General features: G+C 36.4%; 3 protein-coding genes across 3 annotated transcripts; 2 read left to right on the forward strand and 1 right to left on the reverse strand.

Moving 5' to 3' along the window:
- The first annotated feature begins 16,445 nt into the window (after window positions 1–16,445).
- Window positions 16,446–18,052, forward strand: LOC142344638 (histone deacetylase 3-like). The gene has a single exon (XM_075396452.1). The coding sequence runs from the start codon at window positions 16,482–16,484 to the stop codon at window positions 17,763–17,765; it is 1,284 nt and encodes a 427-aa protein (XP_075252567.1). The 5' UTR covers window positions 16,446–16,481; the 3' UTR covers window positions 17,766–18,052.
- On the reverse strand, window positions 17,941–26,260 carry LOC142344639 (uncharacterized). The gene is made up of 3 exons (XM_075396453.1): window positions 25,935–26,260; window positions 24,943–25,167; window positions 17,941–18,372 (listed from the first exon to the last, which is right to left on the reverse strand). Exons 1-3 carry the CDS (start codon window positions 26,049–26,051, stop codon window positions 18,172–18,174), a joined length of 543 nt encoding a protein of 180 aa, XP_075252568.1. The 5' UTR covers window positions 26,052–26,260; the 3' UTR covers window positions 17,941–18,171.
- A 539-nt stretch (window positions 26,261–26,799) lies between these two features.
- Window positions 26,800–51,007, forward strand: LOC142344640 (vang-like protein 1). Its single transcript, XM_075396454.1, has 3 exons — window positions 26,800–27,149; window positions 47,707–49,120; window positions 49,523–51,007. Exons 1-3 carry the CDS (start codon window positions 26,862–26,864, stop codon window positions 50,077–50,079), a joined length of 2,259 nt encoding a protein of 752 aa, XP_075252569.1. The 5' UTR covers window positions 26,800–26,861; the 3' UTR covers window positions 50,080–51,007.
- Window positions 51,008–72,089: the final 21,082 nt, after the last annotated feature.

Here is a 72,089-nt window from a genome sequence, read left to right on the forward strand (position 1 = left end):
AGATCACTAAACCAAAAAGCAAATATGTAGTTGACAAATTCAGGGGTACAGTACGAAATCGATTAGATAAAATTTTCATTTAGGATCAGTATATGAAGGTTCTTTTTTATCATAGGTAGTGACGCAGTGATTGATTGTCCAAAATCCCCTATTTGTATACGTTAAGTTGATAATTTTCTCCATCACCAGCCGAAACTTTTCCAAAGGTCCATCTCCGGTCTTTTTCAATAATCGTCCATTTATTTATTTCTGCTGAGTTTGTACTTCTCCGATTTTGCATCGTAGTAAAAAAGTTTTCTTACAAAGACAAATCATTTCACAACATCTAAACAATTCCTTATCTTCTTTTTTATGCCTATCGCGAAAAATTATGGGGAAGAAATTTTGTACAGGATCAGCTTTGAAAGAATCATCACACTCCTGTTCCCTCAGAACCCCCAGTTTTTTAGATGAACGAATGAAATTGTACAAAATATCGTGTGCTAGTAGAGTTAAGTATAGCTAGTCCATGTCTAAATCTTCAAATGAGTTAACATTACAAAATTTATCAAAAAAATTGCAGTAAAGCTCCATTATACGGAATTTTGCGTTCTGAAGTATGATAAGCCAATTATTATTAGTTCGCGGTGCTCAATTCTTGAATTCAAAAGTTTATAAAGGTAAAATTCTTCCGACACATTGTTATATCTCTCAAACAACTTCCCGTTAATAGTTTTTGTGAGTCTTTTCATTGTTTGCGTATTATGTCTTTGCATGTCTGCTTCTGTCCATGATTTGATAACCATAGCGCCAGCCACTCATACTGCGGAGCTAAACTAATGGACATCTCGCATGTAGTCAAGCAGTATCTTCCCCTCAATTTGTGATCAATATGCATGGTTGATTATAAATGCGTGATCCAGACAATTTTGCTACGTATTTTTGCAGGTTATGATAAATTTTGCTGCACAGATCCTGCGCTGGAGCGTAAAAGGTTTATTTTCCAGTACAATCAGAACAAAGTATATTGAAGACATTGCAGTCGGAGCAACCAGCCGCTCTTATTTTGGAGCTAAACTAACAGACCTCCTCAATGCAAATAAGTAGTACCTTCCCCCTATGCTGAGATTATTATGCATTGTTGCAGGATTCTATTTTCAGCACTATTCCTGCCCCCACTTCATTGATTGCTGCCACGCACTGATAGACATCATATGTCACAAGTTCAAATCGCTTATAATTATATATATATATATATATATATATATAAAAACATGCATTCATATGTATATATATATATATAGTATGCAAACATATATACAATCCGCACGTGTAGAAACAGTACAACCTGGTGGTTGTATATATATATATATATATATATATATATATATATATATATATTTATATATATATATATAGGATGCAAACATAAATTCAATCCGCGCAAGTAGAAACAGTACAACCTGGTGGTTGTATATATATATATATATATATATATATATATATATGTATATATGTATATATAAATATATATATATATATATATATATATATATATATTTATATATATATCAATATATATATATATATATATTTATATATATGTATAAACATCCAAATTCAAGTATATATTAAAATATATGTGTGTGCTTATGCTGTGTGTTTATGCTGATTATACATGTCTGATCCAGATGAACTTGTTTTATTTTTTGGAGGTCATGAGAAAATTCGCTGCACAGATCCTGCGCTGGAGTGAGTAGTAATAAGGTGGACCACAGGGTACCGGGAGCGTGTAGGGTGGACCGCAGTGCCAGTGCACCCATGTATTACGATAGGATATAGGGGTTTTCTGAGATAGGGTCTACTGTAATGTATTAGGATGGGGTATAAATTTAAGGTTGCCTACATGTATGAGTAGTAAGGTGGAAGCAGATAAGCGTGATTCTTGTGAACCACTTGTCAGGTGATTTTTAGAGGTCGTTTGCTCAGGTGGCGGGCAGGAACATTGTACAGGCAAGGGAATTGCACAAGCAAAGGAATTGAACAGATAGGGTGCACGGGAAATATTGCGCACAAATAATTCGCCTCGCAGTAAATTTTAAAGTGCAACATTTTTTTTGTTATAGCCGCATTAATGCATTGAGATTAGGTATAGCCACCGCAATGTATTATGATTAGGTAGAGCCGCTAAAAATTGAAAATAGTGGAAATTTTTAAAGACATGAATTATGAAGGTACAAAACGACAGATACAGTATAAAACATGTACATTATAAGTAATTTTAAACTAAACAAAGAAAGATCAATAAACCAAAAAGCAAACATGTAGTTGACAAATTCAGGGGTACAGTACGAATTAGATCAGATAAAATTTTCATTTAGGATAAAGATATGAAGGTTCTTTCTTTTTTGTTCATAGGTAGTGAGGCAGTGATTGTTTGTCCAAAATCCCCTATTTGTAGATGTTAAATTGATAATTTTCTCCATCACCAGCCGAAACTTTTCCAATGGTCCATCTCCGGTCTTTTTGAAAAATCGTCTATTTTTTTATTTCTGCTGAGTTTGTACTTCTCCGATTTGGCATCGTAGTATAAAAGTTTTCCTACAAAGTCAAATCATTTCACTACATCTAAACAATTCCTTATCTTCTTTTTTATGCCTATCGCGACAAATTATGGGGAAAAATTTTGTACAGGATCAGCTTTGAAAGAATCACCACACTCCTGTTCCCTCAGAGCCCCCAGCTTTTTTAGATGAACGATTGAAATTGTACAAAATATCGTGTGCTAGTAGAGCTAAGTATAGGTAGTCCATGTCTAACTTTTCAAATGAGTTAACATTGCAAAATTTATCAAAAAAATGCAGTAAAGCTCCAACATACGGAATTTTGCGTTCTGAAGTATGATAAGCCAATTATTATTAGTTCGCGGTGCTCAATTCTTGAATTTAAAAGTTTATAAAGGTAAAATTCTTCCGACACATTGTTATATCTCTCAAACAACTTCCCGTTAATAGTTTTGTGAGTCTTTTCATTGTTTGCGTATTATGTCTTTGCATGTCTGCTTCTGTCCATGATTTGATAACCATAGCGCCAGCCACTCATACTGCGGAGCTAAACTAATGGACATCTCCCATGTAGTCAAGCAGTATCTTCCCCTCAATTTGTGATCAATATGCATGGTTGATTATAAATGCGTGATCCAGACAATTTTGCTACGTATTTTTGCAGGTTATGATAAATTTTGCTGCACAGATCCTGCGCTGGAGCGTAAAAGGTTTATTTTCCAGTACAATCAGAACAAAGTATATTGAAGACATTGCAGTCGGAGCAACCAGCCGCTCTTATTTTGGAGCTAAACTAACAGACCTCCTCAATGCAAATAAGTAGTACCTTCCCCCTATGCTGAGATTATTATGCATTGTTGCAGGATTCTATTTTCAGCACTATTCCTGCTCCCACTTCATTGATTGCTGCCACGCACTGATAGACATCATATGTCACAAGTTCAAATCGCTTATAATTATATATATATATATATATATATATAAAAACATGCATTCATATGTATATATATATATATATATATATATAAATATATATATATATATATAAATATATATATATATATATATAGTATGCAATCATATATACAATCCGCGCGTGTAGAAACAGTACAACCTGGTGTATATACATACATTTATTTACATATATATATATGTTATATATAATTATGTATATATATATATATATATATATATATATATATATATATATATATAAATATATATATATATATATATATATATATATATATACAATATGTTACATATAAAAAACTTCATACATTTTTATACTATATATTCTACATTATAATACAATCTAGCAATATTATTTAAAAATTCATATATATATATATATATGTATATATATATATATATATATAAATAAATACGTATATATATATATATATATATATATATATACATATGTATACATATTTACCATACAAAAATATATGTGGGAGCCTTACAACCTGATGGTTTTACATATATATATATAAATATATATATATATATATATATATATATATACCATCTATATATATTTATATATATATATATATATATATATATATTTATATAAATGTATATATATATATATATATATATATTTATATATATATATATATATATATATATGCATATGCGTGTTTCTGACAGACAACACACTTTTTCAGTGTGTTATGAACTTTTGATCCGTGAGCCTTCGCAATATGGAATAACAATTCTGCAGCACTTTTTGTCGCAAAAATACAGTTCTTTTCTTGTAGTAAAGAGTTCCCATCATACATGTCTTCCTGTAGCGAGCAATATGGTTCTTTACAACACATTTTCCACACTTTTCACAGTTGACGGCTAGGTTTTGATCTTTTGCAGGCATTTCGTTATAATTGGGTAAATTCAATTATGGAATGAGCAAAGAGATTTTTTTGTTTTTGTTAAATGAAATTGTCGGCCCGAGTCGTAGAATATGAATAAACAAACTCCTCTCGAGTTTTTCAGAATTTTAAGGTGTATTCATGATTACATGCGAACGACAACGTTGAAATAATTCTTTATGTTGCTAAAATTTGATTTGATTTCGAGTTTTCGGTCAATCACAGCAAAATTTGCAGAACTTCAGGGAATTGCGATAGCCCCAATTTGTTTACTTAATGTCTAGACGAAATTTGTTCAAAAGCAATGAAAACAACCAAAAGTTTACTCAGGTTAAAGATTGTGCAACTTCGGGAAAATGCGACAGTTTTGATTTGTTTCGGAGCCTCGGTTTGTTTGCATAATGTCTAGACAGAATTTGTTTACAAGCAATTAAAATAACAATCTTTAAAAAAAATTTTGTCTTAGAACGACCTTGAAATTTTGTTTACACCGGCTTCTCAGCTCAAACCCAGGATTTCATTGAGGTATTTCACTATTTGCTCACTCAGTTTAGTCTCTTACTATGGTTGAGGCTATGTACAAAAACAGTCCTGAATACTTCGAAAAATTTCAAAAACGAATCAAACTCACTATCGGCGACACAGAACCAAAACTTCAAAATTCAGAAATAGAAAATTATGCGTACGGTTGTAATTCGTCTTCGACTGTTATTGATGGCCGTTTATTTGGTTTCATTCATTGGCATCTTATTTTTGAAGATACAATTCCGTAAGATAATACTGTTTATTCTCCGTATGCTCTAGCGATGATACCTTGCCTCGTGACTTGTTTTAATTTCTTATTTTGACTACGAAGAAAAATTTTGTTACTTATGTTGCTAGTGTTTCAAGTTTACATGTCGCTGTGGAGAACTTGTCAAAGTTTAATAGTGTTTCAACCAAAAAAAACTATAAAACAACTTCCATGCCTAATCCTGTGGAAAGGCTCTCAACCATTACAACTACAACTTCTAGCAAACGTGCTTCTACTATCCCCGATGTTATTGTAAAACAATTTTGTCAACTAATGCTTGGTGAACATTCATCATCTCTCTATCAGATTATGGATATTCATTCAAGAGGTCAAGGAAATTTTGTACGTGAGACTTCAGACTATTTAAGATTTTCAGCGCTGTAAAAATTCTGTTGTCTAAAATTGTGCTGTGATAGAACAATTATTTCAATTTCACTCCATACGTTTTACAAATGCTACCAATTACAACTCATTTATATCAGGTACAAATGGAAACTTACTGCTGTAGAAATAATGAGCAATATAGATGCAAAAAAACCACACAGTTGCGAGTCTGCTGATTGCAGGGGAGACTGAATATCTCTTCTGTGCTCCATAATATCCATCATCATATGTAAATAAGTACCTTGCTGCAAGCGGGAAAAATATCTTTATTGTTAGTCAGAGGTAGTGCTAACGGATCTGCAAAGCATAGCACTGGGTATGCGTAACGTTTCGCAAGCATCACCCAATGTGAACAAATAGAATCAGTTCGCCATGCGTTTACAATTATAAAAATCTTAACTGGTAAGTTTGAAGGACAATTGTCAGCTGCATAAACACCTCGAAAATTAAATTTGAGTTGTTTGCACTTTTGAACTTGAATATAAATTTGGTCTTCATCCGTTACTTAGCATTCATGGGCACAAAATATTTTAATACGTTTCTTGCAGATTCAATTTAAATAGTAGATGATTCTTCTGCCAGGAAAAAATTCAAAGTGATGCACAAAGTCATTTAGGAGTATTCCATGAGTGTTTTCAGCATAAGCTAAGTCACTTATTGAATTGTAATAAAAACTTTTTTTAATCATTTGTCAACATTGGTGTGCCGGCTGTTTCGAACCGGTTTGGATAAACCGTAATTGAAACATTTGTTAGTGGTGGGATTGATTTTGGTAGTTCCACTGAATGCATTGCTCGTGCACAATGCAACAATCAGTCGCCTTATTGGTTCTTTTGTGAAAATATCTTCAGGTTTCCAACTGCGTTGACCTGCTGTTGCGAGAAATGTTTTTCTCATTAATTCATTGTAGCGATACATTGTCGAAGTTTTCAGGAGTGCTTTTTCATTGGCTCCAACAACATTGTCTTACACTGTCATCCTTCTGACAAAAAAGATGGCTTCATCGATCTCAATTTTGTAAATTTTTGCCGCTGTCTCACAAATGTTAACAAAATTCTCTTGCAATCTTCTGAAAGAAAATTTCAAGATAACACCACGTAGGAGATGTTTTTCACAGGAAAAGAAATCAACAGCGAGCTTACCATATGAAATAATTTGTTCCGATTCTCTCATATCTACCTGCCTTGCATCTCTTGATGCTGCAGCAATACCAGCGGGGTTTGGCTCATTCTCGTAATCTTGACACTTTAACCAGCACTTTCTTTGCATCGGTTTCATGTGAAAAATCTGTTTCAATTAAACTTTTAAGAGCATAGTGTCCATTAGCTGAAGAAATTTTTAATCCATTTGCTGAAAAAGTACAGTCCGCAAACAGTGAATGAAGAACGTTGTCGACAAAAAATGCGGCATCGGTTGCGGTTGCATCAACAGCGGTATATCCAAATCAGTTCCATCAGCATTTTGTATTTGATATTTTTTTCCAAATACGCTTTCTGCAAACTATGAAATTGTTGCGATCGCCTACAACTTCAAATTCTAGCGATGATCCAGAGGAAGAATAAAGTGGTTCACTTTTTTGTTCGAATGATTGATCAAAGATAATTAGCTATGGTGGTTTTTCAAATAAACCCAGGGAGCTGTGAGTTGCCTCTGAGGGTATTACAAAATTATTTCGCATTGTTCACTCTCGAGAAAAAATCCAGTCGACTCCGTCTTGGCTGTGGTTTTTGAGAAATAATTTCTGTGAACAATTTCTGTAGCTTCGAGGCTTAGCAGACTGGTGTCTCTGACGTCTAATAGCTTGCCAACCCCTTCTAATGCGCGATTGCTGCGAACCACCAATTCGTTTGCGGGCTGTTTTTGCTACTGCTCTCTTAACGCTTGCTTGACCGACTTTTTTTGTTGCTACTTTTATCAACTCAGGTGCGCCCTGCACTAAAAGTTCTCGGCCAAGTCTTTTCGCAGCGGGACATATAAGTTTTCTTGTCAGTATTAAAGCAATTTTTCCAATATCTGCGGCGAGGTCTCCAAAACCACTTCCTTTTTGACAATAATGACCGGAGAAATTGGGCATTGACTGAGATGCTTGGTTACTGTAGGCCATATTTCACATAATTCTTCGGCCATTTCGCACTTGAATTTTATGCTCACTATCACTTTACCTGTACCCATAAATGGAAAGAGTTTTCCGGCTTTGTTTCCCAGCTTAACTTTATTTTTTCAGGAAGTATGGGCTTGTAATCCAGAATTGTAAATGTCTTGTGATGGATTGTTGTAACAGTGCTTATGCTGTTCTTTCCCAAGCGTCTTTCGGATTCAATGACTTTAATAACCGCGGCTCTCACATCGCCAAAATTCTGATATTCTATGATGTCTATGTAAACAAAAATTAATTGGGAGCCTTAAGTAATGTCAAATGGGAAATCGCCTTGGTCTCTATTGAGAACTTTGTCTGATTTTATCCAATATGGATGTAACTATCACGAGAGTTGTCTTTTATACCCTTGAAGCCGAGAACACTTGGATGTTCTACGTTTTCAGATGAAAAACCTTCATTCGTCCCAAACTGCAAAACTGAAAAAATCAAGTTGCTTCATTGGAGCCATTCGCACAATTTCTTTCATGAGCTGATCCAAGATAATGTAATTGCCATTGCGAATTTTCCTAAGGTGTCCGCTACGCTGATATGAGGCATCGACGACATAAACGACTGTCAGGTTTTTTATTTGACGTTGTTGATGTTTGATGGGAAGGATATTGAAGTTAAAGCTACTTGCCAATCTTCTTCCAACATAATTTGATAAGCTAACTGTTTACGGAATTTTGCCCTTGTGTGTTCACCAAAAATTTCCATTGATGCGGTGGATATTAGGCTTATTGTGATTTCTCTTCCGGTTTTCATTCTTTTTCTTCTTTTCTTCAGTCTTCAGTTACCAACACATTTATTTTGACTAGCTCGGTTTCGTAAAACTTTTCGTCAATTTTTTCGTTGTTTGCATCCACAAGATTATAAGTTGGTGGACTCAATATAGCAATTTTTGAACATTTTAATCTTTTCGTTTGTATAGTTTTGTGTGTGAATTTTTCTGAATGTTTCGACAGGATTCGCAAAACGTACTGGGTCACCTCCCTAAAAATGGCTTTGAAGGTCTTTGTGTTGTTCAGGCTAACGAAATAAAATGGCTCATGTTTTTTGAAAATATTATTAAGCGCTAATTTGATATCACGTCTTACATGGTTGTTTATTGTATTTACAAATTTCTGCAATTCATCATATAAGCACCACACCATATAAGTCCAAGTCCAGTTTTTCTCAAGACATTTGTGAATGAGGTTTTCTTAGTGATCTAATATTACTCTCAGCAAACGTTGACCTGGTTTCGCTTTCAGTTGTATATAAATGAATGACCTTTTTATCTCAAAATTTCTGAAGACTCCTTTGCACTCTAATTCTTTATCAGTCCAAAATTTTACTGGTTGTTTAGATTTGATAATTTTTTTGAATGCTGCAACGCAATCCATAGCATACTTTCTTTTCATTGTTTGAACGCGCAAGTAGCGTGATACATTATTAACAGCAACCAGCAAAAATTTGAATCATTTTTTAATTTATGCCATTTTATCCATGAACGATAAATCAACAGAACAGATTTCGTTTATTCTGTATGAAAAAACTTTAATTCTCGGGAAAATTTTTCTGAACTGTTTGTATTTTGTGTAAGGACTTTTCGATTGAAGGTAGGGCAAAACTCTTTCTCGAGATAGACCGCTCGCTTTTTTCAAATCTTCTATGCTTCCGAATGCTGCATTACTTTTATCCTTAGGCGTAGCGTCGTGAGAAGTAATTTTTCGTCGAGCCAGGGGGTTCAATTTCTTCTTTCTTAACGCTACTCTCATCGTTGCTAGCAGCTTTTGTTTTTTGATCTCTTTGGATTCTTATACTTGTGTCCTCATATTCTGATTGGTCATCTTCAAATACTGTAAATATCTCCTCGGGCGACAGTAAAAGAAAATCTTTTGCGAACGTGTTGCTAGTAAGATGACTGCTGATGTCTAGTAAAGCAAATACTCTGAAATGATCGATTGTTGTTTTCGTGGTTGGCTGTTGTAGATCGTAGGGAAAGTCCACATCAGGTAGTTTTGTGAATGGTTCATAAATTATAAATCTTTTCATTGTGTCGAAACAAAAAAACTCAGATTTTAGTATGTTATCTAATATTTGGGTAGCCTCTCCAAGTTTTGTTCCTTTGAAATATTTAATATTTCCTAGGATTCGCTTGCCGACTTTGATTTTTTTCTTTGCATCAGTTTTCTCCTCGCTTGTTTCCTCTTCCCTCACGTCCACATCTGTTTGTTGTTCCATATCTTGCTGGGCAACAGATGGTGGTGATGGAGAATTGTTCCTCTGTGGGAGTGAAATCTGTTTTGCTTTGTCTGCAACGTTTTTGTTTGTAAGCAGCTGCGAAACTTGCGGTTGCTTTTTTGTATCCATTTGACAGGGAATAAGTACAAACTCTTCAGTGTGCATCTTTCTCCAAATAAGTTCAACAGGGCTGTGCTATTAGTCGAATGAGACTAATGCCACTAGGTGATTGAAATAGTTGTGTTTTACCAACTTTTCTGTTTGAGATCTTGCGTCAGACGTTTTCGAATTTTCTTAAGTCCTTTTTTTCTGTCCGAAATCAAACTTTTTGAGTTTTGGTTTTTACTAACTGCCCATTGCTTGAGCATAAGCAAGTATTTCTTATTCATTTGTTATTGTTCTGATGACTGCTTCTTGTGCAGGAATGCAAAAAATTGAAGGATCAGTTCCAATAATTTTTGATGCAAAACGCAAACTGACTTGTTTTGGGATATAGATCAATAATCAAATGTCCAAATGGCTCAGCTGTTGCTAATTTGTATGCGTTTTTGAGTAACTGGAGATAATTCAACTGCTTTTTAAGGTATTCAATCTGTTGAAGCTCACATAGAGAATTCGATAGTATCTTGTGAGTTGTATTCGAGTCAATTATTCTGGATCACTTGCTTTGATGAAATAAACTATGCTCTTTTATTGAACATTAAGTTTGCAATGACATCCGGACGTAGCTATTTTGACAAAATCTTTGGCATTGAAAATTTCTTTGCAAGAGTAATCAAAGATGAGAAGGCAGATGGAAAGATTTTTAGCAAGTTAAAATCCTGAGTACTTTATAAAGTTGACCTGTGGAATCTTTCGCAGCATATCTCAGCATAAGTAATTTTTCTGGAAACGTGGCTAAAACGTTTTTCCTTGTAGTATGCGTAATATTAGCTCAGTTTAGCTGGAACCGCTTGGTCCAACAATTGAAATGAATATCCTGTCATTTGTCAGAATCACTTTGTTCACAGTTTTAGGTTTTATCAAAATATAGTCAACTAAGCTGGATAACAATGCAATCCAAGTTGATTTTTCTTATCAATTTTCTGATATAAGAGATAACATAGTGAAGTGTACAATGATCATCAGAACTATGATACTGACTTAAAGAAAAAAACATTACTCCAGATCTCGGCACTGATGAGTTTGAACAGCATTTCCATGGAGGTCTCTCCTCGTTGTTTACATCAAACAATAAATTGCTGATGCCCGCATCAACTTCGTCTCTTTGATGCAATTTTAAAAACTGTTTGCCTAAATGTAAATTACTGCAAGAATGATTCAAAAGATAATTATGAATTTTAGTCACTGTTATCAATGGGTATATCTTTCATGTACCAGAACTCAAACAATATGAAACCTTTAATATGACTTTTTATCTATAGTTTAAAACAAACAGCTGATGAGTCATTTTTTTAAATCGACGTTTGACTGAAGATTTTTTGAAAGTCGGGGCGTTGCAGGATATACAATCGCACGTCATCTGGCATCTCGTTTAGAGTAAGCTCACCTTCTTGCGGTCTTTTTTTTCAACCTAAAGGGAGGAACTTCTTTGTTTGCCTATTGTTTCCATCAAGGGATTCGCTGCTCTTTTGGGGGCAACCGTGTCTTCCCGTTTGTTTTGTTATTAGCCATAATTGAATTGATTCTATTGTTTGCGAGCTCTTTGTTTATTTTTCACTTACAATTGGAAATGATAGAAGTTATAAATCACTGGAAGAAAAGCCTTTAAGATGTCAAGCTCATCTGGAGATAGTGTTATTGTTGCAAGGTATCGTTTGGCTGCTGTGCTGTATAGCGGGTTGTACTGGGGTTGCTGCAATACGCTGGGTCTGTTTTGGAAATAATTTGCTCGCTTCTGTTGATCAACTGAATAATTGACCTGTATTGGTACACTAAGATCTTGAGTTCTGTTGAATATGGCTATCGGTTTAAAATCAAGGGGATTCAAACAAGTAAATATCTTCAAGTTGTCTGACAGATAGGTGGTCAGTGTTGTCGTCTCTTCTCTTTGCATCACTTTTTGTCCACTGTGAAACTGTTTCTGCTCTACGTTCTGCACAATGAGACAAAATTTGACCATCTGATGTTAAAACAAATCGAGTGGTGATTGCAGGAAGCAATTGTTTCCTCGGGGAAAATGTGCAAATTGTTTTTTTCAACAGCATGACAAGAAGCTCACATGTTTTTGATGACTTGGAAAAAAGTTTTTCCAGGTAAAGCGGAAACTGAAACTAAGACAAATTGACTAAAAGTCGCTATATGGTGTATCACCGTTGTCCCAATCAAGGCTGTGCAGGTTTTGTGTAAGCTAGAAAACAGTTTATCGATCTTGTGCGGGTAATCCTGCAAAGCTGACTGGAGGTTTAAAAATTATTGTATCGTAGTAACTGCAACACAAACTTAGTTCTTTGATAATGAATCCAATTGACTTTAGTTTGAAACCTTTGAGAAAACTTCGAGAACACCGATATTTGCAGATTTGCTTCCAAAATTTACAAGCAGTCCAATTCACAAAATAAACGTGTATGAAAATATTTTATTGATAGAATGAACAGTTTTCCTTTCAAAGCACCAGAAGAACAACGAAAACATATCCATATTTCTACAATCCTTTTTGAATCCAGCTGCATCGTGCAATGCCACACAAAGTGGTAATATTGCTGAGAATTGTGTGTAATTTTTTCGTTGGGGCTTCCTGAATTGCTTTGTCAAGTGAAATGGCTCCCAGATCGATACCAATCGAATATCGTGAAACTGACTTTCGGTTTCTTGGTGGCAATTGTCAGCTCTTTTCAGGTAAAAAAAATGAGATTGAATTGCTTTACATTCAAAGATGACTATATGCGATGCTTCCGGATATGAAGAAATACTCCTAATAGACGCCCAGAAGCATTCAATTGAATCAATCCACCATTAGTTTTGGTGACTATTGAAACTTTTTCTCTGTTTTATGCTGTTTTCTTAAATTTGAAACACAGACTTTCCGACTTGATCTCAGTCGCATTTGTTTCCAGTCCAGATAAGGAACTCACCAGGGAGATCCTATTGCCAAAGATTTGTAAAGAAAAATCTAAGGAAGATCAAAGTATCTTTGAAATCTTAAAGCAACTTCACCTTATAGAAACAAAGTAGCATTCATTTGAATCAATCAACTGTTAGTTTTGGTGACCATTGAAATGTTTTTCCCTGTTTTATGCATTTTTCCTAAATTTGATACACAGACCGTTCCGATCTGAGTTTAGCCGGCATTTATTTCAAGTCCAGAGGAGGAACTCACCAGGGAGAGCCTATTACCACGGCCTTGTATAGAAAAACCGTGCCCCTATCGGTTGACCTTAGGCGCAACACGACTTTATTTCAAAAGCTTTACTCGGAAGATGGCATTGCGGTAGGAATCTTGGATAACCTGCTGAAGTTCTCCATGGATTTATTAGATCATACTAATTCCAGCATATACCTAGTAAAGGATCTAAAGTACAATTGTTTGTCTTGCAAAATCCAATTTTGTTAGCGTAAATCCGTACCATTTTAGTGGAAAGGCAGCGAGACACTTCGAAGCTCCTTTTTAGGATGCCAAGTCGACTATGAGACGTTTTTTTATATAACGAGTGGAGCATATCATTTGACGAGCTTCCATCTGCTTAAGTCAAGCGTTGCGTTCAACTTGTGTAATCCTATAATGTAGGGGTTCAATATCTGTGAGATCTTTAACTCCAAGAAGCTCGACAGCAGCGGGCAACGCACCGTAGCCATTTTTGTATTGCGCTGACCCCTGATGTTGAATTTACCCTCACAGGTTGGTATGTGCTCATCTACAATCAATTGGAATTTGGAAAATTTATTTTGTATATGCAGGATTTAGCATGATCTGATAAATCCATGGAGAAATTCAGCAGGTTAACCAAGATTCCTACCGCAATGCCATCTTCCAAGTAAAACTAATGAATTAAAGTCAAGTTGTGCCTAAGGTCAACCAATAGGAGTACGGCTTTTCTGTACAAGTCCGCGGCAATAGGATCTCCCTGGTGAGTCCCTTCTCTCGACTGGAAACAAATGCCGGCTAAAATCAGATCGGAACGGTCTGTGTATCAAAATTAAGAAAACAGCATAAAACAGGGGGAAAAAATTCAACAGTCACCAGAACTAATGGTTGATTGATTCAATTTAATGCTTCTTGGTGTCTATAAGGTGTACTTTATCATATTCATGTTCGGGAATTTAGCATTTAGACAGTATTGAATTTAAAGCAGTTTCAATGTCATTTTTTTACCTGAAAAGAGCTGACTATTGCCCCCAGGAAACCAAAAGTCAGTTTCATTTCAATTGGTATTCACATTTGGTGCCATTTCTGACAAGGCAATTCACGAAGCCCCAAAGTTATACAAAAAGAAGGTCTGACAAATCAAGTCGGCAATCAGATGTTTGACCACTATCAAATTCCAAACCGAAAAAGAAGAACTACAAACAATTCTTAGCAACAAATCCCAGCAAGTAATTATATGGCACGATGGCAATAACACCTCTCTAATAAAGCATCAGAACAAAGACCCTCTCAATAAAATTTTTGTGGACACTCAACAATTTTAAGCCTAGAATTGCTACAACGGTCGACCTGCAGTTCTAAGGAAGATCAAAGTATCTTTGAAATCTTAAAGCAACTTCACCTTATAGAAACAAAGTAGCATTCATTTGAATCAATCAACTGTTAGTTTTGGTGACCATTGAAATGTTTTTCCCTGTTTTATGCATTTTTCCTAAATTTGATACACAGACCGTTCCGATCTGAGTTTAGCCGGCATTTATTTCAAGTCCAGAGGAGGAACTCACCAGGGAGAGCCTATTACCACGGCCTTGTATAGAAAAACCGTGCCCCTATCGGTTGACCTTAGGCGCCAATTCGACTTTATTTCAAAAGCTTTTCTCGGAAGATGGCATTGCGGTGGGAATCTTGGATAACCTGCTGAAGTTCTCCATGGATTTATTAGAACATGCTAATTACTGCATATACCAAATAAATGTCCCAGAGTCCAATTGATTGTAGATGAGCACGTAAGCTCCAGGGATCGTTAACACCTGAGAGGAACAGGCGAAAATATTGTATACGGCCATAATGTTCAGCAAGGCCTTGCTTTTTTTTGCGCGAACATAATAGTCAGAACGTTTTCTTGGACGCAAAGAGAGAAAATCAAAAAAATATTTGTTGGCATCGTTTTTGGATCCGCCCTTCACTATCAAGGTTTGTCTGTTGCAGTCACTATCGACCTGTGAAGGTGAATTCAACATCAGGCGTCAGCGTAATACAAAATTGGCTACGGTGCGTCACTCGCTGCTGTCGAGCCTCTTGGAATTAAAGATCTCTCAGATATTGAACCCCTATATTATAGGATTACACAAGACGAACGCAACGCTCGACTTAAACAGATAGAAGCTCGCCTACGGATATGCTACACTCGTTAGTTAAAGAGAAACGTCACGTAGTCTACTTGGCATGAGAAAAAGGAGCTTCGAACTGTCTCACTGCCTTGCCACTAAAATGGTACGAATTTACGCTGACAAAATCGGATTTTGCGCTACCATGTTTGTATTTATTACAACTTTGACCCTCAAGGGGCTCAATAAGATTGGAGATAAGTTTGCGAAGATAATGCACTACGTATGCTTTGACGTCGATGTTGGGCCATACCTTCAGTTGCCAGACGCGGAAAGATTCAACGCTTGATGGGTTGTGGTGCTCCAGTTTCGGCAGAACCTACGACCTTGAAATTTTTAATGCGCTGGCCCAGTTATTCCCAAAATAGCCACGGAAGTTTTCAAATACCACGAGGCAATTAGAAATCTAAATCATGAACAACGAAATATGGAAGTTGAGAAAAGTGGTTTTGTTTAGCTCGTGTTTCATGCGTGGGAAGCGCAGGGTCATCTGCGACGCGCACTTTAAAGCAACTGGCAACAAAATTTTTGTACAAATTGTGTAATTGAGGCTGATAATATTGTGTTTTTGTTCGGAAGGGGATGTTAGATACCTAATTCGTAAAATAATATTTCAACCTTTTGACGCGGCTCCAAGAGCCTAGCATATTGCTGTCATTTTAATATACAATGCGTTTTTGCGCTAAATTTAAATACGCTGCTGTGATATTTCAAAGTAGGGGCTCACTGTTCCGTCCATTGGTTGGATCGTACTCCCTTTTTAAATATCTTCGAGAGCTGGTGTATGAATGCTATTCATATTGGTAACAGAATTATAATAGTGTCAGTTTGATATGTTGCGTAGTTCTGTGCTGCGCTCGACTTCGGTGTCTTTCCCATTATAGCCCCCCATTATGGTATAATTACCATGATGGGGGGCTATAGGTTATCTGACTACTAAGCTGAGGGAGAGGGGGCTATAATGGGAAAGACCCCGACTTCGAACAAATAAACGTTCTTGTTAATTTGTTTTGAATTTAAATTTATTGAATTAATTCAAACTTTTTTCAGACATGACCTCTCCTAAACGAAGTATTGTGTATTTTTATGAGCCTTCGGTTGGCAATTTCCACTACGGCGCAAATCATCCAATGAAGCCGCATCGATTGACGTTAACTCACAACCTGGTTTTCTCGTACCATCTTCACAAGAAAATGAAAGTGTATCGTCCGTATCATGCAACATCTCACGATATGTGCAAATTTCACTCTGAAGATTACATAGAATTTCTTCAACGGGCTGCTGGGCAGTCCGATATGTTTCCCGTTAAAAACTGCAGCAGCTTCAATTTGGGCGATGACAGTCCGATGTTCCCTGGTTTATACAGGTTCTGTTCCCTAACTTCTGGTGCCTCCTTGGATGGAGCTCGAAAAATTAATAACAAACAGTGTGATATTGCTGTAAATTGGTCTGGAGGACTGCATCATGCAAAAAAGAGTGAAGCCTCTGGGTTTTGTTACGTGAATGATATCGTTTTAGCAATACTAGAATTGCTGAAATATCATCAAAGGGTTCTGTATGTTGACATAGACATTCACCATGGCGATGGCGTGCAAGAAGCTTTTTACCTTACGGACCGAGTAATGACCGTTTCATTTCACAAATATGGCAACTCATTTTTTCCTGGCACCGGCGACATGTATGAAATTGGGAAAGAGGCAGGAAAGTATTTTTCCGTGAACGTTCCTCTCAAAGATGGCATGGATGACGTTAGTTATCGCAGTATCTATCAGCCGGTCATCAGAGCAATCATGGACCACTATCGACCTAATGTCGTTGTCCTTCAATGTGGCGCAGACTGCTTAGCGGCGGATAGATTAGGATGTTTTAACATGAGTAACTATGGTCACGGAGACTGTGTTCGATACATGCTTGAGTTCGATGTTCCAGTTTTGGTACTGGGCGGTGGAGGTTACACCATGCGAAATGTCGCTCGATGCTGGACTTACGAAACTTCTGTTTTAGTGGGCGAGGAAATAAGTAATGATTTGCCGCAGACAGAATATTATTCATACTTTGCTCCTGATTTTACACTTCACCCCGAGACAGTGTGCAAAATGGACAATCAGAACTCAAAACAATATTTAGATGATATTAGAAAAATGACAGTCGAAATGTTAAAAAGTGTAGCTTCAGCCCCCAGTGTTCAAATGCAACACGTTCCACCAGATTTGATTCAAGAGGAAACAAAAGAATGGGCAGATCAAAAACCAGATGAAAGAGAAGATTTTTTGGAATCGGCCAAGCGTGTTGAAAAGGACAACGAATTCTATGAAGGAGACAAAGACCAAGATTGAAAGTGTTTGAATATCTTGTCGCATATTTGGTTTCCTTGGCCATGTTCAGACTAACGATCAATAGGTGGACTACATCTGGTCTAGACGGGTCAATTTCCTAATTGTCCTCATTTTGCTCAGGCAGTGAATGTAATGTGCGAGAAGTATTTCGGTGACCTCAGTCTGTTCAAACGCGTTTAGTGAAATAATATATTGATATTAGCGTTTGTTTGTCATTCATTTTCTGAAGTATTCTTAGTTTATGCTGCCCCCTCCGATTTAATATAGATTCAGCTACTTTGATCTCGTCTTTTTTTCACTCCGGTGTTGCAATATCAGAACATGAAACCAACATTTCGTTATATTACGCCTGGTTGGGAGTTTCGTCAAGGCCCTTAAACTTTATTTGTTTTGGAGCTGAGTTGTATCAGTAATTGAGGTACTTGTTGAATGTCCTGTGCTCGGGAGGCTGATGGGCCTCGTTTCGTGCTCGTAGAAGAGCCATTTCACCGTAATGGTTGCATCTAGGTTGTGTTGATGATTGTAGATAGAACTTGGAGGACCATGTTGATGCATCCCGTCCTAACTCTCGTGCGTAGTAACTGGGCATGTCAAACTCCTCCAATACCTAGCAGAAGGGTTTTCAGGTTATCAAAGGTAGAATGAAGGCAGGGAATGAGAAATATTGACTAGACTATCGTAAAAATCTATACCTTTTCGTGGCCAACCCTAAAAGATAAGCTCATCCATTCACCAACAGTACAGAAGAGAATCTTTTTCTATTCGGATTATAAATTGATCAGAATATTGAAAATCAGTTCACTTTCTTGGCTAAGAGCTGTAAGTTAGGAAATTTGATTAAACTAAATATTGTTTCTTTTCACTCAGATCTTCTTATGTGATTGTTTTGTGCTCTAGTAATCTATCATTTGGAAAGGTGGTATTCATCGATATTTCCTTTGTAATTACTTTGTTATTTAGTAAAAATCTAGAGGTCGCATGTGCGTTTCAAGTTACTATTGAACTTTATTGAACTCAGTTCCGCAGATGCGGCAGTTGAGTGATGCGTTGAATCCCGGGAATAGTTATCATTTCTATGTTCTACCGTGAAGTTTTACAGTAGTCTCCCATTGATGGAATTCGACTCAAGGAACTAAGATACTTTTTAAACAAGTAAATTGAAAATATAACCCAGAAGTTAAATATTACAATTTTAAAATGTTATATACAAATTTAGTACGATGTTAAAAATCAAAATTAGTGGTTCTGTTTTTTAAAGGTAAAAAGGACTTTTGAAGCCACCGACGTTCCTTTCCAACGGTACAAATTTGAATCGTTGGAGCAGATGCTGTTTTAACATGCGTTTAAACTGTGAGCGTGGTTTGATAATCTGGACTTCACGCGGAAGTTTATTCCATTTTGGGATGCTTCTTTTTTGTAATGAGCGACTGCTCGACCTTAGATGTAGCTGTTAAGTTCTCTTGTTTTTTCTTACTAAAACAGTACCTTTTAGAAAAAAAACTCTCAGTGCCGTCTGATTTCAGTAATGAAATATCATTCCTAAGTTTTGAAAGACTCATCTGGCTTATTACAAGATCTGGCAGGCAAAATGTCAGATTTTACTAAGACGTCTCTAGATCTCGAACTTTTTTCTCAAAGCAAACTTTAATTCCCCAATTGATTTGTCCACTAATTCGCTGCATTGCAGAGAAACTCAAGTTCTGAAAAATAGAGAACTGAAAGTTAAATGAGAAAGGACTAGGGATTTGAATAGCATCAATCTTTCTTTCAGAGGTAACTGATAACGTATAAGGTATATGGATCTAATCGCTGTGGCCATATTTGATTGGACTTTGTTGAGTTGTACATGAAAATTTAATTTAGAATCAATCATTATACCCAAGTATCTGCAGTGACTTTGAGGCTTAATTTCTTGTCCCCGAAAAACTATTGGATCAAAATTTTCGTTTTCTTTCGAGACGCAAAGAAGTTCAGTTGTACCGGTATTCATGGTTATTTTGTTTTGCTTTAGATAATGATCTGTTTTCTACAGTATTTCAGAATCACATTTTTCCAGTTGGGTGACATTGTTTCTGCTAAAATGGAAACTTGTCTCATCAGCAAATTGAAATATGTCGAAGTTTCCTTGTACGTTTTCTCGAAAATCATTAATGTAGAGAAGAAAAACTAGTGGCTCGAAAACCGTTCCCTGTGGGACACCATGATATGTTTCCAACCATTCTGAGTAAACATCCATTTATCTTAACACACCGCTGTCTTTTTTTGAGAAATGAAGCAAATAAATCAACCGCACTTTCTGAAAAACAGTACGCTTCAGTCTTTGAGTAAAATTTTGTGCGATATTGAATTAAATGATTTAGCTAGATCAATAAAAACAGCAACTGAAATTTTCAAGTTATCATCGTTTTCTTGTAATGCTTATATCAAGCGTAAAACAGCATCTGTAGAAGACTTATGTTCTTGAAGTCCAAACTGTGTTTCAAAGTTTTTTCTTTTTGTATAATTTGGTTAACTTTATTGAGAAGTATACGCTCAAAGAGTTTTGCAAACATTAGAGTAATTGAGATAGGCCTATAGTTCTCACAAATTGTAATCTACCCTTTTTGTAGACCAGACTAATGAAAGGCAGTTTTAGTTTTTCTGGCAAAATATTTTGACTAATGCATGTGTTAAAAACAAACTGCAAATGGGTTCCGATTGCAAACTTTGCTGCCTTGGTTGCCCAAGCAAGATGCCTGGACCCGGAGAGTTATTTTTGTTGAGCAATCATTGACATCATAGAGTTCCTTTAGTTTGACTGTTCTGAAACAAAACGTTTCCCTTCTATGTGAGAAATTTTTGGAGCGCTCACATTTTGTCCTTTGTATAAGCCTGATTTTGAAAACTTCTATGGAGACAATTTGCAATATCAAGTTCTTTTTCTACTTCTCTTTCACCACGACTAGTTTGTCTCTAACGAGACACTCTCTTTCTTTGCCAATTTTTTCCTTTGCCAAACAATTGATGAAACATTATTGTTTTTGTTCTTTACTTGTTGGTAATTCATTAAAAACGGTTTGCAAAACTCGTTTTGGGCTTTTTTCAGACCCCTATTAACCAAATTTCTCTGATACTTGAAACTGGTATACGCTTGCTCCGATGGATTTTTTTCAAGATATAAAAAAGTCTGTTTATCCGTAATTTCTTCTCTCAGCTCTTTTGTTAGCCAAGGTTTTTCAGCAATTTTTTTCTGGTTGAAAACCTTTTTTAAGTGGGGCGTGCAGTTTACAGTATTACTGAAAACGTTTATGAAAATATTGTAGATTCTATTTCCCTCTACACATTGATATAAGTTACTGCAGTCCTGACTTGAAAGATCAAGTCTAAATTTATCTGCATCGCACTTTTTTTTTGTTTCTACTGATAAAACTTTGCCTCGTATTTTCAGCTTCAACAAGAAAATTGGTAGTGTATAAAACAATCAAGTGATCGATTTCAACTGATGGCGAAGAAATCTGAACCTCTTGAATTTGGTTTTTTGCTGGAAAACCCCTGATCGATTAGTGTTACGCCTTGGCTAGTGGCTCGTGTTCGTTTTTCTGTGTTTGATAAAGTTTGATGGTTTATAATTGCCAAAAAGCAAAACTTCGGCAGTGTTTGAGTACGGCGAGGAATTTTCTGATGTTAATTCGTCAATGAAATAGTTTCACAAGTTTTGATGTGGAGAATACGAAGCATTAAATAGGATTTTGTTAACCGATAGCCCAGATATTTATACCCATAAGGACTCAAAAAAGATTTGATTGAGTACATTTAGATCATTTCGCCGTTTTGAAGATATGCCCCCAGGATCCCAGATAGCAACACTCCCGCCCTTATTTACTTCTATCTTTGATGCCCTTGGTTTCGTGTTTCGGACTCAAAAAATTTCTCTGGATAGAAATCTGTTTAATTCAACCAAGTTTCAGTTACGATTGTGCTTCGAGTTAAATTTGTCAAAAAATTAGTAAAAAAATCATATTTTTGTTTTAAACTGCGTGCATTGGAGGAGCAGATGTTTAGATTTTTGCAATCTTTTGTAACTATATCAGCATCTCCGATTCACGAATGTGAGAAAAGGTAACCGGATTTTTATGAAAATCGCCTTTAAGGAGCAAGCGCATGAAGTGTTAAAAAATAATTTTGCAAACATTCAAAAAACGAAAAAAGCGGAACCTGATTTTTGTATTATAATGAGCATAATATTGGTTGTGTGACATAATCAAATATATGAATTTTTCATTCGAAGTGCTAATTAAGAAAGCAAAAACCATTAGTTTGGAAATGCTCATCTTTTTGCTGCAAAAAACATTAAGTCACTCAACCAAAGGATTGATTAAAAACGTTGAATTTGTCGAAGTAAAATGTTTTGTGATACAGTAATTTTATGCTGTTGATGTAAATATAAGAAATATTTCCTAGTTGCTTAATGAATTCCTCAATTTCAATTTTATTCGATTCACGCCCATAATAACCATTTTCAACTTGTGGAATTTCAGAAAGTATAACTCGGTGAGTTTTCAACTTTTAATTGCTTTGTTCGATACTTTTATGACCGGCATGGAAAATGAGTGATTGGCATTTTGCTCCTGACGAATACAGGTTCGATTGTTTGTCACAAATCAATAATTGTTGCAGAGGCATAAGAATGAATCCCAGTATAATAAGAAATATCAGGTTGCCGTTTTTTGTATGTGCTCTCTGAAATTATAAGATGGTTAGTTTTTCTGTTGACAAACTTTAGAAAATGTTTTGGTTCCGACGGCTCAAAAAAATTAGTCAAGTATTGAATTTTGTGACCCATTAAGTTTTCCAAAAGCGAACTATTCTAGTCCCGTAAATATCCGACTTGCGATTGTAATTGATCAATGAATCGACACCGGTACGCATTTGAGTTCTTTCAATTCTATCTCTTGCATTATCTTTCAATTCTATCTGCTGCATGTTTTTGTTCTGAGATCGTTTGAGCTGGTTTGTCGATTAATTGCTTGTTCTTGTACGATTTCGTTTTTTGCTTTAACTGTTTTCGCATGTCGTCGATGGTGGTTGTAGGTCTTGAAAGCTCATTACTCAATTGAGTTTTAGTCTGCTTAGGCATTTTTAATCAAAACTTTGGTTGGATTTCGATTTACGCAGCAAATTGCATTTACCAACTGTTCTGCTCGACTTTTGCTCTTTGACTGTCTCAGCAATACGTTTCCTTTTTTCAAGAAAATTATATTCTGACTTTAGTTTATTAATAGCCGCAAAGCGATAGCCGAGGCTATTATTGGCGTTCTCTTGGTTTTTGACAATTCAAAGAATTTGAATGCATTGGGACGTTGTCTTTTTTTAAAGATATGTTCACTCATTTTTATGATGTTTGAAGGCAGATTGGAGTGATGATTTGGTCACGTCGAAACAGGAAGTTGAGCGAAAAAGCGAGAGGTTTTGCGGCATAAAAGTTTTTCGCTCTAATTTTAATCTAGACTGAGAAAAGGTGTTTGTACAAAAATTAGCTTTCTCGCTGGTTGTTTTTTTTGTTTACATGCGGCATTTTTTCTTTGATTTTTTTTTTACTTTTTTTTGGATCTAATTTTTTCTAAATGGTTTTCCTTATCCAATCATTGTCCATTCTTGTTCTAGTTTTTTTCAGTTTAGTCAAGGAAAATTCGTTTAATTGTATGTCAGGAATTGTTCTGCTATGTATATTATTTCGACAACAGGATTTTGTTACGCACACATGACGTCACAATCACTTCAAATCAGCTTTTTATTCATTCATGCAACTTCAACTGAATTCGGTGTGTGACATCGTTTCTCACTCTTTGTGAAAGTGTGTTTTTTGTTCATGCGCGGGATTAAATTTTTGGTCACATCACTTACGTCACTATCAAAAGTGACTTCCTCTCTGAAATTGACTTTTCTTTACTTTAAATCAGAGGTATATGGTGAAATGAGTGTGTCACTCTAACTGAAGGGTATTTAAAGGTCAGCTGATAGAATCGGCAATAATTTAGACATTCTTAAAATACAATCGCTCAGCATTGTAATAAAGTTTCTTTTTTGATCTGTTCCTTTTACAATCTTTTTGAGACTGCAGATCTACGAAGCTATTGCGGCTATTTTCTGGTAATCTGCCAGCTATGGTTGAGGATTTTTTGGACGGTTATGATGTGCATGATGCCTTTCGGAGCCGGAGGGTTTACAGCCATAATTTTTTAATACCCGAGAATAGCAAAATAGCCACAGATTTCAACCTTCGCGTTTTTTGCTTTTCAATCGTCATTTCATCATTTTCCTGACGACCACCAGGGGTGCTCAAAAGTTTTCATTTTCAGTTACTTTTTGTTCTTTCAGCTTTATTTTTCATAGTTCTTGACTTCAATTTTGAACCGTTATTTGTAACTATAGCTGATGTTGAATAATACTGTGGAACATTAGAAAAGTTAGGAGGCGCTATTATTTTGTTTAGGAGGCGCTAATTATACTCGCGGATTTTTTTCAAAGGTAACCTTACCTTCTTTGGAACGCGTTGTTTTAATCCGCTATATTGAAATGTTTCGTAAACTCTAATTAACACTGCAGTGTTCAATACAATTTATTTTTAATTGCTCTCAAACGAAATTTGTAGCTATTATATTAATCCTGTGGTCTTTTTATGCTATTTTTTTTGCTTGACCGAGTTTTCCTCTTATTCATTTGATTTTTTCCCCTCAAAATGGGATTAACAGGTAACGTTCGGAGGGCGATAAGCCCCCCTCCCCTTATCGCTTGACCCCCATCCCCTTACCAAGTCCTTTTTCCTGTCCTAATTAGTTGCGCTCCTAGTCCTAAGTTTCTTATATTACTGCCTCTAAAATTTTATTTTGCCTTTTGTCAAGTGCCGATAAAGGGACTCTCATTTTGTACCTTTTTGATTCTCTAATAGGGTGAAGTTAGAAAAACGGAAAGATCCAAAATTTTCAACCCAGAAACTATGAATTGTCATATTAAGGTTCTACTTTTTTTTCACCCCGATTCACATAACCCCGCATATTTTAACCCCGTATCTTTTAACCCCTATATCATTTCACTCCTCTATCATTTCATCCAGCCAATTAGGAGTGGACATCAAAGGCATATTTTAATCCAGTGAAAAGTTACGTTTACGCATATTAATCAGTGTGGTTTTGGTTACCTTGAGACGTTCGAGAAAGTCTTCGACAGTAATCTTATCAGTTGGTGTCCACTGCACATCCATAATGAACCTCTGCACTTGTCTGTTCTCCACCAACTCTCCCATGATCTCAGACAGAATCGGCTGCAGTTGAGGCACCGACACATACATCTGTCTGAACTCCTTCAAGTGCTCCCTTCTAAAGGCTGCCTTGATCTTCTTCACCCCACTTTCTGTTTTGGACATCTGCAACATCAAAACGGAAACTCCGAATGTTTTGCGACTTATTGATAGCGAATCGGCTCAGTGAGATTTTAGGATCTATTGCCCCCACCCGCGTTTTTGGCATATAACTTTTACGCTTCCAGGATGACGTTCTTTTTTACATAGTAACGTGCCATATAACAAATAATTTGTTTGTCAGCGTCACTAACACAAAAAACGGGGGGGGGGGGGTAGATACAAATTTTTCTCAAGTTCTCAAATTATTGAGTTTTGGCTAAGCGACCCAATTAAGGTCTGGCATTTCAGCTTAATTAATTTACTGACGACAGTAATTAATTAGGTATCAACTATAGTTCAAAACATTTTGTTGGTGATTATCTTAGCCGAAATTGCTTTCCATGGTACAATGTTTTCGAGCTTTTATGTTGCTGTTGTTTCGCTTGTGTAGTAACGTCAGAGTGCTTTAATGGGAAAGAGGCGCGGGTCTGTAATGAGGAAAGAGCTCAAAAGTTGAAATGAAATTGTCTCTTGAACGAAAAATCGGGTCTTTCCCATTATAGCCCCCAGCTTAGTGGTCAGATAACTTATAGCCCACCCCAATTATGTAAATATACCATAATGGGGGGTATAAATTCATGGGTTCATGGGGTGGGCTATAAATTCATGGGGGCTATAAGTTCATGGAGGGTGGGGCTATAGTAGAAAGAACCGAAAATTCATCCACGTTATTGGGAACAGGATTGAACTTGTTGAAAGTTGGAAGTCCATTGTTAATTGAGGTAACCTGCCTGTAGTAACTTTGGGAGAAGGTTGCCAGTTGTTTCTAGAGAGTGTTTGTACCTCACTTGTTGCATCTCCTCACTCGAGGGTGTATATTTAGAAGGACCCTGCTTCAGTTGATACATTTTCACGATTGGCTTTGCAAATTTATCACAGATAAGGGGATAGGTGTTCTAAATTTGGCTTTTTCGTTTGCTTTGTGATTTTAGATCTTGGTTAGCGTTAGTTACAAATTGGTTGCTGCAGATAGATTAGTCGATGACACTGACGATCTTTAAGGTTGGCTTGGTTAACTGCACGTGCAAAATTCCAGAATTTGTGGCGTTAGGTAGAAAAAGTGTCTATCAACACCCTTCCACCCCTCCCCCTAATCTTAGTAAGACTAGATCTATTCTGACCCCACCCCAGAGTCGTTTATGACCCCAGTCACAAATTTTGTAGTTCTAATAACTGCGCTTTACCACACTAGCACTAAAAAATTGGAATTATTTCTTCGGCCCCCGGTGTTTTTTTTTATTTTTTATAACCCCCTTCAAATTATGTTGTTGCATAGAAATAGCACGTGCTACTGGGGGCGTAAAAAGTATATACCCCCTAAGCTGCAGACACGAAACAATAGATCCAAAAATAGACCCATGCTAATGTTACGGTAACGATCCAGTTTGATCCCCCATACCCCAGCCATCTGTATCTTATAGGCCTGCCGTTGACTTGAGTATTTGCCCTAATACCCCAGCTTCCTGGTCATATACCGTAATGTGGGCTATTGAAAAAAGACCCTCAGCAAAGACTCAAGTCACCGGCAGGCCTATAAGATACAGATAGCTAGTGTATGGGGAATCAAACTGGATCTGGCAGATGGTATTCCTTCCAAAGGAGCGCGGAAGCTAACGACCGGGATTAATATTGGATGTTTTGTTGCTTTTATTTACGCGATGTGGGCTTTTCAGACTTTGCTTGTATCGTGCATGGCAGCACTTAACATGAATGGGCCGTCAGTAGCCATGCAGGCTCCAGGCAACGCAGGAGGGCAACCAGGAGCAGCAGCAAGCGCAACAGGGTTCAACCATCTGCCCAAGTTTGTCAATGAGAGATCTCAGTATGTGAGTCCTTACCACAGTGATTCAGCAGTAGACGGCGCCATGATGAGTGGTGCTGGGGGAAAGAAGAAGCCATCTCATCACCATAGTCACCACCCCTCACCACTCATGCCAAACAACCAGGTAATGCTTTCAAACATCATTTTACACTTGAACCACACTTGGCGCTTCCAATGTGTTGAGAAAGCTTATCTATTGATTTCAGAGGCAACAGTCTGGTCGTTGGGTCAGTAAAGTTTGTTTTAAAGGGCTCATACCTATTTGAGGGTAATCACGGTGATGATGTAATCACGGTGACGAAATAGAATCATTTGCTTTCTGACAACATTTTCCGTTTATCGGAAGAAAGTAAAAGAAGTGTTTTTGTACGCTACCTGGAATTTAAGTAAAATAAAGTTTTCAATTATCATGCAAACAATTGCAACTTGACAAAAAACAGTAATAAAGAGCAACTGATAATCAGCATAACAAAAGACGTTGTTCTAGATATAAAAGTAAAGTTCGTTTTGAAATTCTCCTTATACAGTAAAAACTCCAGTAAACTCTAATAGCCGTAGTGGTGTTAAGTTGCACCACGATCAACTGAGTATTATTGAGAGGTAAAGTCTTTTAAAACACTTTTGAAATAGTTAATTAAACAACCGCAACACAATACCGAATCTTATTGATTTCATTGTTTTTTAAAACTTACCATCTATCTTATGGCTAAGTCTTATATTCAGGAGAATGTTAATTTTTCAGGACGAAGTAAGTAGTACTGGCTGGTCGTGGATTGTTGTACAGCTTTTTGTCTTCGTGATCCTGTTAGACTTTACCGCTTTGCTTCCAATTCGTAAAACGCTATTTCAACTGCAATTTTGTTGCAAGTGTTGCTGTCTATCATTAAAGGGTGCCTGCTGAAAGAACAGCTTCCTGTTCCGTATAGATGGGCTTGACAGTGTACATAATCATCATAACAAGGAGGGCTCGGTATTTGCGTCCACACAATACAATCTTACAATCCCTCTCATACGCAAACAAAAATCAAAGTTTTATTCTACGTTCAAGTATTAAAATTAGTAGGTTTTTAGGTGCTCTCCAACGAAGTTTGAAGCAATTAGTGCAGTCGTGTCTCTATTTTTAAGGCAAAATTGTCACCAAAGAGTTTTCTTTTTTCTTTCGAGTGACATTTTACGTCTTTGAGTTTTTGAGTGAACTCTAATTGAGGCAGTCAACAGCTAAGAGTCAAATGAAAATCGTAATACTTTAAATCTTTTAAATCACCTCAGTAGACGTATTGCACGCTTACAAGTAATCTCAAATTCTTCTCTCTCTCTCTCTCCACGAGGTACGCTTCTCTGAAAACCGCCCCACCACTGGACTGAAGAAGGCGAAAATTGCGCCCCCGCTAGTAGTGCGAGATCTTTTTGTCCGGTGTTAGTCAGTTATGTTTCCACCTGGCTTATTTCTAGTTCTGTAGAGTTCAACTTCATTGCCTTAAAGCAATTCTCGTTATAATGTTTCTTAAAGATTTTTTAAGAGTGAAGAAGAACAGTTTGTTAAACTGGAACAAACGCTTACCTTATCATTACTTCAATTATGTTAACATTTGACTATGCTAATTTTGGAAAAAAAGTGAAAATTGAATGATTACGAAAACGGAAAGTTGACTTCATAATTTTGACATGAATGATATCGAAATCGGAGATTCAAATGAAAAAGCTAGGTTTTTGTTACAAATTAAAACCATGTAAAAAATAGCGAAACACATGAAAAGATTTCCATCTTAAGTTAATGAGCTCATAATTTCTTGAATTTCTCCTTGTGGCACTAGTTGTAAATATTGCTAATTTGGTAACTTCTATAAAATATTGATGGTGAAAAGATTTATTAATCAACATACAACAATCTAAGACAGAAAACGAGTCAACACTGCGAAATAACACCACTCAAAAATCGAAATGCAAGAGAACTGTAAGAACTCCAGTGAATATCCCTGACTTGCGATTACATCACAGAGAGTTAACAAAGTTTGCTTCCGAATTATTGTTGGTGTGCTAATTTCAGAAGTTGAATGCATTGTAAAATTGACGCAAAACATAAAAGATTTAGTAGTTGGCTATCATGAACGTGACGCGTTTGCTTTCAACGCTCCAAATTACTTCGATGAATTATTTTCTTCTCTTTAACAGGTAATAAATTTCTAAGAAGGTTGAATTTTTAAAGAATTGAAAAGCTTATAACAAAAGCAAGTAACACTAATTACCTTTTTAATGTTTGTTTTTTTTCAAGCTAATATTTTCTTCGAATAATATCTGAAGACTCATTGTGGTTTTTCGAAAATGGAACGTCACCTGGGAGCAACTTAAACAAATCAGCGGCAGTGCTTCAGCGAAACGTAACGAATGATTAAAAATATTGAAACTCTTGAGGAAGATATTTTGATGAGCTTTTAAAATTTTCTAATCTAATCCATTTTTGGTCAAAGAAGACTTTGGTCGATAAAGACTTTGGACAAAGAAGAATCTTTGTCTTAAGTGATAAAGAATAACTGGAGTGGAGGGTAGTGCAGTAAAGAGGAAGAAAAATTGATTATTATTTACGAAATGTTATCTGTTTCGTTCTAACACCAAAACGTGAACGTTAAATGAATCCCGCCTAAAAAGTCGGAAAATAGACCAGATGCAGAAGTCAAAGGAAGTAACAGCAACAATCGGGTAAATGGATAGGAAGATGAACTAGCGTTAGTGGCACACTGTTTAATATCGTAGAAAGGTGTCAAATTCGAATTTAAGAGTTCTTGCTTTTTTAGTGTTTTTGCTGCCAGCAGTAAAGCTATCTAATATAATGAAAAGAGGACTCAATATTTTTGACGTTACTTTGCTGGGCTAGAGATTATTGAGGTGGAAATTAAAAGCAAAAACAAACTTAACAATAGCACGAATTTACCTTAGCACGTGCCTGAAAAAATCAATGAAATGAAAGAAAAGTTTGCACATTTTTGTCAAAATTGCTGATTACTGCTGTTTTTTTTTGTACAGTATAATTTTTTTTAACTAATGAATTTTTCTCAACATTACTAAGATACCTTTGACAAAATTGAATTGCTTAATTTGAAGTAAACAATAATTTTTTTTAAGATTTCGGCTCATATAAAACTAAGCTGCTACCTCAATGTACAAAAAATGCAGTTGGCCTAGTCTATGTAATATGTATTAATAGGAACAAATATGAAATAAAAGCAAGCGATTGGCTCACTAATACTCCAGGAGCAGTATAATCTGTATCAGTCATAAAATTTTGGTTAATATTAAGAGTCTAATTAGTTAAAAAGATCATTAAAGGTTAGATAGTGCTCTCAAGATAGTGCTCTCAAAGCTCGTGTACTTGTCGCGATACCATTCTTCGGCGATCTTGTTGAAACTCATTTTTTGCAGTTTAGATTGAACATTTACGAATAATAAATTGAATGAAGTATTTGATATTATAGCAAGTTAAATTACCCTGGTTTCATAATCGTTCAACTTGCACTGCTTGAATATTGGCATCGTATATTGTGTAAGTATTAGAATATATAAAAACATCATAGCGGGAGAGTTTAGTGGGAATATGTTCGACTTTTTTTTGAATTTGATTTAACGTTCTAATGAGATTCTTTTCCATATTCAGACGCTAAATGAAAAATTGTTTCTACTTCAAAAGTTCGTGGATGATTGGGTTGGGAACAATATTTGCGAGAACACATTAACGACCTTTCTTGTTTTATTGAAGTGTGAATGCGTTGGCCCAAACGCATAAAGCTCGTTTTGCGTTAGGTGAAATCATTTTTTGTTCCAGATTTTTTGCTGTTTTTGAAACTTCTTTGCGCACCCGACATTATTAATTGGTGCTCATTTTCAGTGATGTACTGTTGGTCTGGTGGTTTCATTTTGTTAATCCACTGGTTAATTTTCTCATCACATGCCCTGGCATAGGTTTTTAATTAAACCCTATTTCAAACCTCATTGTTTTTCGGGTTATGAAAAGACGGAGCCACTTTAACTTGAACGCAACTGTGATGTTAATATATTGGATCTCATGATTCACTTGGGACTTTTTTCTGTTTCTTGTTACAGTAATCTTCAATACTGCCGAGTTTTACGTATAATTTAATCACTATATGTTGCCCTTATTTATATGGCTTTTGCATTGATTGAGGTATGCATGACCTGATTGCTTACGTTTACTATCCTAAGTAATTATATTGAGTTTTGGGCGTGTAAATATTCATAAAGTTAAATCTGCAGTTAAATTGTGACTTCTCAGAACGTAACTTGATTGCTGAACTCGGTCGGTTGGTTTGATCTTTAGACATTGGCTTAGTCGCATATTAGAAATTTTGATTTGCCTTTTAATTCTTGGCCACCTGTATCTGGTAAGTAATTTTAGCGTGGGAATCAGTAACCAAAGGGAACCATTTTCATTTAAAAATATGTATTAGTGTGTCCGCACCGGTAGCAAAACATTTTTTTTCGTGCAAATTATTTACTGTGGAAGCAGAAACATGTTCGAAATAGTAGGTGTCCTGTTGCGTTCGGTAGGTCTTTATCTCAGTTCCAACCATAATTTACATGATATTCTTTGAGACGAATAAGTCTCCGTTTTTGTTAATTAGTTGATGTTTTTACCGTATCTTTAAGTTGTATTTTTGATCAGTTGTGATTTCGGTTATATTGTTTTTGGATCTCTCAACATGCTTGAGAACAGCTGAGTATATGTTGGACATAGAATGCTCTACGTATTTTAATTATAGAAGCGTGGCTATTGATCTCAACAAAATTTAGGGCCAAAACCTGCTTAACGCCATTTCTACAATTTCTAATGATTATTTATACATAATTATATATAGGTTCTTTTTTGAATAGATGGCAACATCTGAATAAAAAACTTGCTTTTCTCTCGCTATTTTTCCTTATCACACACGTTAAACTAGTAAAGTAAGCCAACAATGAGAAGCCAAACCATTGCCTTAGGGAAATCTTAAGGCTAATTCTTTTCAAATGCCACGTTTTCATATATTAAGTGAACCAATTCTGCAGTTTTAATATTTTTCAATTTCGCTTTATTTATTTCTGGTGTTTATTACAGTCTGGTGCGCTTGGGTATCTTGTGGGTGCTAAGCGAATCAGTCGAAAGGTTATCTTCTGGTTTGTTGAGAACACTTGGAATTTTTGGAGAATATTGTACAATGTTAACAATTTTGCTCGTCTTTCTCTCGAGATATAGTTTATAATGTTTTTCTTTGACATGGTATTTATATGCCTAAATTCACCTAACTGTAGAAGAAAATATGTTATAAAGGTAATAATGGTTTGGTGCCCCCAATTTTTATAAATTGTTTCCTCAGTTTTTTTGATCCAAATTAAATGATTTAATTAAGTTTTAATACTTTAGTTAGTAGCTGCCTGGGCGTAATTTAAGTTTAATTTGAGTCGATTGCAGAGTCTTCCCGCTGGTGTTTTAAGATCCCTTCACACATTTTCATGAGTTTTGAAGTCAATTTGCGGTGATGATTTTTGTCATGCCGAAACCGGAAGTTGTTTTTTGGTTGTTTATTCGCATGCGGGAATTTGACTTAAATTTTTTTCAATTTTTTAATCGGAATTTTTTAAATTGGTTTTGCAATCCATTCATAGTCTCTCTAGGTCTAGTTTTTGTTTGTTTAGCCAATGAAAAGTCTTTGAATTGTAGGTCAGGATTTGATATGTTTTTTTGTAATTCAAAGTATCTAGTTTGTATTGGTCGCTGTCTCCAATTTCCCTGTTTCCCATTTTGTTTGGCTTTTTCACGTCAGCGGGAAGTCAAATTAGAGTAGGGTTCTGATAAAAAAGTAAAGTGCGCGAAAAACGAGAAAGCTGGAAGCGTGATTACCTTTGAAGCGGAGTGAGAAGTTGGTGTTTGAAATCGAATTTTTCTCCGTGCTGCATTTTGACTTGTTTTCAGTGTTTCTTCTCTTGATTACTATTAATATGATACGTGTTTTCCAATTAAGCCTTTTCTAATTGATTTTATCGACGGCTATCTAATACTTTTTTATGAATTTGGCATCATTTGCTGTCATAAATTATTGGCTAATATTTCGATTTTGCCCCCTCTTTTTAGTGTTATTGATTTATTGCTTATTATCATCGATGACAGGTCTCACTTTTCGCTAATGAGGCATACATGAACCTAAGGGTTGGTTCAAATTCTTTGCTAGTGGTTTTTATGACCTTGACAATATTTGTTCTCAGAGAAGTTTTAATGATTTTTTGAGCTATGGTGCTTTGCTATTTGGTATTGTATTTCATGTTGTCTTATCACTTAGTATCATTAATGTGAGGCCGCCTCGTTGTTTGCTAAAGACGGATAATTGAACATAATCAATGATTCGACTTCTTGAGTAGTGCCTATTATGAATCTGATACTATTTGTTCTCAAAAATTGTTAATGATCTTTAATAGCCGCCGTCAGCCTCTCAGCGGCTAATTTTTTAGGTGCTCTCCTTTTTTTTTACTTGATTTGATCACGTTTTTCGTTTATTATAAGTCACAACTTTCACGTTTGACTTCTGACTTACCTCACTCACTGTTTCAACTGAATGGTTTTTAAATCCGTTCACTCAATGAATTACGCAAAATAGTAAATACAGTCAAGGTCAAAAGAGCAAAATCAAAGAGGGGATAGACCGATAAAGCCCTGTCATTAAGTCATTGAGAATTATGTTATCATAGTTCATTAGAGTGTTTGTTAGCTGACATTGGTATTAAGCTTATTAGCTTTCAGTCTAGAAGCTGAATTATAGTAGAATCCAACTGAAACTACACGTCAAATCGGAACACTTTGACGCTGAAAAAAATAGAAAAAAATTCGGTCAATTTCTTTTTTTTTATTTCAATCCCGATGTGGATTGAGCGCATCAACGGCGACTTTTTCCGGCAATCTGCCTGCTTTGTTAAGCTTTGCTAATTTTTTTGTTTTTTTTTGCTGTGTTATCATTGAATTTGATTGAGGAAAGGTGTCATAGGTTGCCAATAGTGATTATTTGAATTGTTTTAACTGTTTCAGTTCAAATCTAATGTTCTCTGTGACTTTGACACTAATGGTCGTGAAGTTTTATCTTATTTTGCGGTTTTTATCTAGTTTTGCAGTTTTTATTGTTTACTTTGATTTCTTTAATGGCTGGTTTAATCTGTTGCGAAGGGTGTTTAAATTGATCGATTTAATCGTTTCAGTTCATTGATGTTGATTTCAATGACGACGGTACGTTGTTCGTTTTCAAAAAATTTAGTGCATTGTGAGGGCTACTATTTGCTTTTCTTATTGCCGTCTTATCTTTTCAGCTTATGAATGAACGACCTATGAATGATTTTGATAATCGATTTAACAGGGTCAGTCTGTATCTATTTCTTTCTTTTTACGTTTACGTTAGTTTTCAAAAAGTATAAGCGAGTTTTTGCAAAAATTGGTTGTTTTCGCTTTGTCGTTTAGTTTCTTCATTGACAGGTATCGTCAATTGATATGGAATTAAGGAAATTTGATTAGTTGATTGAGTTCATAGCTGTTGTTTATTAATTGCTCTTGAACGTAGTTCATAGCAATTATTGTAAAAGTTTCTTTTGCAAAATTTTCGCTTGACAATTTTGACTTTTCGAGTGACTTTTGCGCCCTTGACTTTATGCATTTCGCGTGATCTAAAATTCCCTCTCAATCACAATTTCAAGCAGCTGAACTCAATTGGTGGCAAATTAATACTAAAAGTTAAATGAAAAGTGCGCCGAAACTGGTGTCAGTTTTTACTTTAAATCTTAATAGTGGTATATGTTAACCTCTAATGTGGTTATTTGAAGCCCACTATATAACTTCTTAGTCCCATTTAGGCTCCCCCCCCCAACTGAAGCAGGCTGCAATTGATAAGAGCTCCCACTAGTCGTTCAAGAGCAATTCTTCCGACGTTTAGTCGGTTATGTTTTTGGGTTGACACCTTTCTTCCAAGAGATAACAGTTGATTTTTTTATTTTAGCGTGTTTTTAAAAGCTGCACAGCGATAGCTGGGACTATTATTGGCCTTCTCTTAGTTTTTTTACAATTCAAATAATTTGAATTGTATTGGGGCGCTGTCTTTTTCCTAAAGATTGTTCACATTTTCATGATTTTTGAAGTCAAATTGAAGTCACGCCGAAACAGGAAGTGGAGCGAAAAAGCGAGTGGTTTTGCAGCGTGTATATTTTTCGCTCTAATTTTAAAGTAGAGTGATAAAACGGTGTTTGAGCAAAATTTCACTTTCTCGCTAGTGGTTTTTTGTTCACATGCGGCAATTTTACTTTGATTTTTTTCTTTCGATTTTTTGGATTGGATTTTTTTCTAAATGGTTTTTCCAATCCATTCATAGTCCTTCCTAGTTCTAGTTTTCTGTTTAGTCAATGAAAATTCTTTGAATTGTACGTCAAGACTTGTCCTGCTATGTTTTTAAGTCATTTTTGAGAATGAGGTACGTCAAGTGTGACCAAAAATTTAATCACGCAAATAAAAAAAAATCGTTCCACTAAAAGCGAAGAATGACGTCACAAAGTGCGTGCGTGACGTCTACTGAATTGCGTGCGTGACGTTATTCTTCGCTTTTAGTGGAACGGTTTTATTTGCGTGATTAAGTTTTTGGTCACACTTGACGTACCTCATTCTCAAAAATGACTTACTCACTTTGAAATTGACTTTATTTACTTTAATTCAAAGGGATAAGGTCAAGTGGGTGTGTATCACTCTAAATGAAGGTTTTTTGGGAGCAGCTAATAGAGGCAGCAAAAACTTATACAATTTTTAATCAAAATATAACATATCAGCCTGCAATGAAAAGACAAATTTTTTCGGTCTGTCGTTTTTACTGTTTTTTGAGACTGTATATCTACAAAGCTATTGCGGCTATTTTCTGGCAATCTGCCAGCTATGTTTGTTTTTTTTTCTGGTCTTGCTTCGTTTTTTTTGGTCCTAACGCTTGGTCTCAAAAGTTAAGGTTTATGTTGGCCTTTTAGTGCGGCGTAATTCTGGTTAATATTTTGGCTCTAACTTTTAGCTAGCTTTATTGACTGAGATACCGTTTGATAATGTTTATTTTCAAAATTTTTAAGTGAATTTCTGAATCTTGCGTTCATTAATTTGTGGTTTTATTGTCCCTTTTTCCGCCATTATGTTTAATAGCCGCACAGCGATAGCTGGGGCTATTATTGGCCTTCTCTTGGTTTTTTTTATTTCGTCGTCTTGATTTTTGTTGCGATCATATGACGTCACAGCCACTTTTTGTTCATTCGTTCATGCAATTACAACTGAATTGCATGTGTGACGTCATTTTTCGCTCTTAGTGGAGCGAGTTTTCTTGTTCATGCGCGTGATTAAATTTTTGGTCACACAAAAATGACTTCCTCACTTTGAAATTGACTTTTATTTACTTTTTTCAAAGAGATAAGGTCAAATGGGTTTGTGTCACTCTAAATGATGGTTATTTGAGATCAGCTAATAGAGGCAGCAATAACTTATACAGATTTTTAATCAAAATATAACAGATCAGCCTTCAATGAAAAGACGAATTTTTTTGGTCTGTCTTTTTTACTGTTTTTTTAGACGGCCGATCTACGAATCTATCGCGGCTATTTCTGGCAATCTGCCAGCTATGTTAATAATTTTGTTATTTTTATTTTATGTTTATATGTTAAGAAATCTAAATAAGATTTTGTTTTTCTTTGGGTACGATAAAAAACAGTCCTTTTTCTGTTCTAAAATTCAATTCAAATACCCAACTGTTCTCAACCAAAAATCCAGAAATATTAAAGTTAAAACATTCATACTGCAATTTCTGCCAATCAGATTGTCTCAGCTGAAATTGAAGCGTTTCTATTTAGGGAGTTAGAAATCAGGGGATCGCAAATAATTCAAAAGCTCTCATGTATTTTGCTCGAGACAACTTACTTGATTGTTAACTTCAATTTATTTATCAGTCTGAGATGTTTTCGCGTTTTAGAGATGGTTCTTGACTTTTCAAGTTTTTTGTCTTTTGATACTGTAGGTCTTCAAAGCATCGCAGCTGTTTTCCGGCAAAATGCAGACTGTTTGTTATTTTGCCAGATCTGAAACGTGTGCAAGAATAAACACGTTTTTCTACTTTTAAGATTTGAATTGTTACTTAGAGGCATTGATTATTTTAGAGCGTAGCTACGAAATTTATAGACGCTACTTAAAATGTCATTCAATCGGTACACAAGTGCGCGATCAGCGTGTGTCTGAACACAACGTTTTCGTTTGCGCAGTGGATTTTAAAGCCGGATTGGTGATTCAAAGCAAACAGATCAATTCTGATGAAAAATTAATAATAAAACAAGCATCAAGGCTCCAGGCAGGCGTAGCTCGTTTTGATATTTATAGCACAAATCAAGGTTTCCTTTTTCATTCATGGAAAATTAAAGCTTGAAAATTAGGTTTTTACTTGCGATTATCACGTGAAACGGTGCATTATATAACGTCATTAGCAAAGGACGCGTCACTTGGTGAGTTAACTACAATGCTGTACGAGTTTACACATCAATTGCCTATTTGTCGCTCTGGAATTATTTCTGTAGCAATTATTTGGGTCTTGTCTTGTCCGTCTTTTTGCAATGTTTTTATATGGGCGCTATTTAATTGCTCTCAAATGAAGTTGTTAGCAATTATATTAGTCCTGTGGTCTTTTTTAATGCGATTTTTCGTTTGAACGATTTTAGTCCGACCCATTTGACTTTTCGCCCGCAAAAACGGGATAAACAGGAAGCGCCCAATGAGCATTAAGTTTTCTTAGAGCCTTTCAGCTCTCTAGTCTCCAAGTATGCGATTCACAGAAAATGTTTTGGAGACGTGTACTCAAGGTGTGAAGGGTGCTTCTTAGATTTTGAGCCCCCCCACTTCACCACTCCTAGATCACCCCCACCCTCACTTCACCCACACACCAATCCCCACCCCTGCACATTGTTCCGTCCGTAAGGACGTGGCGCTGTGTAGCCATAGACCCCCCACCGTTCAATCCCCCCCCCCGCCGCGCTCACCTCACACACCCTAATTAAGCTAAAGCTAGTCTCACTAAACCGTAGCTAGCTACTTACGAAACCTACCGCTCGCCGGTCGTTTGAGAGCAATTCGCCCGACGTTGGTTGGTTATGTTTAATTGCTCTCAAACAAAGTTGATAGCAATTATATTAGTCGTGGTCTTTTTATGCAATTTTTCGCTTTACCGATTTTTCCTCTGACCCATATGACTTTTTGTCTTCAAAAGCGAGATAAACAGGTAGCGCTTGAAGGGCGTTAAGTGGCTGAACAGCTCTCTTAGAGCCTCACGCCTTACTAGTCTCTAAGCATGCGATTCACCAAAAGTGTTTTGAGGAAACAGTTTCAAGGTGCTAAGGGATGTTCTTAGTCTTAAAAGTTTGAACCCCTCTGTCACCCCACACCCCAACCCCCCGTCCGCCTCGCTCCAACCTGGAGCTTTGGACCCGCATCTCGAACAGCTCGACCACAACCCTACTCCCGTCATTTGACCCCCCCCCCCTTCCTCCTCCATACGTTCACACCTACCTGATGCATCACTAAGCCCCAGCTGGCTACTACCGAAGCCCACCGCTTGGCGCTCTGTATTGGTCTGACGTCAGTCAATTAAAACATTGTTTGTAGCAACTAGGGTCCTGTTGGCTGTTTTATAAGAATTCTTGTCTGACTAATTAGGTTAAAACCCATGAAACCTAATGGTAATAAATTGTTATGCGAAGTTATGGACGTGGAATCTATGAAGATCGCAGATCACTGAGACTAAAGATCACTGAAATCCGATTTATAGCATTAACTAGATCATTTCAGTGACACCGAAGTAAAAACACGGTTTAAAAGTCAACAAATCGAGTTTTATTTTAAGCTTAATTTGCATAAAGCCATTGAACTAAGAGAACATTAAGATAAGAGCGTTTTGGTCACACTTGACGTACCTCATTCTCAAAAATGACTTACTCACTTTGAAATTGACTTTATTTACTTTAATTCAAAGGGATAAGGTCAAGTGGGTGTGTATCACTCTAAATGAAGGTTTTTTGGGAGCAGCTAATAGAGGCAGCAAAAACTTATACAATTTTTAATCAAAATATAACATATCAGCCTGCAATGAAAAGACAAATTTTTTCGGTCTGTCGTTTTTACTGTTTTTTGAGACTGTATATCTACAAAGCTATTGCGGCTATTTTCTGGCAATCTGCCAGCTATGTTTGTTTTTTTTTCTGGTCTTGCTTCGTTTTTTTTGGTCCTAACGCTTGGCCTCAAAAGTTAAGGTTTATGTTGGCCTTTTAGTGCGGCGTAATTCTGGTTAATATTTTGGCTCTAACTTTTAGCTAGCTTTATTGACTGAGATACCGTTTGATAATGTTTATTTTCAAAATTTTTAAGTGAATTTCTGAATCTTGCGTTCATTAATTTGTGGTTTTATTGTCCCTTTTTCCGCCATTATGTTTAATAGCCGCACAGCGATAGCTGGGGCTATCATTGGCCTTCTCTTGGTTTTTTTTATTTCGTCGTCTTGATTTTTGTTGCGATCATATGACGTCACAGCCACTTTTTGTTCATTCGTTCATGCAATTACAACTGAATTGCATGTGTGACGTCATTTTTCGCTCTTAGTGGAGCGAGTTTTCTTGTTCATGCGCGTGATTAAATTTTTGGTCACACAAAAATGACTTCCTCACTTTGAAATTGACTTTTATTTACTTTTTTCAAAGAGATAAGGTCAAATGGGTTTGTGTCACTCTAAATGATGGTTATTTGAGATCAGCTAATAGAGGCAGCAATAACTTATACAGATTTTTAATCAAAATATAACAGATCAGCCTTCAATGAAAAGACGAATTTTTTTGGTCTGTCTTTTTTACTGTTTTTTTAGACGGCCGATCTACGAATCTATCGCGGCTATTTCTGGCAATCTGCCAGCTATGTTAATAATTTTGTTATTTTTATTTTATGTTTATATGTTAAGAAATCTAAATAAGATTTTGTTTTTCTTTGGGTACGATAAAAAACAGTCCTTTTTCTGTTCTAAAATTCAATTCAAATACCCAACTGTTCTCAACCAAAAATCCAGAAATATTAAAGTTAAAACATTCATACTGCAATTTCTGCCAATCAGATTGTCTCAGCTGAAATTGAAGCGTTTCTATTTAGGGAGTTAGAAATCAGGGGATCGCAAATAATTCAAAAGCTCTCATGTATTTTGCTCGAGACAACTTACTTGATTGTTAACTTCAATTTATTTATCAGTCTGAGATGTTTTCGCGTTTTAGAGATGGTTCTTGACTTTTCAAGTTTTTTGTCTTTTGATACTGTAGGTCTTCAAAGCATCGCAGCTGTTTTCCGGCAAAATGCAGACTGTTTGTTATTTTGCCAGATCTGAAACGTGTGCAAGAATAAACACGTTTTTCTACTTTTAAGATTTGAATTGTTACTTAGAGGCATTGATTATTTTAGAGCGTAGCTACGAAATTTATAGACGCTACTTAAAATGTCATTCAATCGGTACACAAGTGCGCGATCAGCGTGTGTCTGAACACAACGTTTTCGTTTGCGCAGTGGATTTTAAAGCCGGATTGGTGATTCAAAGCAAACAGATCAATTCTGATGAAAAATTAATAATAAAACAAGCATCAAGGCTCCAGGCAGGCGTAGCTCGTTTTGATATTTATAGCACAAATCAAGGTTTCCTTTTTCATTCATGGAAAATTAAAGCTTGAAAATTAGGTTTTTACTTGCGATTATCACGTGAAACGGTGCATTATATAACGTCATTAGCAAAGGACGCGTCACTTGGTGAGTTAACTACAATGCTGTACGAGTTTACACATCAATTGCCTATTTGTCGCTCTGGAATTATTTCTGTAGCAATTATTTGGGTCTTGTCTTGTCCGTCTTTTTGCAATGTTTTTATATGGGCGCTATTTAATTGCTCTCAAATGAAGTTGTTAGCAATTATATTAGTCCTGTGGTCTTTTTTAATGCGATTTTTCGTTTGAACGATTTTCGTCCGACCCATTTGACTTTTCGCCCGCAAAAACGGGATAAACAGGAAGCGCCCAATGAGCATTAAGTTTTCTTAGAGCCTTTCAGCTCTCTAGTCTCCAAGTATGCGATTCACAGAAAATGTTTTGGAGACGTGTACTCAAGGTGTGAAGGGTGCTTCTTAGATTTTGAGCCCCCCCACTTCACCACTCCTAGATCACCCCCACCCTCACTTCACCCACACACCAATCCCCACCCCTGCACATTGTTCCGTCCGTAAGGACGTGGCGCTGTGTAGCCATAGACCCCCCACCGTTCAATCCCCCCCCCCCCGCCGCGCTCACCTCACACACCCTAATTAAGCTAAAGCTAGTCTCACTAAACCGTAGCTAGCTACTTACGAAACCTACCGCTCGCCGGTCGTTTGAGAGCAATTCGCCCGACGTTGGTTGGTTATGTTTAATTGCTCTCAAACAAAGTTGATAGCAATTATATTAGTCGTGGTCTTTTTATGCAATTTTTCGCTTTACCGATTTTTCCTCTGACCCATATGACTTTTTGTCTTCAAAAGCGAGATAAACAGGTAGCGCTTGAAGGGCGTTAAGTGGCTGAACAGCTCTCTTAGAGCCTCACGCCTTACTAGTCTCTAAGCATGCGATTCACCAAAAGTGTTTTGAGGAAACAGTTTCAAGGTGCTAAGGGATGTTCTTAGTCTTAAAAGTTTGAACCCCTCTGTCACCCCACACCCCAACCCCCCGTCCGCCTCGCTCCAACCTGGAGCTTTGGACCCGCATCTCGAACAGCTCGACCACAACCCTACTCCCGTCATTTGACCCCCCCCCCTTCCTCCTCCATACGTTCACACCTACCTGATGCATCACTAAGCCCCAGCTGGCTACTACCGAAGCCCACCGCTTGGCGCTCTGTATTGGTCTGACGTCAGTCAATTAAAACATTGTTTGTAGCAACTAGGGTCCTGTTGGCTGTTTTATAAGAATTCTTGTCTGACTAATTAGGTTAAAACCCATGAAACCTAATGGTAATAAATTGTTATGCGAAGTTATGGACGTGGAATCTATGAAGATCGCAGATCACTGAGACTAAAGATCACTGAAATCCGATTTATAGCATTAACTAGATCATTTCAGTGACACCGAAGTAAAAACACGGTTTAAAAGTCAACAAATCGAGTTTTATTTTAAGCTTAATTTGCATAAAGCCATTGAACTAAGAGAACATTAAGATAAGAGCGTGAAACCCACAATCGTATAATATTAATTTTAAAATTGAAGTCCCTGCATGATGTTTGAGTGGCTTTCCCTAATCAAGGAGTCGATTTAAACAATGATTTGCTCTTACCTCTATCGGTACATTATTCCAATCTCTGATTTCTAAACTAGTGCACTAGTTTTCCATTTTCACAAAAAGTTTGTTCTTAGTTCTTGGCTGATTCGTAAAGGTACCAGGTAATTATCGGGTGTCTATGCAATGGTGTAAAAGTCGGGCGCTAATCGTTCTTTGTCCTTCTAAAATTTTGTAATATTTTGGTGTGCAAGAACAACATGATGGCAAGTTTATTTTGATCGCTTAAATGTCCTGAACGGAATTGTCTTTTCGACGGCTAATTGTCGCCCTTAATGTACAATATAATTGATTTTCCGAAGATCGTATGCGGTTTTGTTCGATTGTGGTTTTGTTCGACTGTCCAAATTATGAGAGCTTAGAATGTAAGTGGCTCAATACTACAGCAGTTAAAAACAAGTTCTAGAAACGTTTCGGGAATGGAGTCTTAATTACCAGGTCCTTTTTTGGCATGAGTTTTACTTCTTCTAGATAACATACGTGATTCTCGAAGTCTACACACAAATATTTTCCCTTGGGGCTTTCTGTAATGGGAATCAATTTTAAAGCAATCTGTTCATAGCTTTTTGTAATTTTGTAAAAATCTTAACCTCTGTATTGGATGTATGGACACTAAAGTTGTCATTGAAGTAGTTAATTAGGTTCATTGTACTTTGCTCCAGGATTTACTTCTTTCTGAAAATAGGTATCTCTGCTTGGTTTCTTCATGAATAGTTTTGAGGCCATATCGGTTATAAATAAATTAAGCAGGAGTGGACACGAACTGTTCACAATGGTAAACCCCTTTGAAGTGTCAGGTCACGCGATATAGTCTTGGAGAACAGTTACAAAACTTAATCTGCTAACTTAGTCCATTTTTCACCGCTCATGGAATCAAATGTTTTTGAAAAGCAGCTGTGACAATTGATTTATTAGTTATATATATGATTATCTGTGTTGCAGTCAGTCGGTGGTTGAAAACTTTGTCTTAATCCCTATTGAAAAAAAAACTGTCAGCATAAAGATTAGTGAAATCCGGTTTCAGTTCACGAGAAAAAGTAGATTTTCCGGTACTTTAGTTAATTTTAACTAAGTTAGGTAAGGTACCGTGATTGAACTGGAAGCGTTTTCTTAGCAGAAGCAGATTCGATCACATCTAATAATGATGATAACACTCAAATTTATTGAATGACTGACGACTTTTCTAAACTAACGATCGAAGCTTTTTTTGTTAATTGCGCTCGAACAATATTTGGAGCAGTTATTTCGACCATCTTGGCGTTTTTGTGCAATTTATTGGAACGTTTTTTTCGTCTGGCTAGCTGCATGTTTTGTCAGACTTCAATAGCCCGAAGGCAGTGAATCGCCGTGCAGTTCTTTGAATTTTACGAAGAAAATAGTAATAAATTATAGTAATAGTGAATTTAACAAGGAGGCTCGGTAATGTGCGATCGCACATAAGGTTCAGACCCCGCTCTCATCCACAATTTTGGCATAATTGTCTACCAAATGAGGAACAGATAAAAAAACCAAAAATTATCAAAAAAATTTCAATTTAAAAAAAAATAGTGTATGAACAAAAAAACAGCCTCCAAAGCAAATAACTCAGTGGAGTAAAAAAAATGATGCACTAGATTGATGAGATATGCCAATATTAAGAAAGCGAGTTCGAGTTAAGGGGAAGAGCAAAATCGAACAACAACAACAAACATTAATTACATCGAAAACTTTGTCCGTTTTATAAAACAAAAGATAATAACAAAGTCAACATGCCGTCAGATAAAACTGAAACTAAACAAAATAGCTCATAAATTACCATAAAAGATGTGGGACCAGTCCATGAAAAGGTTTGGTAAAATTTAGACAAATTGAACAAAAACAGTAAATTTAAAAATTTCGCTAATTTTAAACAATTAACTTCAAAGAAATGAAATCCATTAGAAATCAAGGAAAATATCCCAAAAGTTTACGATTACCAATATTTCTATAGAAGGGCATTAAGAACTGTCCTTATTCAACTTTTGATGCGGCTAAAAAGAACAACAAAAACATAACAAACAAGTTCCGACTCCGCTCATCCACAATTTCGGTATAGTTGTCTACCAAATGATGAAAAGATAGGAAAACCAAAAAATATATATATATTTTTGGGAATCCCAAGAAACCCAATTATTTTTCAAAAAGATAGTGTATGAACAAAAAGATAGCCAGCCTCCAAAGCAAACAACTCAGTGGAATAAAAAACGATGCACTAGATTGATGAGATAAGCCAATATTAAAAAAGCGAGTTAAGGCGAAGAGCAAAATCGAACAACAACAACAAACATTAATTACATCGAAAACTTTGTCCGTTTTATAAAACAAAACATAATAACAAAACCAACATGCCGTCAGATAAAACTGAAACTAAAAAAAATAGCTTATAAATCACCAGAAAAATATGGGACCAGTCTATCAAAAGGTCTGTTAACATTTAGACAAAAAAAACAAAAACAGTAAGGTTGAAAAATTCGCTTATTTTTAAACAAATAACTTCAAAGTAATGAAAACGATTAGAAATCAAGTTAAATATCCCCTACGTTTACGATTACCAATGCTCCTATAGAAGGGCATTAAGACTTGTCGTTATTCAATTTTTTTTTGCGGATAAAGAGAACAACAAAAAGACAACAAATAAAAATTCAACTAAAACTTAGAAGAAAAAGCTGCCGAAGCCGTAAAGCCCTCTTTTGGCCCTCAAAATATGTTAATTATGTTTTTTTAAACAGTATTAATTTAGTATGTGGCCTTTTTAAATGAGACTAGTTAACCAGTAGAGAAAAAAGAAAAGAAAAGGGCAAAAGTAAGTTTTACTTTTGGTTCTTTTCGAAACAAAGTTACTTCCTAAGTCATGAAAGCCATTAATTACAAAATGAAATAATAAAATAGGTTTGTTTATTCGACCAAAGGAAGCACTTGAGGCCTGCAATTGTCCAGAATATGTCTTGCGTCTACAAAAACGTCAAATATGACAAAATCAATTTAATTTTGTTTTGTGAAAAACCATTGTCGAAGCGACGAATTGTTTAAAACTATTAGATTTTGTGACATCAATCCCTTTTGACACCTTCCCCTGGCACCAATAATACCATATTTGACCTGCAATTAACGAGACTAGATAACAAAAAGACAATAAAAAGAACAAAACTGTGTAGTTTATTTTTTTTTAAATTTTGGGAACAATTGTTTTCAAAGTCATGAAAGCCATCAGCTATCTACTAATATCAGAATATCGGCTCATCTATTCTTCTTTGAAAGGCCATTGAAACCTGTCACTATACAGGAAATTTCATACGTCTAAAACGACAGTTAAAGACAAAACTAAAAAAATTCAATTGAATTCTTGATGAAAGAAGTGTCGAAGCCGTTGAAACGATAATCTATATCTTTCAGGATTTTAATATGTTCAATTGTGCTTTATCTTGAACGCCAATAATGTGATATTAGAACTGTCAATAATGTGATAATGTGACAAAACTAGAAAACGTGAAAAACTGGCAAATATCTAAATATAAAAAAACTAAAATCTAGTATTAAAGCCAGAAAACATTAACTTAAGGCTTAACGCCGCAATAAATACTAAATTTTAAATCAGAACAAAGAAGAAGCATTCTTTCTTAGCTGACACTTAGCTACAAATTGACCAAATTAAGAAAAAAGAGGAAAAGTTCATTAAGTCATTATTTATTCAAAAATTTATTTAAATTATTTTTAGTCGTAACGACCGTAAATTTTCAAGTAAACAACGATGCATTAACTTGGAGCTGTCCAGGAAGCCAATTTGACCTATCGCTCCTGAGCTTTGATTTGATGTGTTCTGTTCTTTAGTTAATATAGAAAAGATCAATTTTTTTTAAAAAAGAAGACCGACTGATTTCAATCCGAATTCATTTTGGACTGTAAAATTCCTATATTGGTCGAAAACTAGACCTTCTAATGCTTATCGTTCGTTAGGAACACTTAAGTGCTGCGTTTTGATAATCAACGAGTAAAGTCAGCGAAAAGGGCAGAGTTTTAACTACAGAGCACTCTCAACAGAAGTTGAAGTAGGAATAGCCCTCTTTTGAGTGTACAATGGTTGTATTAGTGTTGTTTGGGGATGTACTTCCGGAAACTTAATCAAAATGGACTAAAGAAGCTTATTTCGTGCTGTTTTTGATGAAAAAGGCTGAATTTTAGATATTTAGCCCAAATTTTTGACAAAAAAATTAAATCAAATTAATCAATGATACTTTTTTGTCTTTAAAAATAAATTCAACAATTTTTTAAAAATTTTAACAATTTTTAGCGAAATTGACAAAAATTTGGCAAAAATTCCGGAAAATGTGAATAAAAATTACGGAATTCACTCTACTTTTCTCGGAAGTTTAAACTTCGATAACTCCCTGTGAAAAACGAAAAGATTAATCTTTTTATTTCCATATTCTACTCTTGGACGAGCTTTCTAATGATACCAGTCTCAACTCTACGATGAATATATCGATCGGCGAAAATTGTCTGAACAAAAAAAACCTATTTGAGTATATAGTTCCTCCCCCTCAAGAGGGGTCGGAACAACTAAGCATTGCTGCGCCCAGCTTGGTAGTCTACTATATCGGTATTTATACTACAAATAGCTTATCTGAAGTTTTCAAGATGTTCCATCCAGATAGAAAATTTAAGAATCAATTTCTGTTCTCTAATTTGCAGTATACTGACGATATTCGTCTGTTATTCAGTATACTTGCTAAAGCTCATTTGTTTGTATAAAGTCAAGGGATTGTATAAAGTCATTTGATTGTATCAATTCCTTTGAGGAACTTGTAATTTTGAACAAGCCAATGCTATTCGAGAAATTTCACGGCGGGCTTCGTCGGCTTTTTGTGTTTTAGAAAATCCATGTACAAGTACCAAATTTTTAATTTACAAATACAAAGTTTATAATTAATCATGATTTTTGTAGCAGTTATTTTAGTCCTGTTGGTCTTTTTGAGCGATTTTTCGTACAACCAATTTTTCTTTTGATTGTTTTCTGCTGACCTTTTGACTTTTCATCGTCAAAAATGGGATAAATAGGCAAAGCCCAGAGGGTATTATAGAGCCGTACGGCTCACTAGTTTCGTGTCGGCACACTGTTTGCGACAAAAATTCATTGTATGAAGAGCGGTTCTTTGAGTTTGACCCCACTTACCTTAGTTCCAAGGCAATGGTAGCAAGTTATGTTTTAAGTGTACATGCTGATGATCTGTATATCCGAACGAACTGTAAATATGTTAAGGTAAATGGTTTGACTCCTTTTCATCAACCGCATTTGTTCAACACAATGATTCCGGAGCTAATGCCACCTGGAGTCCCCCAACAGACAGGGTCAATAATGGACAACAACAATCAGCTCATGCAGCAACTACCACAGTTCGGTATGCCTCAACAAGCAATGCAGCAGCTGCAGATGCAACAACCCACGCCTCAGAACATGATGGGAGTCCAGGGTATGCAAGCACAGGGATCCAACAATCCCCTTCCTTCAAATCAGATGATGCAACAACAAGCTATGAATGCACAACAGCAACCTCCAAATCCACAACAAATGCAGCAATTTTTCAGCCCAAATAACAGTTTCCTTCAGCCTAATCAACCTATGATGCCTGGCTATGTGCCTCCTTCTAAAAAATCTTCAAAGAAGCAGAGAGGATATAATAAGCATCGACCCAGTAACTGTCAGAGTGATTCGGAGATCCTTGAAAAAGCCACGACCAGAAGTGTGGGAGGGGGTAGTGTCGGTCGCCGAAGTTTGAAGCATGGTAGTTTTAATTCACAACCTGGGAATCCTAATGACGGTCCTGGAAACTCAGAAACATGGGACAAAGACACAGTAATAACCGACGCGACCAGCAATAAAAGCAGCAGTGTTGAAAACATACCTCTCAGGATTCAAGCAGCTGAGCACGAGTTTCTAGATGACTACATTGGGAACCAAACTCCGGGTTGTTGTGACCTGTGTCTAAAGCCATCAGTGCAAATACTTTTCGTCTTATTCTGCCTTCTCACACCGGTTGTGTTCGCAATATTGCCAAAGCTTGTCTGGATTGACGAAGAATGCACATTGTCATGTATTGGTTCGGCATTGAATCTGGCATTTAGGTTGCTCATTTTGTTCATCGCTCTATGGGCTATATTCTTCAGGAAGTCAAGAGCCACTTTGCCCTCGATCAATTTGTGGAAAACGTTTCTCTTCGTGATAGCAGGGTTGGTCATCTCAATTGCGTGGGTTTTCTACTCGATCAAAATCATGAAGACACAGAGCAGAGATTACAACCACATTCTTAGTTTCTCCTTGTCAATTTGCGACTGCTTGATATTCATACACTACTTGGCTGTTGTGGTTTTGGAGATCAAACACCTAAAGAAAGAGTACATTATAAAAGTTGTTCGCAACACAGATGGCGAAAGCAAGTTCTACAGCGTTGGACACATGAGTTTGCAACATTGCGCATCGTGGGTACTGGAGAAGTACTACAAGGATTTCCCAGTGTACAACCCCTACCTCATGTCAATCCCGGGGGCGGGAAAGAAGGCTTCGAATGCTCCACAATTCAAGCTGTACAACATTGATGGTCTCGGCAATGACGCAGCTTCAGTTATGGAGAACTCTAAGGCAATGATTGCAGCTTCTGCTCGGAACAGGGACTCTGGTACGGAAATCTACACACGATCAGTTTTTAACCTAATAAATGGCCTATTGAATGAATCGAAGTAGACAGACTGGCCAATTAATGTATTCTGAAAAACCAATATTACTTGACCTTTTCTGATGAGTTGGGTCTTACAAATATAAACCCTACCAAAATTAATGAATTGTGAGAGGATAGCAAGGTTGACTTTGATACATAACAATTTAATGCGACTATTCAATCTAGGAGAACAGCGGGTAATTGACTTCAAAATCAACCGTTCATATATGTCTTCAATATATTCTGCGCTCAATTTTTGGGGCGCATAGTTATCTTTTAAACTTGAAGCTTTTTATAAGTAAACACGATTTTTAACCTTTATGAAAAGTGTTGATGTTTGAAAGGACTTCATCTTTGGTTTAGGTCGCAACACGCGTTTCTACGAAGAACAAGACTTTGAACGACGTCTGCGTAAGCGACGTGCAAGGCTAATTGTTGCTGTTGAAGAAGCATTTATGCACATAAAGCGTCCGGAGCCGAGTGACAAAGACGAATCGCCTGTTCCAATGGACGCAGAAGAAGCGGCGGAAGCCATCTTCCCATCGATGGCGAGAGCCCTCCAGAAGTACCTCAAGATATCTCGCCAGACCCATTGCTACTCCCTCATTGCAATCAAGGATCACCTCGCCAGGTGTATCACTCTGGACTTCACACCTCGGGCATTTCTGGAAAAGTATCTGACTCCAGGACCTGTTATTACGAGCGAAGTTGAACAGAAACCCTTCCAGAACTGGGAGTTGATCACGGACACCTTAGTTAACCGGGGAATCCATGAGGGTCTAGTGTTCCAGTTGCGCCAGGAGGCCTTGTCCCTAGTGATATACGTCGCAAAGCTACCCCGCTTTCACATACGAGAGGATTCAATGGATCAAAACCAAGGACGCTTCGTTCTCAGGCTCCAGTCGGAAACGTCAGTGTAACTTTGCTCAACTGTAGGCTGTGAACTATTCTCTTTTCCCTGGGCAAAATTTTGCTGATTAAAAACACTAGCAAAATAATACTTGATATTGATCTACATTGCTTCAGATTCAAAGTATCTATAAAAGCAGATATACTAAAGTTATATTTAGAAGATAACATGTACTGAGATTCTGTGGGACGTGTGTAAAAATTCAGAATTCGTTCTAAGGAGGGAAAAGAAAGATTTTTAGTTCATTAGCAGCTACTTCTTTGTTCTCGCTATCTGGTCTATCTATCTATCCCCGCTCAGATTAAGTGCGAATTTCTCTGTCACTCTTTAGTTGCTTCTTAATTCTCTGATTTGTATTGGATCTCTACTGATCTGAATTTTTTTGATTATCATTAATTTATTAATTATATTTTGACCACTCAAGTCATGTGCGCACATCTAGTTATAGAAAATATGTTTGAGCAAATCTCTACAAGCATTCATTACTTTGTCCAAAGGAAGGAATAATTGATGATAATTCTTAGTATTTGTGCTCGGCTTGTAGGGCGTTGATAATTAATTTGATATAATTGGAACCTCATTTTGTATAGTTTAGTTACTGAGCAGTGATTAATGATCATTGCTTTGACAATATTTGGTAGTAAATTGGCATTCAAAATGAATTGATAGATTTGACGTCTGACTGATTTGGCATAAAGTTTTGATATAATTTGATGCGATTTGTTATAAACATTGACAGAGTTCCCCAGCCTGATCAAATGCTGTATGATAGCATGATCTTGCATGCTGCTGAGAAACTTTGTCCAATTGCCAATTTTGATGTGCACATAGAGCCGATAGCTCTTTAAAAGCGATCATGAGGGTTTGTTTTGATCTTTGATTTGATAATTTAGTTTTGTAGTTTTCTGCTAGCAAAGCAATTTATATTTTTTCAAAAAGCTTTTTGCATAGTTGAGTAATTAGGCTGCTTGGAATTGTTTCCTCTTGTACTTGCTGCGATAGCGGTAGTGGAGCAGTATTTTTGGCTTTACCTTATTTTTCTAAAATCTTAAATAGTTACAACTTCTTTGCATTCAAAGTTGACTATAGCCTGGCCTATCTTGACTGCAATGGTGTTTCCAAGCAAAAGTTTCAGGGGAAAAAAGGGCACAGTCGCCAAAAAACTGCAGTCATGCTGAGGAAAAGAACCGTCCTAAGTGTGGCGATTAGTTAAAAAAGGACAGCTGAGAACAGACTTCTCCCAATCCATTTAAGATTAAAACGCCTAAAACGAACGAAATTTGAGGCAATTATTGTAAACAAGTCTTTTAATGCAAATTATTTAATGCTTGAGAGTTTTTGTGCTTTGACTTCTAAAGTGACTATTTTGTTTGAATTTTCCATGTTTTAGTATTATTAAGTAGCTGATATTCTGAAATAAAGGTTTGCTTAGCGATTGCGAGGGAATGAGAACTTTCTGTTTTTGCAAACAGAATTCACTTTTTGCAAACACATTTTCGAGGCAACAACCCACTAAATCAAATGTGCGCGCCTGTTGTTCGAGAGCAATTCGTCCTAATTTAGGCGGTGTACGATTTCAACTGCGATTACGTTTGCATGGTTGGCTAATCTAATCTTTAACCTAAAGCTTTTTTAGTTTAGCTTTTTCGTCTGTTGAAAATGATCTATGAAAAATGCCTTATTCTGTAATTATAATAAATTGCAACTGACGACGTCAAATGTGAAGTTTATGCACCAAATAATTTAATTTTGCCGGTGCAAGCACTTCAGGTCCTTGAAATTCTGAGTTATTACAAGGCCGATGGGTTATTTATGCACACTCAATGTTCCAGCCCGTCATTTGCCAAGCAACTTGAAACATACAAAATGGCGAACCGGAAGATTTAAAACACACTCAGATGAATAGAAAAGGATGGTTATTTGAACACAGTGTTGCTTCTAAAACATGAACATGATGATAATTCACTTGTAATTCCTTTCTCTCCCACTGATTTTTGCCTTTTTCATAGAAATCTGATAACGAAAATTTTCTCATCGTATTTTTATTACCGATGTTTCTTATCAGATTGCAGGGCAGGCGCACGAAATTGCTCGTATAAAATAGTAGTTTTGTCTTATCAATTGCTCTCAAAGTTGCTCTCGAAGTTTGTAGAAATAAAACTAGTCGTGTGGTCTATTTATGCGATTTCTCGCTTGAGCTTCTTTCGTTTGACCGATTTGACTTTTCGTTCTCAAAAAAGGTCTTAACAGGTAACGACAGAAAGGCATTAGGTTCCCTTCGAACATTACGCCTTACCATTTTCTAAGAATGCGACGTCCGCTCTGATGTCTGGTTAAAAAATTAGATAGTTTTTAATTGCTCTCGAACGAAGTTTGTAGCAATTATATTAGTCCTGTCGGTCTTTTTGAGCCGATTTTTTCGCTTGAGCGATTTTTCGTCTCACGGTTTGACTTTTCGTCCTCAAAAACGGGATGAGCAGGTAACGCCCCGCGGGCCTTCAGTGCTCTTAGTGCATTTCAGCTCTGTTTCATTTCGAACTGTTTGGAGATTTATACTTATGGTGTGAAGGGTGGTTCTTAGAGGTTGAAGACACCCCTACTATTGTCCCCCCACCGCGCTGTTGCCCACCCCCATCCCCCTCCCCATCAGCGCCACGTTGCACCAACCCCCCCCCCCCCATGGCTACTGACGAACAACCGACACGCAATTTTACTAATTTTCACAATACTCTCAAGCTTTCTGAAATTTTTTTAATTTTTGAGTTCTTTCAGCCCTAAGTGTCACGGAACCTCCTCTGGGGTTTTATAAAAGGTTACTGCATAGTTTCTAGTGGTAGTGGAATGGTTTCAACATTTTAACATCACGAATTTTAGCATTTTCTGACAAAACGTGCAATTTTGTTCAATTTTTTTGACATTTATTTTGAATAGTCACGCCTTTCAAGACGCAGGGGCCAGAAAACGTCCTTAGGGGTTTGATAATAAATTACTGAAAAAATTTGTTTGCCATGCAATAGCTTTCAATTCCATGGCAAACAAATTCCATGACAAGCTTTAATGTGACAAACTTTAGCAATTTTTTGATAGGACTTGCATTTTTTGCGGTTTCTCCAGCCGCAAGAGCTCAGGAACTTTGTACAGGTTTCGACAAAAGAGAACTGTATAATTTCTAAATGTAGTGGAATGTTTTTAAGATTTCAACACCACGAATTTTAGATTTCTCCAGCCTCAAGAGCCACGTAATTTTCTCTAGGGTTTGGTTATAGGTTACTCGATAGCTTCTAGATGTAATGGAATGTTTTTAAGATTTTAAAATAAGCAATTTTTAAATATATTTTGCAATTTTTTCAAGTTTTTCGAATCTTTTTCAATTTTTTATCATTTTTTCCGGCCCCAGCGTTTTAGGGACCTCCTCCAAGGTTTCATAATTAAACTGCTGCATATTTTCAAGAGGTAATGAAACGGTTATCAATTTTTTAATGACTCCAGATTGAGCTGTTTTTTTTATGAAGTTTAATTTTTTTTTCAAATTTTTGGAAAATTTTTTATCATGTTCCAAGTTTATGGATCTTTTTGAGACAGTGGAACTATTTAAAAATTGAAATATGGATACTGGAAGGTCTCGTGAGACAATTAAATGCTTTTGAAGATCTTCATATCTTGACTTTTGGCAAGATTTTGTTGAATTTGCAATTGTTTTCGAATTTTGTGAATATTTTTTGTCTTTTTCTGAGTCTAACGATCATTACTAGCCAGCGCAGCTTTTCAAATCCTCTAGATTTGTTTCTTGACATAACTCTGAAAAAAGATGGTTTAGAACATCTTCACTGCGTAATCTGGAAGAAACAAAACATCAGTTTTAAATTTGAAAATATCAGTTTTTTATTTGATTTATTTACTAACAAGGCTTGAAAACTAAAAGTTGCAGAGTCGAATCAAGCTAAAACTAGCTTCACTAAACCGTGGCTAGCTACTGACAAAGCCAACCACTTGCCGATCGATTTAGAGCAATTCGCCCGACGTTTGTCGGTTATGTTCCAAACATGGATGTTTTCTTTGAATTCTTTCAAAACTGAAGTAAATGAAAAAACTTTTGCTTTTTCCTTTAAAGCGGCCTAATAAGTATCGAAAAATTAATTGAATAAAATCTTAATCAATTTTGAGTACCAATGAACCGCTCCTCGACCTTTTTCAAAATAAGTGAGTCATGAAACAATTTCTTGTAAGAAAAATGTCAGAAAATGAAAACTAGATTTTAATTTGATTCGTTTTGATTAGGTTTTCAACAGGGGTAAAATGGTGTAAGAGTAAGGGTGTAAAAGACAACTTAACCCCTCATTCTTACATCTTTTTTGGTATCTCAAGGGGGGTAAAATGATGTAAAAGTTCGGGGTAATTTCTCCATTAACCCCGAACTCTTGCATCATTTTAACTCCTTAACAGACCAAAACATATATAAGAGGGGGGGATAATTTGTCTTTCACTCCCACACTCCTACACCAATTTACCCCCATTTGAAACCTATTGCTGCCTGTGATACCTCTGATGGTAGAGGTATGCAATTAAGTAACGAATGTTTTCTACTTTAGAAGGGTTGGATTTGAGGTGCGAATCCACTGTTATTTTGTAGCTTGCGATTACAGGCTTTACTTTTACTAAGCAATAGTGTTACAGATGTAGCTCTATTCTGGCGATGTGCAATACTGACTCAATGGAATACTGACTCAAATTTATGGATCTTTCTCAGTCAGTGAAACTATTTATAAATTGAAATATGGATATTGGAAGGTCTCGTGAGACAATTAAATGCTTTTGAAGATATTCATATCTTGAATTTTTGCAAGATTTTGTTAAATTTGCAATTGTTTTCGAATTTTGTGAATATTTTTTGTCTTTTTCTGAGTCTAACGATCCTTACTGGCCAGCGCAATTTTTCAAATCCTGCAGATTTGTTTCTTGACATAACTCTGAAAAGAGATGTTTCGGAACATCTTCACTGCGAAATCTGGAAAAAACAAAACATCAGTTTAAAATTTTTAAAATATCAGTTTTTTCTTTGATTTATTTACTAACAAGGCTTGAAAACTAAAAGTTGCAGAGTCGAATCAATCTAAAACTAGCCTCACTAAACCGTGGCTAGCTACTGACAAAGCCAACCACTTGCCGGTCGATTTAGAGCAATTAGCCCGACGTTTGTCGGTTATGTTCCAAACATGGATGTTTTTGAATTCTTTCAAAACTGAAGTAAAAGAAAAAACTTTCGCTTTTTCCTTTAAAGCAGCCTAATAAAAGTATCGAAAAATTAATTGAATAAAATATTAATCAATTTTGAGTACCAATGAACCACTCCTCGACCTTTTTCAAAATAAGTGAGTCATGAAACAATTTCTTTTAAGAAAAATGTCAGAAAACGAAAACTAGATTTTAATTTGATTTGTTTTGATTAGGCTTTCAACAGGGGTAAAATGTTGTAAGAGTAAGGGTGTAAGAGACAACTTAACCCCTCATTCTTACATCTTTTTTGGTATCTCAAGGGGGGTAAAATGATGTAAAAGTTCGGGGTAATTTCGCCATTACCCCCAAACTCTTGCATCATTTTAACTCCTTAACAGACCAAAAAATATATAGGAGTGGGGGGATAATTTGTCTTTCACTCCTACACCAATTTACCCCCATTTGAAACCTATTGCTGCCTGTGATACCTCTGATGGTAGAGGTATGCAATTAAGTAACGAATGTTTTCTACTTTAGAAGGGTTGGATTTGAGGTGCGAATCCACTGTTATTTGTGTAGCTTGCGATTACAGGCTTTACTTTTACTAAGCAATAGTGTTACAGATGTAGCTCTATTCTGGCGATGTGCAATACTGACTCAATGGAATACTGACTCAAATTTATGGATCTTTCTCAGTCAGTGAAACTATTTATAAATTGAAATATGGATATTGGAAGGTCTTGTGAGACAATTAAATGCTTTTTAAGGTATTCATATCTTGATTTTTAGCAAGATTTTGTTAAATTTGCAATTGTTTTCGAATTTTGTGAATATTTTTTGTCTTTTTCTGAGTCTAACGATCATTACTGGCCAGCGCAGTTTTTCAAATCCTGCAGATTTGTTTCTTGACATAACTCTGAAAAGAGATGTTTCGGAACATCTTCACTGCGAAATCTGGAAGAAACAAAACATCAGTTTAAAATATTTAAAATATCAGTTTTTTATTTGATTTATTTACTAACAAGACTTGAAAACTAAAAGTTGCAGAGTCGAATCTAAAACTAGCCTCACTAAACCGTGGCTAGCTGCTGACAAAGCCAACCACTTGCCGGTCGATTTAGAGCAATTCGCCCGACGTTTGTCGGTTATGTTCCAAACATGGATGTTTTCTTTGAATTCTTTCAAAACTGAAGTAAAAGAAAAAACTTTCGCATTTTCCGTTAAAGCAGCCTAATAAAAGTATCGAAAAATTAATTGAATAAAATATTAATCAATTTTGAGTACCAATGAACCACTCCTCGACCTTTTTCAAAATAAGTGAGTCATGAAACAATTTTTTTTAAGAAAAATGTCAGAAAACGAAAACTAGATTTTAATTTGATTTGTTTTGATTAGGCTTTCAACAGGGGTAAAATAGTGTAAGAGTAAGGGTGTAAGAGACAACTTAACCCCTCATTCCTACATCTTTTTTGGTATCTCAAGGGGGGTAAAATGATCTAAAAGTTCGGGGTAATTTCTCCATTACCCCCGAACTCTTGCATCATTTTAACTCCTTAACAGACCAAAAAATATATAGGAGTGGGGGGATAATTTGTCTTTCACTCCTACACCAATTTACCCCCATTGGAAACCTAATGCTGCCTGTGATACCTCTGATGGTAGAGGTATGCAATTAAGTAACGAATGTTTGTCTACTTTAGAAGGGTTGGATTCGAGGTGCGAATCCACTGTTATTTGTGTAGCTTGCGATTAGAGCCTTTACTTGTACTAAGCAATAGTGTTACAGATGTAGCTCCATTCTGGCGATGTGCAATACTGACTCAATGGAATACTGACTCAAATTTATGGATTTTTCTTAGTCAGTGAAACTATTTATAAATTGAAACATGGATATTGGAAGGTCTCGTGAGACAATTAAATGCTTTTGAAGGTATTCATATCTTGATTTTTAGCAAGATTTTGTTAAATTTGCAATTGTTTTCGAATTTTGTGAATATTTTTTGTCTTTTTCTGAGTCTAACGATCATTACTGGCCAGCGCAGTTTTTCAAATCCTGCAGATTTGCTTCTTGACATAACTCTGAAAAGAGATGTTTCGGAACATCTTCACTGCGAAATCTGGAAGAAACAAAACATCAGTTTAAAATATTTAAAATATCAGTTTTTTATTTGATTTATTTAATAACAAGGCTTGAAAACTAAAAGTTGCAGAGTCGAATCAAGCTAAAACTAGCCTCACTAAACCGTGGCTAGCTACTGACAAAGCCAACCACTCCCCGGTCGGTTTAGAGCAATTCGCCCGACGTTTGTCCGTTATGTTCCAAACATGGATGTTTTCTTTGAAGTCTTTCAAAACTGAAGTAAAAGAAAAAACTTTTGCCTTTCCTTTAAAGCAGCCTAATAAAAGTATCGAAAGATTAATTGAATAGAATATTAATCAATTTTGAGTACCAATGAACCACTCCTTGACCCTTTTCAAAATAAGTGAGTCATGAAAAAATTTTTGTAAGAAAAATGTCAGAACATGAAAACTAGATTTTAATTTGATTCGTTTTGATTAGGCTTTTAACAGTGGTAAAATGGTGTAAGAGTAAGGGTGTAAAAGACAACTTAACCCCTCATTCTTACATTTTTTTGGTATCTCAAGGGGGGTAAAGTGATGTAAAAGTTCGGGGTAATTTCTCCATTAACCCCGAACTCTTGTATCATTTTAGCTCCTTAACAGACCAAAAAAAATATAAGAGTGGAGGGGGGGGGGGGGTAATTTGTCTTTCACTCCCACACTCCTACACCAATTTACCCCCATTGGAAACCTAATGCTGCCTGTGATACCTCTGATGGTAGAGGTATGCAATTAAGCAACGAATTTTTGTCTACTTTAGAAGGGTTGGATTCGAGGTGCGAATCCACTGTTATTTGTGTAGCTTGCGATTACAGCCTTTACTTTTACTAAGCAATAGTGTTACAGATGTAGCTCTATTCTGGCGATGTGGAATACTGACTCAATTTCACAACAAGCTAATCTTACTTCAAAACAGGAGTAATTGACAAGCAACTGAATTTGAGATTAACTGATGAAAGAATGAAAAAAGATATTACTAACAAAAGTGGGAAGGAAGTGTGAACACATCTGGGTAATTGATTTTTTTTAGTTGGAGGTAAAACTTACCTAATTGAACTACTTGGAGGTTATACTTAAACCTAAATGATATAAGGACAACTAAGAATTTAGTGCACTTTCAGAACTATGATATAACTGTATCACATGTCCGTGACTTTGACAGAAAATTTGAAACTGCAAGTTATCAAATTTTTTAATATAAGTAACATATTTACTGTTTAGTATAAATTTTAATTTAGAGTTCACAATAACGTTAAAATTTTCAACAACAATAAGAGACATGGAAATGCTATGGCTTTCCAAATTAAATTAATGAAGATGTCAACGGTCAGTATTTACAGAATAAATTAGCAAAACTGCAAATTATAGAGATCAAATGTAACACGAATACAACTTGTTCAGAACAATGAACAATTGAATTACGTAAACATAAAATTTTCCCATTAATTATGTTCACATGACCACAAAATATTACTAATAAATGAAAAATTAGTGCATCAACAAATAAATTAAAATAGCTAAAAAATTAAAAAGAAGTGAAAATTTAAAATTAATAGGTTTAGATTTGATTTTCTGCACCAAATACACACATGCTGACTTCTCGCTCATAGTCAGCATTGTCGTGTTCGTCAGGAGGCGTAGTCCCAATTGGTCGGATTCGTGGATCCGGTGGGCTTACAACAGGAAGCTGGAACGAAGTTTCTACTAGTGGTGGTTGCGATGCTTCTTCCTGTAAAACTGTCTCGATGACACGATTAGCAGTTTGCGGTCGTTTGGCTGGAATCGATTCCTGGTCACTGACAGAGCATTCTGAACTCTTAAATCCATAGTAATCTGGTGCTATTCGATTTCTTTTGCTTTTCGAACTTGTTGGACTTGATGTTGACGATGCGGCCGACGTATTGGTTGTTGCAGACGATTTTCGGCTTCGAGTTGTTGAGGCTTAAGGCTTTGTTGGTTTTCGTGAGGACATAGCTTTAGAGATGTTGCGGTTCGACAACGAAACCCCCGATGTATTGTCTGCCTGACGATGCCGGATCTTGATATCGCCTCTATATTTTTTCCTCAACTCTTTCGAATGTAGTGCAATTTTTTCGAATGTAGTGCGAATGTGGTGTGATTCAGTTGTTTTGTCATAAGGAAGTGGGTGCTTTTGAGCGTACTTCCAGAGGTCATTATTTCGTTCGGCTTTTGTGCCGAATTTAGCTATGTCGCTATTACGGACCTTTACCGCAGGAACACCGGGTTCTTTTATCACCGTTGTTGTCGGAGATGTGCGTATCACTGTACTTCCAGGCGCCAATGTGTCCCAAAGACTTCGCAAATCCCGTTTCGATCTTTTCGACACTTTTGTGGCCAGCTTCAGCTCTAATGATCGTTCCGTTTGGGGTACCGGGCTAGATAGCTTTAGGGTGAAGAATGAAACGCGAAACCGTTTTGTTCTTCTCTCCATTGTATCGTCAGCAACCACCTGCTTTTTTGTCATAGACTCCTCAAATGAAATGTCGCTACGTTCTCTTGTCGCCCATCTGTTATCGTCGAGATGTTCTTCTACTGGGACTGTGTCTGCGTCTAAATAGTGATTTAGAATATTTCCAGAAGAAAGAGAAGATGACTATGGGGTTGTACTTATAATACTGAGTGATGTATTTGGTTTTCTTCCAAAGTGTGCTTAGAAAGGTATTACTTTTGTTGTCTTTTGTTTGCAAATACGTAATAAATACATTATTGACTTTGTCGTACACAATCGATGTTGTGTACATGGTCTTGCAATCTGAATCGCCATTAGAATTTCTGTTGAGTTAACTTGTGCAGCGAGTGCACTTCACAAAGTTTTGTATTTGAATTCGCTTAGCGAATCGCCTATCTGACACTTTTCTGTTTTAATTCGAAAATAAAAACGATTATCAAGAAATAAATTAAATTGAGCAACTGAACTCGAGATGCAAAACTAAAAGAGTGAAGTCGGTAATAATGTAGCCGCACAGAAGTCACAACAAATAAGAACAAGTAGTTCCAAGTGCGGAAATTAGGGTAACAGACATAATATGTGAAATAATAGGCTGTTGACAATGAGCTTAAGTTGACTTTAGAACATGCCCTTCAGGATTAAGTACAATCAATACATAAGTACATCGTATGAGAATTTTACTGCACCAAATAAAATGACTATTTACAACATTTCTCCCTTTTTGGTGAAATTTAAAATTGCATAACATGATAGTTTTAATAACAATATTTTTTACATACTAAAACTTATTTACTGGTTAAATATTTATCATTAACTTTTTTTATGGGTTATCATGGCTAGTCATAAATAATATTATATCAAGTTTTAAGCATTCTGAGTTTCAAATATCATTTCATCTGAGGAAGTTTGATTTGCTGGCCGGACGCGAGGGTCAGTAGGTGGGACCTGTCCTATGACTGGCGATGGGAACCGATTAGGAATTGGCTCTACTTGGGCTGCTGTATTAACAATTGTCTACAATTGAGGGTTGCACCGATTCCACATCGGCAGCACGATTCTCCGTTCGAATCATCAATATCAAATCCAAGAGATTTTTGACTTTTTCGTGCCCTCTTTGTTGTTCATGGACGAACTTGATGCAATGCATCCAAGGGTGCAGAAGTAGAGGGTATCATTAGTTCTGTAGATTGATTTGTTGTTTGAGGTGCAATAATCACTTGTGAAGCTGTGAGTTGCGGAGCGGAAGTTGCTTCAGGTTCAAATGAAGTCTCTGGCGGCGTGAGATTGGGTGGCAATTTTGGCATTCTTACTTGCATTGCGCGAGCATTATTTGATCGATTGGATGATATACCGCTTGCTGTGTCTCTTTTGCGCTGCTTCATCTTGCGGTCGCCCTTTTGAATTCGTGTGAATTCTTTAATGTGACTTAGTATTTTGGCTTCTGTCGATTTTTCATAATTTCTGAGGCCCCTTCGATTGATATACTCAGTCAACTTAGTCTTCGGTTCGTCTCTGGTTCCAAATTTTGCACTGTCACTATTTCAGACAGTTACCTCCTACTTTCCTGGTTCGCGAATTACTGACGTGTATTGGTCAGTTTTCTGGATGAGTGAGCCAGGAGCTAACACCTCATATAAGCCGTCGAGATTCTTTTTGGACCGTTTGTTCGGGTGTTTTTTGAGGGCGATGTTCAACTGAACCGAAGGTTTCTTGATGGGTACAGCGCAATGGACCTTTGTCGAGCGTAAGGAGCAAGTTTCATCATCTTCTGCAAGCCGTTCACGAGAGAGCTTCCTGAGTGGCCTTGCACATGTTCTTCTAGATTTCATTACTACGATTTTTTCCCTAGTGATCCTCCGGCAGCAATTCGTTGGGCGTTACCGTCTCTTTGTCTGAATAATGATTTAAAATTTTGCTACTTAAATCAGAAAAGTTTGGTTTAGTACAAATATTGCTAAGTGGAGTTTTGACTTTCCGCCCAAAGTGTAGTTCGAAAGGCAAAATTTTAGTAGTTGTATGTTTATATATGCGGAGCTGGTAGAGGACTGATTTTAGTGCTGCTTTAATGGTGAACGAGTTTAATTCTTTGTTTGCTTCTTTTACACATGCAAGGCGTTGTTTAGTTGTACTAATTAATCGTTCTACTAAACCTATAGCTCGGTGATCTTTTGCTGGAGCTGGAATTAAAATTATGTTAATTTTTGTTCAAAATTTTTTTTGGTTTCCTGTAAGACAATGAGCTTGATCTATTTGTAATGATCGGTGAACTCCTTGAATTTGTATATAATTATCTAAGAATTCAATTACACTGGAAGCGTTTGCGTTATCAAAAATTTATGCAGATGGATATTTGGAAAATCTATCAATAGATTTTAAAGTATAAATTTCATGATCATTTTCATTATTAATAGCGCCTGCAAAATATATTTGTATCTCTTGTTTCGAGACTATACATGGTTTATGTGCTTGACATTGCTTTGCGGTAATTATGGATTTCAAATTTTTACCGGTTGCAGTGCAAGGTTTAGACTCTATTGCTCGAACTAAAAGGTCTCTATTCATGTATGGTCACCAACAGTGCTGGGACATACATACCATCCCACCGCTACCCGGGTGACCCGCATGAAGGTCCTCAATGAGTGCGTCCTTCAGGGCGTTTGGAATGGCCATCTTCTCATCCATGCAAACGCAACCACCGCTGACATGCATATCTCGCCAATAGCTATGCAGGTAGGGGTTTAGTTGCTTCAATCGTTCCTCGTCAGACCGGATGATGCAGTCCCGGACTTCTTTCAGCACTGCATTTTTGCTCTAGAGAGAGGCGATCGAAATCTTTCCCAATCACTTTATCGAAGAACAAGACTCGAGGGCTATCAGTTATTGAGGTAATGATGTTCGAGTGTGAGGGTGATTGGCGAGGCGTGTGTTGTGTTGTGTTATCCGTGAACAAAACGCGGGCCGAAACTTGGGTAGTTCTAGTAGAGGGTTGATTTTCCTTTCATGGCGGACTTTTTGTTGGCTCACTTCTGATGAGTTTTGAATTAGATTAATAGAGGTAGTAACCAACTGATATTCAGAATAGGTTTGGGCAAAAAGCGACTTATCTTTGTTTATCAATTGAGCACGTAAAATATTTAAAATATTTTACTTTTAGTGCTAAATAGGGAAGGAATTTGAGGTTCATTTCTGATTGACAAGTTAAAATGGCTTAATTCATTGAATTGTGGTTGATTTTGGTTAGCGAGTATCGCCTTTTACGGTGTTTTTGAGTTGTAATGGTTGTATTTGAGTCTCAATTTATAGTGTAGAATTAATAGTATTTGTACTATGCGATGCGAGTAGGCAATTAATTTGGTGTCCGCTAGCGTGAATTGCAAATGAGGCATTTGAGGTATGCTTAATATGTGGTTGTATTGATAAATGAGAATTGTGTACTCGCGGGTCAGGATCACAATCGAAAATAATGTGATTGGTTGTAAATAATGTGATTGGTTGTAGGAGAAATTGGTTGTAGAGTATTTTTATGTTGAGCAGGTGTTAACTGATTTTGAGTTAAGCGATAAATGTTGACTATCGAAATTTGTACAAATAAAAAGGACAAAATTTTGATTAGGCTTTTGCTTGGCGAGTGTCGAATTATATTGAGTTAAGTGTACGCGCCTTGCTTGTTGGCTATCTAAATTTGTACAATTAAACGGAATGAAACTTTAATTAAGCTTTCGCTTGGCGAGTGTCGAAATATTTTGAGGTAAGCGTTGCGTGTTGCCCATCTAAATTTGTATGGTTCAAAGAGGTGAGGTTTGAATGATGCATTTGCGTAGCAAGTGATATTTTATTTTGGTCAAATTGTACTTGTACTGTGTTATAACTAATGAAATTATGATTATGTTGTGAAGTTAGTTTTGAAGTAGGATTTTGCATAAAGCGTAACATAATGTTTTGTATTCCGTCGCGGAATTTATTTTTCAATATTTGATTAGTTTGTTGAATAATAGGTGATTGTATCTGTTTTATTGTCTAAATTGAAAATATTAGGTTGAACAGCCGAAATACTTTTTTCTTGTTGAATTAATTTTGCATCAGAATGTATAAAAGATAAAGTAGCAACTAAAAATTCCTCAACATATTTAGAAATACTTGCTGCTTGATACGGATTACGGGATATATAGTCAACAAGACCCATCTTTGCGCCTGGCAGATGTTCTATTTTGAATTGACAGAGTAAAAGACGATCGAGCCGTCTTGGTAGGCGACTGTTACAAAATTTATTGGATCTATATTCTTCTAAAATTGAAAGAAGAGTTCGATAATCAGTTATGATGGAAAAATCTTTACCGTAAAGGTAATTTTTTGAAAAATTCTCTAGACCAGACCACTCCAAGGAGTTCAAGTTGATTGATGCTGTAACGTTTTTCGTTACTATTCAGAAATCTAGATGCAAACGAAACCGGCTTCCAGCCGTTAACTGTCAATTGTTCTAATGCTGATCCTAGGCCGGAACTAGAAGCATCGCATTTTATACGTGTTTTGACTTGCCGCATGTAATGAGTGTTTTCTGTGTGATTTGCGATTCGTGTTTTGATAGCATTAAAATGTACAGTGTGTTCAGTCCAAGAAGGGGTCTTAGAGGATGGCGAAGTTGTGCTAAGTTGGGGATGAATTTGCCAATATAATGGACCGAGGGAGCCGAGGAAAGCATAATTTTTAAAATGTATTGGGTGGTTGAACTGAAATGATTGCAGAAGTTTTAAATTCAAGAGGTGATATTACTCATTGAGTAATATTATATCCCAACTATGAAATCTCTTGTTTCGCAAAGTGACATTTAGGTAAATTTATACGAAGGTTATCTGCGTCTAGTTTTTTTAAGGCAGTTTATTACAAGTTGAAAGTGATCGTGTTCCGAACCTTTACTTACAATGAGGATATCCTCAAGAAAACAAAAGTTATTTTCGAGGCCGATTAAGGTATAGTCCATAGCCTTATGAAACTCGGCAGGCATATCAGTAAGTCCGTAAAGACCAGTTTTAAACCGATATGTGCCTGTCATATCACTGCTTATGATATTGAAATTGCAATGTTTAGCAGTGTCAGTATGAAGATTCAGTTGACTATAAACATTTTTGAGATCTATAGTGGAGAAATAAAACTTATCGGCTGGCTCTGTGTTATAATCCGTTATTATTTGTGATATGGAATCTCTCAGTGTCTCGATATTAGGCATTTGGTTCTTGTTTTTACGTATAGCTTTATTAAGAAGTTTAGAGTCTCAAGCTAACTTTATTGTTTGATCTCTTTTAACTGTAATAACGATTGGAAAAATAAAATATTGATCTGAATAATTAATAAGTTTTTCTATGTGTTCTTTTTTAAGTGAGTTTTTTAATTTCAATATTAACTCATTCTTGTAAATTAATGGGTACTCTTCTAACCTTCTGATGTTTAAACTGGAAATTTTTGTGAAATTTAGATTTAAAAATCTTTTGACTTTTCATCTGCCAGTGCGTGAAATAAGCTGAGGAAATTGACTTGTAATGCGTGTTTTTATTGGACATTGGGTGTTTACAGTGTTGACCATACTACCTTCATCTAAACAATGAGTTTGAGTGATTGATATCCCAAGGACCTCAAATAGATCTCTACCGATGAATGGTTTCAATCCATCTCTAATGACCACAAATTCTGCGTCTTCAATCCGCCATTCATTACTCTCCACCGGCGTCTGCATCATTCCAATAATGGGTATGGGTTCATTAGCAAAGGTCTTGAGTTCTTGAGCAGGTAGTGTTGTTAGCCATTGTGCAATTGTAGAATTTTTGATAATTTCAGTGGCGAGTGATTCGTTTAGAATGCTGCACACGCTCCCGGAGTCGATGAGGAGTCCAACTTTCTTATTTCCTATCTGTAAGGCCGTATTCTTGGGTTCGATTTCTGCTGTAGTACTGGCAATGCTAGCTACCATGTTGTCGTCTGAACTGTCATAGTCTGAACCACTTTGAGGGTTTTAGTAGGTGTTTTGAACTGCATTAACAGACTGTTCGGTTGTATTCTCCTCAATTGAGTTGACATTGGGGCGAGTCGATTTAGTAGATGTAGACTTTGGTTTACGACATACACGCGAAAAGTGGTTCTGTAAACCGCAATTGTTGCACGTCTTGCCTTTTGCAATACATCTATCCTTGTGATTTGCTGACCAAGTGAGGCCACAGTTTCGGCATAGTTGATTCGTTTGTCGGATAGGGGTTGTAATATTTTGTCGTTGATCCGACTGGCGAAAGGGCCTTTGTAGAGTTATTGCATTCACATGTGACGTGGGTTGAGTGTTCGAAATTTGTAACTGATTTCGTTTTCCGAGCTCCATATTTTTGGCTAAGCGTAGTGCTTGTGCGGGTTCGAGAATTCCTCTGAGTATTTCTCTTTGAATTTCAGGGTCCTGCATATTGGCAAGGAAGAGATCTCCGATAAAGGTATCTTCTTGATTTCCAAGATCGCAATTCTCGGACAATTCCTTCAATTGGCCAAAGAAGTGTTCAATAGATTCCCTTTTTGATTGCTTGGTGGTAAGGAGCATGTACCTATTAAAAGTAAAGTTACTCGGACGAATGGATGTATCCTCAATGATTTTCCAAAGTTCCACCGTTGTTAGTATATCCATCTTGAGATGCGGGTTTATGCTACATATGATTCGTCTTCCTTCGGTGCCCAGACTGAGATATGACATAGATACTGTTTTGCGCTCAGCTTGTATCCATGGATTGTCTCCGCACATGATTCCTATCTCCATCTGTATTGGACATCGACTCTGCCAATTCTTTTTCAATTGTGCATTTCTAGCTAGACGCTCTCGTTCTGACTAGGCTGAGGAACCAGTTAATGTACTTTCGCAGATCGATTCTAGGGGAAGTTGAACATTCTCGGGCTTTGGTTCAAGTAGCGTATCCAATGCAATATTCTCCTTCGCAAGAAACGCCAATTTTGCCTGCATCTGCCATTTTTCTCACTTCAAAGGTGGGTCTGCACTAGGTTTTTCCCAGAAGGGCTCGATGCCAAGTGGGGTTTGCTTTTGCGTTGCTGACTGCGTCATGTTGTACAAAATCGATGTTGTGTACGTGATCTTGCAATCTGAATCGCTATTAGAATTTCTGTTGAGTTAACTTGTGCAGCGAGTGCACTTAACAAAGTTTTGTATTTGAATTCGCCTAGCGATTCGCCTAACTGACACTTTTCTTTTACTTGGAAACTAAAAACGATTATCAAGAAATAAATTAAATTGAGCAACTGAACTCGAGATCCAAAACTAAAAGAGTGAAGTCTGTAATAAGGTAGCTGCGCAGAAGTCACAACAAATAAGAACAAGTAATTCCCAGTGCCGGAATTAGGGTAACAGACAAAATATGTGAACTAATAGGCGGTAGACTATGAACTTAAGTTGACTTTGGAATATGCCTTCAGGAATAAGTACAATCAATAAATAAGTACATCGTATAAGAATTTTACTACACCAAATAAAATGACTATGTACAACAGACTTTATTGAGTCTTTAATTGTGAATGTGTTGTTTTTATTAGCTAATTTCATGCAGATTAGTCGTCTTTAAATTGTTTGTATAAAACGCTCCACTAATACAATCCCTCTGTGATTGTTAGCAGGCGCTGTAAAAATGGTAATTTTATTTTGTTTGCAGAAGTTTTTAACTTTATTTCCTATGAGACAGCGTGCTTGATCTAGTCTAATATTTTTAGAGACTCCACGTATTTGATCATAATAATCTTTGAATTTAACTACATTAAGTCCGTTTGCTTTATCAAATACTTCTACAGTGGGATACTTAGAAAAACGATTGATACATGCCAAAAAAATGTACATCTTTGTCTTTTTCACTTCTAATCGGTCCACCAAAGTCTATGTGTCTTTCTTCATTTGGTTCGGAGCAATTTACTGGAGGCTTCCATTGTGACGCCGTGTTTATGGGTTTAAGACTCTTACCAATCTCTGTGCATGGTTTGCACTTTGCAGCCTTATTAAGAAATTCCCGATGCATATAAGGCCAAAAAACATTTTGTCCGAGGATGATCATGCCCCAAATTCCTGGGTGCGTGAGGTGTAGTGATTCAAGTACTGCGTGTTGAATCAAGTTCGGCAATCCCTGAACTCTTTGAGCACAGCTTTTTTGCTCGTCACTCGTCACTACAGCAAGGAACCCTTCAATGAAGAGTTGAGTGAGGTTGTTTTCAAAAACTTCCTCTTTCGAAAGTTCCAGATTCGGAGATGCAGGGTCTTCATTTGAGCGAGTGGAGTTTACCCCTGAATTGGGAGTGGATTGGAACGTGACCCGGCCAGTTGTAGATGCTGATGTAGTTTGTGGGGTGGTATTAGATGCACTCATGTTAGAAATATATTTAGAGTAGAAAAGTAGGTCGTATGCACCAGTGTTCAGAAGCTACTGATTTGTTCACGAATATAATGCAGAAAGAAAATTGGAACTGTTTGTTTGGTGAGCAATTGAGGCACGTGTGGAATTTGTGTGACTAACGCTGTTAAAATGCTGTGATTGACAGTTTTGTGGTGTGGAATTTATATAAATTGCTGCAATGGCGTCACGAATGCGGCTAATTGTTGAAACCGCAAATTCTTCACCATATTTAATTGTAACTCTTGCTTTTTGATTTAGTTGGCGAGAAATGTAATCTACCAGCCCCATTTTCGCGCCTGCTATATGTTAGACGACTATTGTAAGATTTGTTAGATCCATATTCTTTCATGCTAGATAGTAATGCTCGATTATCAGTAATGATAATGAATGATTTTCCACATGGGTAATATTTAAAATATTCAACAGACCACACTACTCCTAATAATTCTAGTTCGTTAACGTTATAGCGTTCTTCATTTGAATTAAGTAATCGAGACGCGAATGTTATTGTATGCCAACCTGTTGGTGAACGCTGTTCTAGTGCAGCCCCTAATCCAGCTCTATAGGCATCGCATTTGATTCAGTTTTCCAAGTTTGGATTGTAGTTTGTGTTTTCCGTGGCGTTTGCTAATGTTTCTTTTATGTGTTGAAAATGACATTCAAGTTCACTAGTCTAAATGAATTTACTTTCCTTTTTAAGAAGTGCTCGCATAGGATGACATAGTTGTGACGAATTGGGTATGAATTTGCCTTGGTAATGTACGGACCCTAAAAATGATCGTAATTGCTTTGAATTTTTAGGTGCTTTTAAGTTTAATATTGCTGATTGTTCAGTTTCGAGTAGTGTGATTCCGGATTGAGTAAATTTATAACCCAACCATTCTATTTCTGTTTTAGCGAAGTGATATTTGGGTAGGTTTATTCTCAAATTATCTTCAACTAATTTTTTTAGACGTTTGTAGACATATTTTAGGTGGTCTTCCTTTGAGCCACGACTAACAACAATGATGTCGCCTAAAAAGCATTGGGTATTATCTAGACCAACTAAGGTGTAATCCATTATTTTTTTGAAATGCTGCCAGCATGTCAGTTACCCCGTAAAATCCAGTAATAAAACGGTTTGTGCCTGTACCCTCACCGCTAACTATGTTAAAGTTGCAATGGCGGGAGTTTTCCGGGTCTAATTTTAATTGACTTTATTCTTAATTCAAGTCCAATGTTGAGAAATAAGTTGTTTCAAGTGAGGCGTTTGTATTTAAATTTTGTTGTATCGTGTCAATTAAGTTATCAATATTAGGCATTTGGCATTTAATTTTATGAATTGGTTTATTTAGTTTTTAGAGACTAGGTGTAATTTAGCTGTTTTATCTCTTTTCACAGTTATAACAATTGGAGATATGAAATTTTTATCTGAACAACTCTTGAATTTTATTCTGTGTTTTTCATCTAATAACTTTAAAAGTTCTGCATTTACTAAGGGTTGATGATTTATAGGGACTCGTCCTCTTTTATATTGAGTTGGTGTAAAATGTTTGTGAAATGTAGATTTAACTGTGTGTTTTAATGATTCATCACCTCTAAAGATTAGGAAAGTCAAGAGCAATTTGTTTCTTGATTAAACATTGATTTTGATTGACGTTTAAAACTTGTTTAGTTTGCGTCAGTGAAAAATGAAGTTGTGGGAACAGATCTTGCCCAATTATTGGTCTATGACTATCTTCAACGACTGTGACGTTGACATTTTCAGCTGCCCAATCTTTGCATTTCACCGACGTATTGATTACACCAATAGTCTTGATTAAGTCATTTGAGAAGGTTTTGAGGTCAAGACTTTCCGGAGACTGTACGCAGTAACTTTCTTGACTATTCAATACCACCGCGTTTGCTAGACTTTTATTTATGATGGTGCTCCCCGAACAGACTAATGGTTCTGTCTCAGTGTTTCTGGATCGAATTCGCATGTTTGCTGTCTCCACTTCTGTGATATTATCACTATCAGAAATTACAGCTACACAGTTGTCGTCGAAGTGGTCATAATCATAGTCATAGTTGGCATCATATATACTATTTATTTTCATCATAGTTTCAATCTGATTTACTTGTTCTCCTACCGCTGCAGACGTACCAGTAGTGGCAGCTTCAGAAGATGTGACATCAACATTGTTGACCCGTGGTTTTGGTTTCATTGGAATCTTCGGCTTTCGGCGGACTTTTGCAAAATCATTAGTGATTCCAAAAATTTCACAGTTTTTCCACGTGCATGACAGTTCTGACGATGACTGGCCGACCAGGGGTAACCACAATCGGGACAAATTGTAGGTTTCAAAAAATTATTTGATGTTGATCTAAGTCTCTTCCAGGAGTTTTGAATACTGTTAATTGACGTGTTAGCGACCTGATTAGAAACAGTGTATGCAGCTGTTCCCGATATTTTCAACTGCTTTTGAATACCCATCTCAATGTTTGTTACCACCTCCAACGCTTTCTTGGCCGACCTCGTTTCTTTCAGTAGTTCTCTCTTTATTTCTCCATCTTGCATATTGGCGATGAATACGTCCCGAATTATGCATTCCTCATGGCTACCAAGATCACAGTTCACCGATGGTTCACGAAGACATCCGTAAAACGTCTCGACTGGTTCTCCTTTCACTTGTTTTCGTTTTAGAAATGTATTATGGTCGAATGTTATGTTTCTTTGCTTTTTGAAGACGTTATCCAAACTATCACAAAATGTACTTCGTCAGGATTTGGTCAATTTGTATCGCCGGTTCTTGAGAACCGAATATTCGACGACATTCCGTGCCAAGACTGAGTTATGTTAGTGAGACAGCTTTGGTATCACAGATCTTCCATGTTCTATCGTCACACAATATTCCCGCCCCCTCAATCTTCTGACATTTGTTGAGCCACGCATTTTTAACTTGTTCGTTGCGAATTTTGCGATCTCTCTCACTTTGAGCCGTGCTGTATTCCAGATCTTCTTCGTAGATAGGTTCAGGATGAAAATTGACCTTATTTGACCTCTTGAGCGAGAATTGCCACCTTCAGAATTATTCTCCAACTTTCCCATCTCAAAGGAGGTTCCAGTGTTGGCCGTTCCCAATAGGGCTCTATCCCCAGAAGAGCTCGTTCTTTAGGTGCTGACTGCGCCATGTGATACCTCTGACGGTAGAGTTATGCAGTTGAGCAAAGAATGTTTTTCTACTTTAGAAGGGTTGGATTCGAGTTGCGAATCCACTCTAATTTCTGTAGGTTCCGATTACAGCCTTTACTTTTTTAAGCAATAGTGTTACAAATGTAACTCTATTCTGACAATGTGGAATACTGACTCAATTCCACAACAAGCTTTTTTTTACTTCAAAACAGGACAGATTGACAAGCAACTGATTTTGAGATTAACTGATGAAAGAAAGAAAATTTACATTACTAACAAAAGTGGGAAGTGTGAACACATCTGAATACTTAATTTTTTAGTCGGAGGTAAAATTTACCTAAGTGAATGAATTGGAGGTTATACTTAAGCCTAATTGATATAAGGACAACTAGAAATTTAGTGCACTTTCAGAACTATGATATAACCGTATCACACTGCCCAAAAAGTTGTGAAAGTTATGAGCTGCATTTTCCTAAAAAATCCTACCATTGCAGCCCCACTCTTACATCATTTTACCCCCTCTGAACATTTTACCCTCTCTCTTACGCTATTTTACCCCCTTGGCAGCCCAGATCTTATACCATTTTACCACCCCCCCCTGGACAAATTAGCCCCTCACTCTTTCATCAATTTAACCCCCTTGGAAG

The sequence above is a fragment of the Convolutriloba macropyga genome, chromosome 8 (genome assembly GCF_964194025.1).
Source record: "Convolutriloba macropyga chromosome 8, txConMacr16.3, whole genome shotgun sequence".
NCBI classification, from domain to species: Eukaryota; Metazoa; Xenacoelomorpha; order Acoela; family Convolutidae; genus Convolutriloba; species Convolutriloba macropyga.

What these genes read in the sequence shown, in the direction of transcription:
- LOC142344638 (XM_075396452.1), top strand. Translation starts at nt 16,482, where the DNA reads ATGACCTCTCCTAAACGAAGTATTGTGTATTTTTATGAGCCTTCGGTT.
- LOC142344639 (XM_075396453.1), bottom strand. Translation starts at nt 26,051, where the DNA reads ATGTATCAACTGAAGCAGGGTCCTTCTAAATATACACCCTCGAGTGAG. An exon ending in TTCTCCCAAAGTTACTACAG is followed by an intron (nt 25,168 to 25,934) that starts GCAGGTTACCTC and finishes TTGATGTTGCAG; the next exon opens with ATGTCCAAAACAGAAAGTGG. An exon ending in ACTTTCTCGAACGTCTCAAG is followed by an intron (nt 18,373 to 24,942) that starts GTAACCAAAACC and finishes CCCTTCTGCTAG; the next exon opens with GTATTGGAGGAGTTTGACAT.
- LOC142344640 (XM_075396454.1), top strand. Translation starts at nt 26,862, where the DNA reads ATGTGGGCTTTTCAGACTTTGCTTGTATCGTGCATGGCAGCACTTAAC. An exon ending in CACTCATGCCAAACAACCAG is followed by an intron (nt 27,150 to 47,706) that starts GTAATGCTTTCA and finishes AAATATGTTAAG; the next exon opens with GTAAATGGTTTGACTCCTTT. An exon ending in TGCTCGGAACAGGGACTCTG is followed by an intron (nt 49,121 to 49,522) that starts GTACGGAAATCT and finishes TCTTTGGTTTAG; the next exon opens with GTCGCAACACGCGTTTCTAC.